The sequence below is a fragment of the Staurois parvus genome, unplaced genomic scaffold (assembly GCF_062004578.1).
Source record: "Staurois parvus isolate SC_StPar_1 unplaced genomic scaffold, SC_StPar_1.0 ptg000661l, whole genome shotgun sequence".
Lineage (NCBI taxonomy): Eukaryota > Metazoa > Chordata > Amphibia > Anura > Ranidae > Staurois > Staurois parvus.
In genome coordinates, this window is record NW_028318457.1 from 1151039 (window position 1) to 1223127 (window position 72089).

At 41.3% G+C, this 72089-nt stretch overlaps 1 protein-coding gene and 1 non-coding gene across 2 annotated transcripts; one reads left to right on the forward strand and one right to left on the reverse strand.

Annotated features, from left to right (window-relative positions):
* Positions 1-1657: 1657 nt before the first annotated feature.
* Positions 1658-29089, reverse strand: ASPHD2 (aspartate beta-hydroxylase domain containing 2). The gene is made up of 3 exons (XM_089651736.1): positions 27954-29089; positions 7805-7918; positions 1658-3061 (listed from the first exon to the last, which is right to left on the reverse strand). Exons 1-3 carry the CDS (start codon positions 28903-28905, stop codon positions 2952-2954), a joined length of 1176 nt encoding a protein of 391 aa, XP_089507862.1. The 5' UTR covers positions 28906-29089; the 3' UTR covers positions 1658-2951.
* Positions 29090-67373: 38284 nt separating this feature from the next.
* On the forward strand, positions 67374-67480 carry LOC149448735 (U6 spliceosomal RNA). Its single transcript, XR_016305802.1, has one exon. It is a non-coding gene; the product is annotated as a U6 spliceosomal RNA (small nuclear RNA).
* The last annotated feature ends 4609 nt before the right edge of the window (positions 67481-72089 follow it).

Consider the following 72089-nt stretch of genomic DNA (forward strand, 5'->3'; position numbering starts at 1 on the left):
CTCTACATAAAGATGGCCTAGGCTATAAGAAGATTGCAAAGACCCTGAGCTGCAGCACGGTGGCCAAGAGCATACAGCGGTTTAACAGGGCAGGTTCCACTCAGAACAGGCCTCGCCATGGTCGACCAAAGAAGTTGAGTGCACGTGCTCAGCATCATATCCAGAGGTTGTCTTTGGGAAATAGACCTATGAGTCCTTAGCAGAGCCATACAAAGCAGTGTGTTTACAGTGAAGCCCACACAGCCCCTATAGTGAAACAGCACACAGTTAACCCTTTGATCGCCCCAGATGTTAACCTTCATGTCCAGTGCCATTAGTACACTGTCAGTGCTTTTTATTGGCGCTGATCACTGTATTGGTGTCAGTGGGGATGTCAGTGACACCAAGTCAGTTCCACCCAGTGTCAGAATGTCTGCCGCAGTCCCGCTTTAAGTCACTGACTGCCGCCATTACTAGTAAAAAAAAAAAATAAATTCTAGTATATACACACCGCCATATGTAAATGCTATAACTTTCACACAAACCAATTAATTTACACCTATTGGGATTTTGTTTTTTTAGAAAAAACGTAGCAGAACACATTTTGCCCTAGGTTTATGATGAAATTTGATTTTTAAATTTTTTTTTTACTGGACATGGTTAAGAGCAAAAAAGTCCAAAATATTGTTTTTTCGTGTCAAAATTGTTGGTCTCTTTTATTTATAGCACAAAACAAAAAAAAAAACAAAAAAAAAACCAAAAAAACACACAGGCGATCAAATACCACTGTAAGAAAGCTCTATTTGTGGGGGAAAAAAAAAAAAAAAAAAAAAAAAAAAAGAAGGACACAAATGTCATTCATGTACAGCATTGCATGACCGTGCATGTGTAAAAGTAACAGCACTGTACCGGGGTAAAAATGGCCTGGTCAGGAAGGGGGGGGGGGCAAGTGGTTAATCTTTTTGTATCACATGAGGCCAGTGTAGATGTAAGGGTTTACGACCACTTTAAGTGAGCACAATAAATTTGTGTGGCACTAGCGTTGACTAATGGGGTCACAGATTAAACAGCAGTTGTGTCAGGGGATTTTACCCAACAGGTACCTTCATTTTACTACTACAACTTCTAGGCCTATACGTGCGCACAAGCACACTAATGTAGCAAATTTGGAGTTTGCCTTTTTACATTCCAGGCTGAACAAATCTTTCACAGTTTCACAGACCCTTACGATTTATTGTAGGGCATACATCCTTCATACAGGACACCCTTTGCATGCAATGCTTCCATAGACCGCAAAGAGGGTGGAGTTTACCAATTTCTGTCTAAATTAAATGCATAGAAAATGTAAAATGTATAAAACCATAGATTAAGTAGTAGGTGTTTTCAGAACCAGAGCTTACTTACTGACATAATATTCAATGCAGTAAGAAGGCTAGGTGTAAGGTATACTCATGCATTGTCAGGTTAAAAACACACACACACACACACACTTTTGGCAGGGTGCCCCTATAAATAAAAAATTATATATATATATATATATATATATATATATATATATATATATATAGTCTTCCAGGATTCATAAAAAATTACCTTAGTTGTTCCAAGGCAAATGTTCACATCCAAGGTGCATATTACAAGTTACCTACCTTATTTCACAATGACCAGTTTTAAGACATTGTTTTCAAATATAACAATTTTATATAATGATCTAGCATCCATTTTTTAAAGTAGCAAAGAATAGACTTATCTCTTAGACACATTTTGTTTTTTATTACGGAACAAAATGAAGTCTGTTGCACTGCGAAGTACAAGACAACAAAAAACAATACAATATGGCTGCTTTACAACCACCATAAACAGATCCTCAATTCTGGAGCTGGAACACTAGACAGACGTACTGGAAATGTTCCTTTTTATCAAACTGAAAACAAAAAACACTTTGGTCAGATAAAGATAGAAGATCTCTGAAATTCCTTAAAAATAACTTTGACCAAGCCCTTCCAATGCCCACAGCTACACAAGTGAGCTCTTGTACATTTTAAGAGAAATCTAAAGACATTTTAATTATTTCTATATGTCAATTTCAAAAAAGTCTCTAGAAATTTGGACCAGTGAAGAAAGTCCAGTTTTTATTTAAATTTGATGATTTCAGCGTTATAGCCTGCATTCAAAAGGATCTGTGTTGTATACAACTATCACAGAATGCAGTATTTTCTTTTTAAAAAATATTTTTTTTTTTCGTCTAGCCATGGCTGAGTGGAGGGAGACCTCCCCTACATGATTAATGAGGGTGTAATACCTCGGCATGTCTGAGTGAGCAAGAAGGTAATCCTACATGGCTGATCAATTTTGACATGAAGTAGACTCTGTGGTCTTGTCCATGTCAACAAATACATTGCTTTATGTCACTTCCTAAACTTGTATTTCAGAGTTGTATAAATATACAGTAGTAACATGAAACATACTATAGTAGTGCTGCATTCTAGTAGAGAATGGAAAATATGGTATTAGCTGCAATATGAAATAATACAATTCTTGCTAAAATCTCATAAGGGGAGAACAAAACTGAGCATTGTGAAGGATTCCCAGCTATTCCCTGAATGCTTTGATATTACTATATGCGTCTAAAAGGTGTCTCCCAGCTTTTTGCCTCGTTTACAATAAGCCTTGAAGCTAAATGTTGGTTTGTGCTGTTTAGTTAATATGGTGCTAGGACTCCTAGCCACCATATCAGTGCTCTCCTCTGCTGAGTAGAGTTCAGTGCTCTCTCATGAAAGAGTTGTACGTTGGTTGATGCAAATACTTCTTTGTCACATAATTTCTACAATGGAAACCTATGAAGAAGCCAATGGGTAAATAGAGAACATAAGACATAGTTCTTATACACAGAATGGATTTTGTTAGAGAAGCTTTTCTTTGAGGCAAAATCCCATGAGCATAGATGTTTGGTTGCGAGTGGTGGAACTGAATCAGCGTCCGGGAGCAAATATTGAATCAAGTGCTTGACGTTCAGCTGCTGCCACATTGGGGTGCCACAGATCAACCATAAAAATCACTCGAGGACCGTCTTCTGCTGAACCTAGAATCCGAAAAACAAAAGACATAAGGGAATAGAAAGAGGTTAGTGGTTGCATGCAAGGAAGATTTTATGCTATCACAAAGAGGCCTTGTCTCTACCATTCATTTCAAAAACAAATTACCAAAGAGATATGTGCATTTTTTATTATTATTATTATACAGGATTTATATAGCGCCAACAGTTTGCTCAGCGCTTTACAATATAAAGGGAGACAATACAGCAACAATACAGTTCAATACAAGAGGGTTAGGAGGGCCCTGCTCCTTGGAGCTTACAATCTAGGAGTATTTTAAGCATGCCATTTGCCTGTAAAAGCTTCCTTGTCAAAACATATAAATGTCTATAAATCAATATGTGAAAAGTCCAATATATATTACTCAAGTGACAAAATATTTAACACCGTGAGCGATCCACCACCAAATAAATCGAATGCACACACCAGAGCCAAGTGCTGATCAATTATAGATCAGCCTTTTTTCTTTCTTTTTTAAACAATTTTTTTGAGTAAAGTGATGTTTTAATGGGGAAGTATGGTCCTTTAAACGGACTTGATTGTCTGTGGGGTTAGATGGTTTCCCAGACTTTGTGTTTATTGATGTATACATTTATGTATGATTACCATGTTTAGTTTGGATGATATGCCCGCTACATACGGTGGTAACAAAGTATTATGTAGTATTGGAACAGTGTTTGTAATTTAATGCAGCTGAGACTGATTGAGATGTCACCGCAATGCAGAGTGCGTGCGGTATATATTTGAATGGTCTGACGTTTGCATCTGTACTGCCCCGTGAGGACTTTGTGGTGACGAAACGCGTAGGGCGTGGTTTAACGGATGCGGACGTCAGGACGCTCCTTGCTATTGACTGCTGAATGAGCGGAGCTGCAGTTTCTTTCCCTGCCTATGCGATTGATGCTGGTGTCAGCTAGACACCTTATTTGTGAGTGGCTTTTAAACCTTTTAATAAATAGATATTGTAAAAGACATGCTGCACCATTATATTCTTCTTTCTTTTTGAATGTGGTCCTGATGTACATGGAGCTGTGCTGATTTCCCACTCATGGAAGAGTGGCTGCAGAGTATTCCTCTTTATTACCAGCCTATACTACAGAGGGGTGTCTTTCAGCTGGAATTTAATACTGCAGAATATTGCATCCAAAGTCTGGAGGTTGCGGTTTTCTTCGCTCCCAGAGCAAAAGCGCTATGGCTGATCTATAATTTGATCAGCACTTAGCTCTGGTGAGTGCATTCGATTTATTTGGTGGTGGATCGCTCACGGTGTTATATATTTTGTCACTTGAGTAATATATATTGGACTTTTCACATATTGATTTATAGCCATATGTTTTTTAGCGCACTCTTATGTTTGATTTGATTTATCCTAAATATTTTTTGGAGTTAGAGTTGCTGCTGTATAATTTAAGGGTGTGGCGCTTTTCTAAAACCAAATTTGTTTAAAAGCTTCCTTGTGCAGACATTCAGAAGCCCTGATACTGCTGTTGGATGTGGTTATCGTGGATGTGATGTCAGCAGCCCAAGCAGACTCACAGCTGTCACTCAAGTGACACTAGTATTCGCCTTCACTCCTCCCCTGACAGCTACATAAAAGGGCATTGTAGGGAGGTAAGGGCAGGGATGGAGGAGCTGGACCAGCACAGGGATTAAATTAGATACTCTCAGAAGACAAGGCTATGACAAAGCAGAAAAGGGGATTAACTGTGTATATATATATATATATATATATATATATATATATATATATATATATATATATATATATATATATATATATACACATATATATACACATACATACACACACACACACACACACACACACATATATATATACTGTATATATACACACACATACACACACACACACACATACACACACACACATATACATATATATACACACACATACATACACACACACATACATACATACACACACACACACACATATATATATATATATATATATATATATATATATATATATATATATATATATATATATATATATATATATATATATATATATATATACACATACACACACACACACACATATATACATATACACATACACATACATACATACACACACACATACAGTGGGGCAAAAAAGTATTTAGTCAGCCACCAATTGTGCAAGTTCTCCCACTTAAAAAGATGAGAGAGGCCTGTAATTGGCATCATAGGTAGACCTCAACTATGAGAGACAAACTGAGAAAAAAAATCCAGACAATCACATTGGCTGATTTGGAAAGAATTTATTTGCAAATTATGGTGGAAAATAAGTATTTGGTCAATATCAAAAGTTCATCTCAATACTTTGTTATATATCCTTTGTTGGCAATGACAGAGGTCAAACGTTTCCTGTAAGTCTTCACAAGGTTGGCACACACTGTTGCTGGTATGTTGGCCCATTCCTCCATGCAGATCTCCTCTAGAGCAGTGATGTTTTGGTGCTGTCGCTGGGCAACACGGACTTTCAAATCCCTCCAAAGGTTTTCTATGGGGTTGAGATCTGGAGACTGGCTAGGCCACTCCAGGACCTTGAAATGCTTCTTACGAAGCCACTCCATTGCCCGGGCGGTATGTTTGGGATCATTGTCATGTTGGAAGACCCAGCCAACTTTTCATCTTCAATGTCCTTGCTGATGGAAGGAGGTTTGCACTCAAAATCTCACAATACATGGCCCCATTCATTCTGTCCTGTACATGGATCAGTCATCCTGGTCCCTTTGCGGAGAAACAGCCCCAAAGCATGATGTTGCCACCCCCATGCTTCACAGTAGGTATGGTGTTCTTTGGATGCAATTCAGCATTCTCTCTCCTCCAAACACGACGAGTTGTGTTTCTACCAAACAGTTCTATTTTGGTTTCATCTGACCATATGACATTCTCCCAATCCTCTTCTGGATCATCCAAATGCTCTCTGGCAAACTTCAGACGGGCCTGGACATGTACTGGCTTAAGCAGGGAGAAATGTCTGGCACTGCAGGATCTGAGTCCCTGGCGGCGTAGTGTGTTACTGATGGTAGCCTTTGTTACGTTGGTCCCAGCTCTCTGCAGGTCATTCACTAAGTCCCCCCATGTGGTCCTGGGATTTTTGCTCACCGTTCTTGTGATCATTTTGACCCCACCGGGTGAGATCTTGCGTGGAGCCCCAGATCGAGGGAGATTATCAGTGGTCTTGTATGTCTTCCATTTTCTAATTATTGCTCCCACAGTTGATTTGTTCACACCAAAGTGCTTGCCTATTGCAGATTCAGTCTTCCCAGCCTGGTGCAGGTCTACAATTTTGTTTCTGGTGTCCTTCAACAGCTCTTTAGTCTTCACCATAGTGGAGTTTGGAGTGTGACTGTTTGAGGTTCTGGACAGGTGTCTTTTATACTGATAACAAGTTCAAACAGGTGCCATTGATACAGGTAATGAGTGCAGGACAGAGGAGCCTCTTAAAGAAGAAGGTACAGGTCTGTGAGAGCCAGAAATCTTGCTTGTTTGTAGGTGACCAAATACTTATTTTCCACCATAATTTGCAAATAAATTCTTTCCAAATCAGCCAATGTGATTGTCTGGATTTTTTTTTTCATTTTGTCTCTCATAGTTGAGGTCTACCTATGATGCCAATTACAGGCCTCTCTCATCTTTTTAAGTGGGAGAACTTGCTCAATTGGTGGCTGACTAAATACTTTTTTGCCCCACGGTACACACACTTTATGATCATGATTTTTTTTTTTTTTAAGTGGTCAGATTTTGCTTTGCTCACACAAATCAGTCTCAAGATATTTAACTTAAGCTGGCCATAGATGGTTTGAATCTCAACCGGTTCAGCAGGGACCGACAGATTCAAAGCATGTATGAGCAGGCTGATTGTACCCAATATGATTGATCGTTCAACTAGCCTAATTTTTCATGCGATTGTCAGCGGCTATTATAGCCACTAGCAATAATCACTGAGTTCTCCCGGTTGGGACGGCTCCCCGTGCCTTCTGCTGGGAGAACACAATAGCTCCGTGGGAGGGATTCCTCCAACACAGACTGTTGATAGGTGAATCCTTTCCTACAATCTGTAGTTGCAGGAAATAAAAATCGCACCGTCTATGGCTGGCTTTAGGAACCACCATTGTTCCATTTTCACTAGATATGTAGACTAGCTACCAGCTGACCCAAATATAGCACAACTAGCTGTATTTTCCATAGACTGTAATGAACCATATTTGCAGCACTGGCTAAACTCTGTTCAGATTGGGGTGACCGGAAGATCGTGCCAATGGAGCACAGCTAGACAAAGTGAAATACTACAGCGATTGTAAGCTCTGATAACACTGCACTAAAATAAAAGGATTCAAAATTCTACGGTATCTGCTCCAGATGAGCAAATGGGGAAAAAAAAAAAAAGAGAAAGAGGAGGAAGAGAAAGAGGAGGAAGAGAAAGAGGAGGAAGAGAAAGAGGAGGAAGAGAAAGAGGAGGAAGAGAAAGAGGAGGAAGAGAAAGAGGAGGAAGAGAAAGAGGAGGAAGAGAAAGAGGAGGAAGAGAAAGAGGAGGAAGAGAAAGAGGAGGAAGAGAAAGAGGAGGAAGAGAAAGAGGAGGAAGAGAAAGAGGAGGAAGAGAAAGAGGAGGAAGAGAAAGAGGAAGAAGAGAAAGAGGAAGGAGGGAGGGGGGAGGAGGGAGGAGAAGAAGACCAAATTATTGCTTGCTGTAAGCCATTTCCAGTAATCCACATTACCTTCATGAAATGCTGTGTGCAGGAAGGAGTCATCAAACAGAAGGCAATGTCCCTCTGCCCAGCACTGTGGCTCTCCTCCAACCACCAATTCACAGTTGGCTGGGATTCGTAAACCTTAAAATAGAACACAGATTATCACAAGTTAAAAAAAAAAACAAAAAAAACACAAAAAAAACCTGTTATATATTGATATTTTACCACAATACCTCCATCTACTTCCTTGCAGATTATACTGCAGAAACACACAAAATGGCACTACACGGTGTGACATACACTGTATGTCTTGCATTATGGTCTTTGATTGTTGTGAATATTCCCAAAAAATGCACACTAGGGTTGACAACTGTTTAAACATTGATATGCAGCTCAGGCAGTCTATCAAGTCATTTTTTTCTCCTTTAGCCGAGTATCAGAAAATCGCAATGCTTTAATCTCATCTAAGCATAATACACAAAAATATTTGTTTTGTACTCCCAGTCAGTGAAGTGATACATCTAGGGGAAAGAGAACACTGTGGGAACAGGATCAATTACCTGGATGAATGAAATGCAGATGAGGGGAACAGACAAACTTGGGACCTAAAGTAAGAGCAGGAGCAAAATGCAACCAACAAACTATGTAACAGGCTTTACAAAGCAATGGGCAGTAGATGACTGAGCTTGATTTATGGTAAATCACAAACCTATTACTCTGATTTAGAAAGTGAGAGATCTTAAAAAAAAAAGAAAAAAAGAAAAAAAGAAAGTTATGTTTATGCCCAAGATGCTGATTCACTTTACTACATCCTAGCTTTTGAGATTCTTCCTTCAGTCAATGGAGGCCTGACACAAAGTCTGCAAGTCCAAATGGTGTGCAGTTTGTTCTCTTTGGAAAGTAGACACAGCCGAAATAGAAAAGCCTAGCCCATTGGCAGCAAGCTGTAGAATGGGACCTATTCTCCCTTTGGGGAAGCAGTAATCTGTCTGACATATTGCTCTGTCGACTCAAAGCCAAAGCTCCTCAATCAGCAGGGAGCATGAGCTTTACTGATTACAGGGTGTGTTAGACCTCTGCGGAGGAATCACTGCTTCCACACAGAGCAAGGGTCGCACTCTGCAACATCCACGATAAACATAGGCCTTTCTACTCAGGCTTTGGCTCGATTATACATTATATATTGTAATTTTAAAACTGCAATACAGTCAACCCCTTTATTTTTCTGTACGTATGAACAGAATTCATCTGATGGAAGCTCCTTTTATTAGTCAAATGATTTGTAATTCTGATCATCCATTCCAGAGATATAAGCTGAGCATACATTGTTAGTTTTTTTTTTGTTCATCTGAACGAGATGGTCTCCCTCCCCAGGACATTGTATTCTGGCAGCAGCACCACGGTCAGAAAACGATGATCAGCAGCATCAGCTAATTGGCTGCTGCAGAACAGATCTGAGGGACTTGTGGTTTGTATATTACTCCAAGAAAAGGATTTTACAGGTAAGTACAAATTCTCTACTGTTAACTGTACCGTACAAAGCAGGATCTTGGGGGCCATTCACATGAGGTGCGGTGAGACTGCATTGAGCGGCTATTCTAGTGTAGTCCAGTCGCAAGACAAGGCAAAATACCTTGTTGCCAGTGTGGCCAGTTCACATCACTGCTTTGCAGTGGTGTGTGCTGACAAAGTACTGCATGCAGCACTTTTTCCAGGGCAGTGAACTCTAAAAACTGTCAATGTGTAACATTTTCAACTCCGGTTTTTTTTTTTTTTTTTTAAACAAAACCACACAAGAAACTGCGAGATGCCCTTGTATTGCTAGAGCAACACTACGCTGGTCTGGCTGGAGAACTTGGCACACCAGCATCAACACAGTGGCTTGTGTGAATGGCCCCATAATAAATGTGATATCGCTCTCTTGGAGAAAGATGGCTTTATGGCACAGGACAGCCTTGTCATTTTGTAGAACTAGTGTATGAAGTGTGGCCTCTGATAGGTGAGCCAGGTTAAGGTCCCATGGAGTCACAGGGGAACGCAATATGTGCAGAACAGAACAGCCATAGACAAAATTTGCCCCTTGATGGTACTCAGGACCAGATGTTGGTCCATACCGAAATGGAGAAATGACTGAATGCATCCCAGGTAGGCCTTTCAAGTGCAATGATTGCAAGAAGGCAATTTCCTAGTCTTTCAGAGCGTAGTGATGATCATATCTAATCAGAACCTGAGCTTCAACAGCCATTAAAGCCAGCAACCGTGAAGCAGGATAATAGATTGAACCTTGGGACAAAAGGTCAAACAATACAGTAGCACCCATGGAGAGTCTGCTAAGAGCAGGTCAGAGTACCACGTTCTTCTGGGTCAGAAGAGTCACCCTACATCAATCCTACAGGGCAGATGAGGGAGGAGCTATAGAGGAGGATCAGGCTAGACTTATTTCATGGTGTCACCAAAGCATCCACTGCAAATGCCTGAGGGTCTCCGGACCTGGTGACAAAACCTACACAGTTTTCTGCTGAATTTGGATGCCAACCCATTCCCTCAAATCCAGATGCTGATGGCTGAGAAAATCCACCAGCTAATTTTTAACGCCTCACATGTGGATGCCATACAGAGCCAAAACATGCAGTTCAGCACAAGTGAGAATCAAGTCTGCTTTTAAATTACGCGGTGAGACTTCTTACTGATGTTATTTGCTGCCTGCATTAACTGACCGTATTCTGGTCTGCTGACTTCACAGCTGAAAGGTTCAGCATTGAAGGGATAGCCAAATTGCCCTGAGTTCCAGCATGTTCATGGGAAATCAAGCTTACCCCACAGTGAGAGGGCATTTATTACCCCTCCCAAGCCCAACAGGTTGGCATCCATTGTGACAACTTTCATCATCATTCGAGAAGAGGTTTACCGGATTCCAGTCCCTGGATGGAAAACCACCATGCCAGGGAGAGTCTGGCTTTGCGGGTCAGATGCATGAGGCAGTCCAAGGACTGTATCTGTTAGCAAATCAACATTCTGGCAACATGGGGAAATGGTCTGGAGTGAAGGGTCCAGGGGGATTGCAGGGTTTAGGCAGTGGAGGGACAGAAGTATGTCCTGAGGCAGTAAGATGCTGGACAGGGCCATATTTAATATCAAGCCCTGCTACTCTAATCAGTAAATGGGGTCCAGGGACGCTTTGCAAAGAGGTTGGGGATCCACCTAAATCTCTGCAGAATCTGCACTGTCCACTGGCTGACAGGCTTGGGAGGACTGGTCCTTTAGCAGGAGGATCATCTAGGTATCAGACAACAAGATTCTCCTGAGAACAAAGAGGAGCTTACTTGGTGTGCTGTAGACAGACTGGGGGGGGGGGACAGCTGGGGTATAAATTGGTAATGCTGCGGGTATGTGTCCACAGCAAAATTTAGATAGCGTTGAAGAGGAAATATGGGGGAGTAAATAAGCATCTCTATTGTCAACTGAGGTCAGAGGGTCCCCAAGTAGAAGGCACACAATCAACCTGGCTGACTTCATGAAGAACCTTTGGATTTGCAGGAACAAATTCAGAATTTTCAGATCCATAATGTGTACAGTGCTTTCATTAGCCTTGGGAACAGTGAATATGTTTGAGTGAAAACCCTGAAATCATTCCTCATTTGAAATTAGTGCAACAACCCTATAACAGAAGTTGCTGAGCAGTAGCAAGGACATCCACCTATTTTTGCAAAGATGGCAAATGTGAGAACAGAGGGGAACAGAGTTGTGCACATGCATGCCAGGGGTAGATTGAGGCCATGCAGGTGCAACAGTGGCTCATTCGACAGACCAGAGCCAGAATGGGGTTGAAAACAACACCAATTTTTAAAATGGCTTGCAATTCTGCTGTATGGTTGTGACACAGTGTTCAAAAGTATTGTAGGCTGTGCTCTGCAATAACCACCAGGGATTGGAGTTCCAGCAGACTGGCACCAGAAAAAAAAGACATGAAGACCATGATTTACAGTGGCAGACATCTTCAACACTAGATTAGGATGTTTGTGGTAGGCAAAGCCAGGATGGGCCTTGTCCCAATGTCTTCAGGGACAGAGCTCCACCACAGATGGACCAATGCCCTGAAGAACCCTGTGGCTAAGTCAAAGCAATGCACTATGTGCCAAGGTGAGCAACCATGCAGGATTCAGTGCCAGAAGCATCTTCCTAAGGCAGGGTCCCAGTACGGTCCCCCAATGCTCAGCCAAAAGGGTCAAAAGAGCCATGAAGCTGCATAGCTGCAAGACAGTGGCTACGGAGCAGCTAGGAAGCTTGAAAGAACAGCTTTGAATAAAAAGGCCACATTTTGGCATATCAGTCCCAGTACAGTATGGGGGACATATCTTGCCCAATCTACTCCCAAATGTTGTTTGTACAGTCCTAGCAGTGCCATTCACCAGAAGTGTGGCACTGGACATGGAGCCTGCAAGGCAAGTGCCACTAACCACCCACTGATGCCAAAGCAATCTCTTAACGCAGACTCCAAGGTTTTTTTTTTTTTTTATCCGACCAACTCTTGGGTATTTTTTAAAATTCCACAGACACTGGGCCATTTTATTTTTTTTTACTTGCACTGACCCTCAACTCCTGGGCATTCTTTTTTACTTCCACTGACCTCTTATACCACGGTATTTTTTTTTTACTGCTACTGACCTAACATGACATCTATTACGCCCTCTGATCACGGATACCAGGACATCTATTACTACCTCAACAACTGATGCTAAGGCATTTTTACTACAACTGACAATACTTTTTTTTTTACAACCGATGACACCTGAGCATTTGTCACACCTACTGACCTGACACAGGGGCATTTTCCTTTCTTCTTCTAGCCACAGTTAAGCCCCAACAACCATGGAAAGGCTCTTGGTTAAAAAAAGTTTGGGGATCCCTGCCTTAAACTTACGTACTATCTAAAGCTAGCCATACACTTTACAAATGGATTGAAAAAAATTTTGTACAATTTCTCTTAAGAGTTACAGAAATTAAGTAACCCGAGGACATACCTAAACATGTCATTCGTATAAAGCAATTGCAATAGTTAAAAAAATAATTTTATATATATTGTGGGAACTCGCTTCAAAGTGGTAGAGCTTTTCATTTAAAGCACACAGCGACTTGCTTCTTTAAGGGCCTTTTTGCCCAATTTTATTTAAACAAATGTCCCATAACATAAAGCTTCCCACGCAGGGGTATCCACCATCAAACAAAACAACGATTCAGCCTCCTGGCTTATACTCAGCTTGATGTCTGTCTCCTGCAGAATTCTTCAAGAATTATGGCTCTTGCACACAGCTGGCCTCTAGCACACAGCTAGTCTCTAGCAGCCCCTTGCTGCTTTTGGCTTCCACCTCTCCTAGGTGGAGCCCTCCTGACTCCTATCTGCCAGGGTGGAGCCCTCCTGACTCCTATCTGCCAGGGTGGAGCCCTCCTGACTCCTATCTGCCAGGGTGGAGCCCTCCTGACTCCTATCTGCCAGGGTGGAGCCCTCCTGACTCCTATCTGCCAGGGTGGAGCCCTCCTGACTCCTATCTGCCAGGGTGGAGCCCTCCTGACTCCTATGAAAAGGCCTGCACACACCTGTGCAATCAGTCTCCTGGCTATTCCCAAAACCTGGTCCCAGGATTGGAGATTTCATCCCTCCCAGATCTCTTTGAAATCTCCAGGCTCCAGATCCCAAAACAGACCTTACAAACAAAGGAGGAAAGTGAAAAGTCACTTTCCTCCGTATCAAACACTTACCCTGGAGCCCCTCAACCTGCCTTGTTGAGAATCCTGGGTGACAGATCGCCACACTGTCACTAACTAATATATATATATACATATACATACATACATACACACATACATACATACATACACACATATATATATATATATATATATATATATATATATATATATATATATATATATATATATATATATATGCACATACATATATACACATACACACACATATATACATACACATACACACACACACACACACACACACACACACACACACACACACACACACACACTGAAGGAAATAAGTATTTGATCCCCTGCTGATTTTAAATGTTTGCCCACTCACAAAGAAATGATCAGTCTAAAAATCGAATGGTAGGTGTATTATAACACTGAGAGACAGAATAGCAACAAAAGATTCAAAAGAAATGCATGTCTAACAAATTATGCACTGATTTGCATGTTCATGAGGGAAATAAGTATTTGATCCCCTATCATTCAGCAGGATTTCTGGCTACCAGGTGTCTTTAATGCAGGTAACAAGCTGAGATTAGAAGCAGTCTCTCAAAGTGAGTGCTGCTAATCTCATTTTGTTACCTATATAAAAAGACACCTGTCCACAGGAGCAATCAAACAATCAGATTCCAAACTCTCCACCATCGTAAAGACCAAAGAGCTGTCCAAGGATGTCAGGGACAAGATTGTAGACCTACACAAGTCTGGACTGGGCTACCAAACTATCGCCAAGCAGCTTGGTGAGAAGGTGACAACAGTTGGTGCAATCATTCGCAAATGGAAGAAACACAAAACAACTGTCAGTCTCCCCAGGTCTGGTGCACCATGCAAGATTTCACCTTGTGGAGTGTCAATGATCATGAGAACAGTGAGGAATCATCCCAGAACTACACGTGAGGATCTTGTCAATGATCTCCAGGCAACTGGGACCACAGTCACCAAGATAACAATTGGTAACACTACGCTGAGAAGAATTGAAATCCTGCAGTGCCCGCAAGGTACCTCTGCTCAAGAAAGCACATGTCCAGACCCATCTGAAGTTTGTCACTGAACATCTGAATAATGCAGAAGACTAGTTGAAAGTGTTGTGGTCAGATGAGACCAAAATCAAGCTCTTTGGCATCAACTCAACTCACCGTGTTTGGAGGAGGAATGCTGCCTATGACCCCAAGAACACCATCCCAACTGTCAAATATGGTGGTGGAAACATTCTGCTTTGGGGGTGTTTTTCTGCTAAGGGGACAGGACAACTGTACCGCATCAAAAGGGATGATGGACGGGGCAATGTACCATCAAATCTTGGGTGAGAACCTTCTTCCCTCAGCCAGGGCATTGAAAATGGGTCGTGGATGGGTGTTCCAGCATGACAATGACCCAAAAAACACACATCCAAAGCAACAAAGGAGTGGCTCAAGAAGAAGCACATTAAGGTCCTGGAGTGACCTAGCCAGTCTCCAGATCTTAATCTATTTGAAAATCTGTGGAGGGAGCTAAAAGTTCAAGTTGCCAAATGTCAGCCACCAAACCTTAATGGCTTGGAGAGGATCTGCCAAGAGGAGTGGGCCAAAATCCCTCCTGAGATGTGTGCAAATCTGGTGACCAGCTACAGGAAACATCTGACCTCTGTGATTGCCAACAAGGGATTTGGCACCAAGTACTAAGTCATGTTTTGTGAAGGGGATCAAATACTTATTTTCCTCATGAACAGGTGTCTTTTATACAGGTAACAAAATGAGATTAGCAGCACTCACTTTAAGAGACTGCTTCTAATCTCAGCTTGTTACCTGCATTAAAGACACCTGGTAGCCACAAATCCTGCTGAATGATAGGGGATCAAATACTTATTTCCCTCATGAACATGCAAATCAGTGCATCATTTGTTAGACATGCATTTCTTTTGAATCTTTTGTTGCTATTCTGTCTCTCAGTGTTACAATACACCTACCATTCGATTTTTAGACTGATCATTTCTTTGTGAGTGGGCAAACATTCAAAATCAGCAGGGGATCAAATACATATTTCCTTCACTGTGTGTGTGTGAGTATGCATACATACACACACAGATTTTATATATATATATATATATACAGATTTTATATATATATATATATATACAGATTTTATATATATATATATATATATATATATATATATATATATATATATATATATATATTTTTTTTTTTTTTTTTTTTAAGACAGGCCTCTTCACTACATAGTTTATAGTAGCTCTAAAGATTGTGCAGTGTATGGCCAGCTTTACAAAGACCTGCCTTTCTTCTGGTGCTTTGCTTTTGTGAAAGTTTTATGTGGATTTTGGAAAATGAATCTGTGCTTGGCCGGCTTTTTGAACATAATTGCTTAATAAAAGATCAAAAGTTCTAATTTAAAATCCTCCATTTAAAAATTAACCTTCTGAAAATGTTTAAAATCCATAAACAGATTGAACCAGCCACACTATATTAGGACAACCTAATAGCGCATGCCCTTTCATCGTCTAGGAAAGGTTAAAGGTTTTAATTGATTAGCTAGTACACATGAATGTGAGCGTTTCATAAGTGAACTGTACAACATCAATACGATCATATTGATTGCCGGACTAAATTTTCCCTGGTGTCAGCATTCGTGGCACTCTTCACAGCATGTTTTTCACAAATTGAAGTGTGCTGCTACAAGGAAACTGTTCAGGATCGTATGAGCAAAGCAGGGGTTATAGAGTTGCCTACTGAACATATGCTATATATGCCAGCACATAGCTGCTTAAGGATGTACTCACTCTACAGCAAAACAGATGATCTGATTAAAGTATAAAGGTGATTAATCTTCATTAAATCCATTCTAGAATTATACACAAACCTAATTTTGAATGCAGCTTGTCACAGACATCATTTAGAAGAGGAAACACAATTTGCATGATAAAGCAATATATAGCTGCCTCAGAAAATGGAAACCCTATTTGGGTTTTTCTAGATACGCATATGAATATATGCAATATCACTAGATGATATTGTTTTTATTTATTTTTCTGTACTTTTCTTTAAATAAGTACTATAATTTATAGCCATTCCTTGAGCAAGTTCTGCACCTTCAAGCGCTACAGTTTTAGACTGTACTTGTAGCACCGCCTGCTGCTGAAACCTAGTATTGCCATACATCCATAAAATAACAGTTCAGCTCGAGCAGTGTCTGTGAAATTATTAGAAATAGGCGCCTCTACTGCAATCTCTGACATCCATAGGAGGGAGCAAAGAAAATACTGAGAGTGTAGGCAATGCTGAAAAGGACAGTCAGACTGCTAAAATATTATTGGAAATGGTCAGAGACTGGGGACATGCTGTATATATATGTGGTTTAAGACTTGAGATATGCAGAAGATCATTGGAGACTGGGGACATGCTACATGGGACTGTTAGAGATTAAAGCTAGTGGTGCACCGTAATGAAAATTCTGGTGCCAAGAGCAAAAATTCAGGATGTACTTAACAGAAATCGAAAAAAAACCCCAAAAAGACAGTTTTTATAAAATAGGTTTTAAAAGTAAAGCGAAGCTCCACCCAAAAGGGGAAGTTCTGCTTTAAAGACTGGTCCCCCACATCCCATTAAGGCTTGGCACCTTTGGGGATTGGGCGGGGGGGGGGGGGGGGGTGAGTGGGTACCCGAAATTGACAGGTACCCGCTCCCACTTCCGCTGCGATCACCTAGGCGATCAGAAGCAGAAGTTGTCCTCCACCACCCTCCCTTCCTGTAGTCTTCTGACATGTGACAGGTCCCAGAAGACTACGGGACCATTCAGAAAGCATAGTGGTACCCAGCTGTGAAGCCGCAAGATGTCACAGCCGGGTGCCCACACATGAAGATGTCGATGCTAGCCGGTGAAACGGGCTGTGGGAGGACACAGCGGGATCGAGGGACAGGTAAGTGACTTTTTTTTTTTTTTTTTTTTTTAAAGTCAGCAGCTACAGTTTGTTAGAGTGTAACTGGAACTCCACTATAATGTGGCTGCAGTTTTTACAATGAAATCTATGGGATGCAATTTTGCACCGAAGTCGATGGGACGCATTTTTGCATTAAAGTCACTAGGGGGCATTTTTGCATTCAAGTTAATGGGACGCGATATTGCATTGAAGTCACTAGGGGGCGTTTTTTCCATTTAAGTCTATGGGACGCAATTTTGCATTGAATTCACTAGGGGGCATTTTAGCATTGAAGTTGATGGGACGCGATCTTGCATTAAAGTCAATAGGGGGCAATTTTGCACTAAAGTCAACGGGGCACGATTTTACATTGAAGTCTATGGGACGCAATTTTGCATTTTAGTCACTGGAGGGCGTTTTTGCATTGAAGTCAATGGGATGCAATTTTGCATTGAAGTCACTAGGGGGTGCTTTTGCATTAAAGTCAACGGGACACGACTTTGCATTGAAGTCACTAGGGGGCGATTCTGCTCTGAAGTCTACCAGACGGGATTTTGCACTGAAGTCTATGGGACGTGATTTTGCATTGAAGTTAATGGGATGCAATATTGCATTGAAGTCCCTAGGTGGTGTTTCTGCATTGAAGTCAATGGGATGCGATTTTGCATTAAAGTCACTTGGGGGAGATTTTGCATTGCATTGCTATTATCAGCATCTTTTTTTTTTTTTTCTATCGGCAAAATGCCACTAGCTCTTTTTTTGGAAACCGATATATTGGTTCATCACTAATTACAGTCCTTTTACGAATAAATATCATTGATGCTGAAGCTCAAGGGCTGGACAACAACATCCAAAAGGGCCACAGTTTGTGAACCTGGGTTCTTATATATTATGGCAATAAGTGAAACCTTGTGCTTTACATTATCTCAAGTACTCTGATCCTAGTCATCTCCCTTCTAATACACTTCAGTGGACCCAGGAATGTGTATCTTTAAATAATGCTCATGTAAAGTGCGAAACATGTCAGTTAGAGCTTGTTCTCACATGCAGTAACCCTTGACGCCTCTCTGAAAAGCAATCCACAATGGATCACTTAACAGATGGTGGTTGACAAGTGTCTGGGAGGCTAGATGTCACATTCTCACCACCTTCTTTAACCCTCAAAAGGCTGCACCACTACACTGCACCCACATGTTCACGTGACATTTTCACTGGTGGTACTCCCACTGAATGGGATTTTAATTTTTGCCATGAGCAAAGATTCACGACATGTATAAAGACCTGAGTGGCTGCATGTCGTTTAGGTGAACCTTCACTGCCTTCTGGCCGCATGGCAGAATGCGCCCTTACACCCCAATCACACCAATCCCGCTTTGAAATCGTGCGACTTACAGTGAAATCGCACAATTTCAAAGTCAGATGACATGCCAATCTGAGGTGCGAATTGCAAGACATCTAACACAGATGTCTATGCAAATTGCGCCAAAAGTAGCGCAAGCCCTAAGAAATCGGTGCGGCTCTGAGCAAGTCGGAACCGCACTGATATGACCTCTAAAACTGCGGACAATAGGGTGTGACTTGCCATGCGATTTGCAAGTCGTATGGCATGCCAAGTCGCACGCAGTGTGACCGGGGTCTTATTGTGAATAAGTGCTGTTGGCTTGAAGATACAAGTTGAGGCGGTTGCCTACATAAGGCCTCATTCACACTGGCACATTCTAATGTAATGATCTGTAAAAGGTGGCATTCACACTGGGCGATTACCCGCATTAAGATGCAGTCAGTTTAGCTGTGTTTATAGAGAACACAATTCTCCTGCAAGCGGGATCTCAATAGAAAACGCTAAACATGTCTAGCCTCAGCTAAAACTGCTTTGAAGCAGAACATCTAAACCCAGAAAGAAGTGATCTGGGAAGCCCTATTTATCCTTCCAATATATCTGCAGTAAATCTAGAGATCCAGGTTTGCATACTGTGCCCTCTGAAGTGTGCTGCTTTCTATCAACATACTGAAAGAAGAAAAAAAAAAAAAAGGCAATACTGGTATGTAGAAGCCGTTCTAAATACAATTACAGCTGATCTGCTTTGCTGTTCTGTACAAACAATAACCATCAGTTATGGCTGCTCTGTAACCAAAGGGTATTCATATAGAAAATGATCAAGAGCGAGAAATTAAAAAAAAAAAGAAAAAAAAACATGAAATATCCTAATGATCTTTGTGTCTGCCAGAGATCTAACAGACCTGACAGATGAAAACCGATACCCAATTAACATACAGTATTGATCCAGCCATTGGCAAGGCTTTGCTGACAGCGTCTGATGATAAGTCAATGGCAATACTGAAGCATGCAAACCTATCCAAGTGCTACTGGAGATGCAATTACATCATGTTAATCTGTATCTTTAACACTTAGATGACTTATTCCTTGCTACATCAGGGCTGTAAGTATGCAAGAAAACACAGGAGGGTGGACAAAACAACAGAAGATTCACATGCAAAGGGAACCTAGCCCTAAAAAAACTGCTGATCACCACAATTACAGAGGTAGACCATATAACATCAATTGCCAAAGTACAGCAGTATACATCAACTAAGAGGTTACGTCAGCAGTTCAACACATACGTTTTTCCACAGAGTTAACGTGTTACTAAACCCACAACAGTAAAATCAGTCTGTATATGCAGTAAAGCATGCTTGTTATACTCACTGTGGAACCTAAGGGGTTAATCCTCTGCATTGTGTAGAAAGGCGGTTTGATCCTGACTCCTCTGATCCTCCCCTTCTTCCAGTGTCCCCCTCTTATCTCCTGATAAGACAGATCGTGTGGAGTCACTCTGCACATGCTCAATTTGGTGTGTATTACTAGTGAGTTTTTTTTCCTTTATGGGAGAGTGCATGTGATCTGCACAGGACCAATCAGCACTATCCAGACAGAAGTCAGGGGTTCTGCATCCTCCTAGAGCAAAATGAAAACTCCTCCTACAAGCTTTAACATGTGATCTGCTGGACACTGATAGACTGTTCTAACTACTGATGAGAAAAGGTATTTAGTAGTTTATATTTACTAAAATGATTGCATTTCCATGTTCTGTGTACTGTGGGAGACCAGACATAGTGAACACCTTTATAAAAAAAAAACAAACTAAAAAGGATCACTGGTCAAAAAGCTTCTAAATGATTACATCACTTTAGGGTGAGAGTCATTTTAGTTTTTCTGTTACAGTGGTGTAACCATTAACAACGTGATCTACTTTGAAAGTGTCACTAAACCCACATCATAAAAAACCTATCAATAAATGGTGTATTACATGCTGTTTATACTCAGTCACTATGGGATTTGTGTTCTGTATTCTACAAAAAACCTGGTTGATCCTGCTGTTCTCTATCTCCCCATGCTGTCCATGTCCCCAATGCAGCTGGAGATTTTGCAGAGCAGTGTTGGCAGCTACTGCACATGCTCAGTTTTCAGTGAGTTTATTTGCTGAGCATTTCCTCCCTAGCACATCAGAGCAGCCCATGTGACTGTAGAGTCACACACGTGGTAAATGACAGCCCACTGCATGGAAGCCTCAGCCTGGGCTCCCGCCAGGACATGCAAGTATCCATGCTAGCTTTCCAGCAGAATTCTTTTAATAAAAGGATAAGTTCACCTTTAGGGATATGTCACGTTTCACCTGTTTTTAGGGTGGAACATGAAACCTGCTCCCACTGCTGCAGCCGCTGCTTGCTGTCCTCTGTCTCTGTGACAGCCATATGGGGAGCTCCCCCATACTAGCTGTCACTTTTTGAAAACAGCAGAGTTCTGTGAAAGAATGAATGAACTACAAGTCTAAAAAGCCTTTGCGACTGTCGGCTTGTAGTTTTCAATTAACTACTACGGCGCTGTTGTGAGCTGTAATAGTTCATTGTCTCTTCCTGTCACAGTGCATCTGCTTGCCCGTACGAGGTATGAGCACACAGATACACTGACAGATCTGCAGGAGACCTGCATGGCACCTGCAAAATAATAAGCATTACTTTTACTTTTTTTTTTTTTTTTTTTTTTTTTTTTTTTAAAGAGAACTTGTCCTTCACAGCCCATCTCCAGAGAAAATACATCAACCTAACCTAAGTAGCTTTTTTTTTTTTTTTTACCTTGAGAAGCTTTTAGAATTGCCTAGGTCCTTTTGTCTAGGTCTATTATTGGGGGCGGGTGGCAGGTAATCCAGTACTGCAGATGTGTCCATGCTGTCATTGACTGCAGACTCTCTGGCTTCTGGCACTGAAACTGCCAATAGTAGGTCTCATGACAAAGGCAATGGTGTGTACATAAGAAGGACCCCCACCTCCTGTGCACAGAAGAAGAGAGAACACTTGGGTCCAGAAGGTCATGTGACTGTCAATATAGGTGTCTAAAAGGAGCATTTGGATAGTTTTTGCAAGCCGGTAATTGTCAGCTTCCAGGTTTTATTGGCAAAGCTTAACTGAACAAGCAGAAGTTAGAATCTGGTGCAGCTGTACATGGTAACTAATCAGATTCTGAGTGCACCAGTTTTAAAAAATCTACCCCAATATACCACATATAAAGTGGTAGCAACCACCCCAAAAAAATTTTAAAGCATCTTCTCCCTGCAAGTTAAGAGCATCATGCGCTAGTGTGCATTATGAAAAGACTTTCCTGAAAACTAAGCCCTCCAGCAGAGCACTGTCACGGCTCACCGAGGCTTCCATCTTCACCCAACTTCCTTATGGGTTTGCAAGCTGTGGCAATCTGATTGGATGAGCCGTAGCGTCATCACTCCCATGCATGTCCCAAGGGAGTTTCGGCCGTTGCATGGCTCTCAATGGACGGCGCAGTGTGCATGCGCCGGTGACATCACCGGCACGTCTACAGTAAGTATCTCCTAAACGGTGCACGTTTTGGAGATATTTACAGTACCTACAGGTAAGTCTTATTAAAAGGTTTACCTGTAGAAAAGTTACCAAAGTGGGTTTACTTCTACTTTATTCATACCAGAGAGTCATGAAAATGCATCTTACTGCACAATCAAATGTACTGTGCTGTGACCCCTGTTCTATGTGCACTACAGTCTGCCTAATGATGCCTTATTACCATTTCACAGGAACTGGCAATGCTTGCTTTAATGCCGGTCCCTGCAGCAGATTCTACTTACCATCCCCTGCCACTGAGACTAAATGGGGACTTACACATGCCTGAGGATTCGCTCACCCTGCTTCCATGTGAAAGCACCGAGTGCCTGAGCGACCAATCACACTGTCACATGGGAGGTACAGGACTGAGTGAGAGGTTTCTGCATACTCACAAGTATCATATATTTCTCCTCATGCCTGGCTGTCCTTACAGTAAACCTTTTGCTTTGCCCTACATGAACAAAGCATGGCCCCTATAAGCGTACATCTTTTTCAGCACTGGCTGGGATCCTTTATCTTTACAAATTAACCAAAATGTATAGATATGTAAAATTACCTACAAGAGATTAATGGACTGTTTAGTTACTAAATGTGAATATGCAAATTATATTTACATTTAAAGGGAATACATACTATTTTTTTTTAGGTAAAGTCATAAATATGCATATGAAAAATAAATAGCATGTTTACTGTTCTTGGGCCTAAATATTCAATGAACAGAAGCCCTAGGCTCAGCCAAATGCTCCCATTTGTATGAAAACAGGTGAGCAGCACTTGCAGGTTCTATTGGCTATGGGATGTTAGCCATTGGGACAACTTTCTAAGAAACTGACATTTGTTTATGGGTAGCTTAACGGAGAAATACCTTGTCAATGTGTTGGGTTTTTTCTCCCCAATATACACATGTAAGAGATGAGCTTGATGTAAAATCTATGTATAGTTTGTAGTTATGCATGTACAGAGGGACTGCAATATTTACTAATCACACATGCAGAATTTAATTGCCACTATATAGTGCTACACCATGGTTGTTCTTTACCGCTCCTTTACAATTGCACAAGTAGACTTGAATTTTGCAAAGGACACGTCACAAGTATTGAAATTTGCTTGGTCCCTCTTCCTATGCTATCTAAACTCAACTATGACACCACTCAGCACCCGTTGGGTCCTTACCTTTGCCAACAGTTGGGGTTTCTTGCACTGTCTACAGCCTGGCAAAAATCTAGTTCTAGACTACCTGTGCCTGAACCCTAATGTCCTATAGATTTGAATAGGATGGTACCATTGTACCAGTATTTCCCAATGCATTTTATGGGGCAATCATGTGCAGGAGTGGGCAGTCCAGTAATAATCTTTTACTAGTTAGTCTGTAGACAGCATGGGAGACTGCAGCTGTCAAGGCAGGTAGATAAGGATCTTTGGGGGTGGGTTGCATGGTTTACTGTATTGAGGGTGTCTATGTGAATTTTTGTAAAATGTGTGAACTTGACTTTTAAGAGGCTAGGCAGTCATGGTAGCAGGTAAACTACTATTCCTCTAGCGCAGTGGTGGTTAACTTTCTTTGTATGGTGGGCCTCACAACCGGCTCTTGACATCTGCAAAAGGCCACACAGAACATTCAGACAACAGGATATAGTCAAAAGACTAATAGCGTGATACAAGAGATGGTCGGAGACCACAAACACGTTACAAGAGATGGTCGGAGACCACAAACACGTTACAAGAGATGGTCGGAGACCACAAACACGATACAAGAGATGGTCGGAGACCACAAACACGATACAAGAGATGGTCGGAGACCACAAACACGATACAAGAGATGGTCGGAGACCACAAACACGATACAAGAGATGGTCGGAGACCACAAACACGATACAAGAGATGCATTCAAAAGAAAGGTAGATTGCAGTGCTACAACTAATATCCAACATATGGAGGGATAAGGATCAAATGCTCATGCCTAGACATACTGTACATACTGTCCATAGTTCAAAGAAAAAGTAGAAGCCCCACACCAAAGCAGCTTGAGATATAATTATTAGGCTTTATTCTTAATCCATCAATACATAAAAAGAATCAATTCATACAGTAAGATTGACACGTTTCAGCCACCCATATGGCCCTTCGTAACAGACAAAACAAAAACATATTATACAATATTATTACTAAGGTCTATACAGGTGGCTGAAATGAGTCAATCTTACTATAGGAATTAGTTCTTTTTATGTCTTGATGGACTAAGAATAATGATTTCATCTAAAGATGCTTTGGTGCCAGACTTCTACCTTTCTTAGAAGGATGCAAGGCCAGAGACCACAGACACAATGCCAGAGATGGCCCGAGACCACAGACACAATGCCAGAGATGGCCCGAGACCACAGACACAATGCCAGAGATGGCCCGAGACCACAGACACAATGCCAGAGATGGCCCGAGACCACAGACACAATGCCAGAGATGGCCCGAGACCACAGACACAATGCCAGAGATGGCCCGACACCACAGACACAATGCCAGAGATGGCCCGACACCACAGACACAATGCCAGAGATGGCCCGACACCACAGACACAATGCCAGAGATGGCCCGACACCACAGACACAATGCCAGAGATGGCCCGACACCACAGACACAATGCCAGAGATGGCCCGAGACCACAGACACAATGCCAGAGATGGCCCGAGACCACAGACACAATGCCAGAGATGGCCCGAGACCACAGACACAATGCAAGAGATGGCCCGAGACCACAGACACAATGCAAGAGATGGCCCGAGACCACAGACACAATGCAAGAGATGGCCCGAGACCACAGACACAATGCAAGAGATGGCCCGAGACCACAGACACAATGCAAGAGATGGCCCGAGACCACAGACACAATGCAAGAGATGGCCCGAGACCACAGACACAATGCAAGAGATGGCCCGAGACCACAGACACAATGCAAGAGATGGTCCGATACCACAGACACAATGCAAGAGATGGTCCGATACCACAGACACAATGCAAGAGATGGTCAGAGTGTCTGCAGGGGCCCTAGGAGCTGCACAAAGTGCCAAAGGGTCAAATGCAGACCTTGGGCCACAGGTTGGGCACCAGGGCTCTAGTGGGCAAAATCTGCATTCCCTACATATAAACAAAAAATAATAAGAATTATGGAGAAGCAGGCAAAAGAAAAGTGTGATCACATCAAATATTACTTTTCTGCAAACATATCTCATCTTAAAATATGCGCTCTCTGAAAACACATTAAACTTTCCCTTTAAGACAAGGAAAGAACAAAAAAAAAAAAAAAAAAAAAAAAAAAAGGGGAAAGAAAATTAAGACCAGGACAGAATCAAAACAAAAGCATAAGGTAAAGGGTATAAAATATGTAAAAGTTAAAAATTAGCTTATTTTGAGATGAATAGTTCCTCTATTGACATGGTATTATCCTATCCAGGAGTTCCAATTGTTAAAAAGACAACATTAAATAAATACTTTTTTTCTTTTGTTAGGTGTCATTTTCCATTCTCCAAAGAGATTTTTCAGAGCCTGTAACATATGGCACATGCTATTCAACAGGCATGGCACCAAGGTCTTTTAATGCTGGTACAGGCTCACCATATACGTCAAGGTTTCTTCATCCCTACACACTGTGATACACTTTGACAGATACCATGACGCTGGTTTTAATGGTCTTTACTGTACATCTGTGAATTACTTTATGTGGCGTTTCTACAGTTAAGACATTTATACTAGATCTGTGGTCTGCTAAATAGTTTTTTAATCTTCAACTTTATTACAAGCCCTTCTTTCCAGTAACCACTGTACAATGACTTATTTTCAACCTATTATACGAACTACCATGCTGAAAACGTGCATATTGTACAATCCTAATCTCTACATAGAGTAAAGGAATTGCAATAAATAAATAAAAACTAGCAATTCGTAAATCTCCTGCAGGGATGCCCCTAAGTATCCTTATATTTATGCATTCTGGATCTGCTTTTCCATGTGTGGAGGACTGCAGTTAAGGCTGAATTAATATGGTCTGAGGGTCTGTTTGCACTGTGTTTTAAAATCAAATTATTCTAAATATCTGAAATCTCTGTATGGAGAAGCAATACAATAAAGTTTAGCATCTCTTAATTTCTGGCTTTGATCGGTTAGTGTTCTGGTAGATCTGTTCAATAGGTGCAAATAAAATAAAAACAAAAAAACACTTGGTAATCCTGCCAGAAATGCAGTGATGTCCTGTGTTAGGTGTACTCTGCAGTCTTATCTTTAAGGCCAGTTCACACCACATGCAGTCCAGTGCATTTTTTTCTGCATCAAAAAACACATTGGTAGCAGGTTACATGGTTTCCAATGGCATAGTTCACACCAATGCGGTCAGTTCCAGAGAAAAAAAAAAAAAAGTAAAATGTGCTGCATTTTTTTGCACTGAACTGTACTAGAACACAGTAAAAACGCACCAAAAATGCACTGGAACACCAAAACATATATATGTCCTTATGTAAGTTGAAGAAAAAGAAAATTAACCAGAAAGCATCAAAAACGCACACAGAAATGCATCTGGAGCGCATCCGGACTGCGTTTCTATGGTGTGAACTGGCCTTTGAATAGGGTGAAGCGTAATTAAGTAGTGACCAGACTTCTACTTTAAACTCCCATTCTAAGCCCTATGCTAACTAGCCTTTAAAATAAAGATGTGTATACTAACCTAACTGAAGGGCACTCCAGTCTGGTCAGGTGATCGGCTCCCAGCATCAGCTTAATGGGAGAGGGATGCCCCATAGGAAGTCTATTGGTGATATCACCACCCAGGCTTTTCAGCCGTGGTCACTGCTCTCAACATTCTCCTGAAGCGGAGCAATGGGGAGATCACATGACCAGACTGGCACGCTCTTAAATTAGGTAAATTAGGTAAGGGCACACATCTTTCCTTTACAGGGTAATTGGTTTAGGGCTTAAAAAAAGGGTAGGAGTAGGCTAAAGTTTAGTGAAGTTTTGACTGGACTTCTACTTTAGATATTGTTAGAACTACAGAACACCTCCTATGTTATGGGTATGAGAGGAGTGGGGAAGTTTTCTGTAGTCTTAACACACTTCATGTGACAATGCTGCTCCTCAAAAGACACAGTACAGTGAGTGTTGTCACTGCAGGACAGAAAGTGTGTTACTGGTAGGATCACCAAGTGAAAACAAAACAGGAAAACCGCTGAAAAAGAAAAAACAATTTAGTAACTACATCTAAAGGCTGGTACTCTACAATACATTACATTTTTGTTCTTTAGTTTAGAGGAGATTCACTTTAAAGGAGAGTCTTCATTTCCAATGTTTTGGACCTTAGTGATTTGGCACCTATAATTTACAGTCCAAGTTGTATCAAAATTGCCACAGAAATACATCTAGTATTGTAGTTATACTCCATTTTTGACATGGATGACCCAAGCTCTAAAACTGAAGTGATTTTTTAAAGATGCAAATAGTTCACCACCATAATAAATTAATAAAAAGAACCCTCACTACTAGCAGCAGCATAAAGATTTTTTTTGTTCTTCAACTAAAATGAAATCAAAGAATACGGGGGGAAATGCATACCTAGATGGCATCTTATTCTGATGTTGGTGGGTCCATAATGCTCTGTGATGACAGTTCCTGGGGTAAGCACAGATATACAAGCATTCCCAAACACATTGTTGCCAATGAAGGTACGAAGACTTCCAAGCAAGCGATACGTCCGTGGGCATTTCTTGCAATTGGCAGGGATACACACACCTTGGTTGACTAAATATAATGTGAACCATTCCCCAGTTGGAGTACTGTTTAATTTCCAACCTTGAGGCATGCTGCAGTTTGAAAAGGCCTTGTAGATGACTTCAAATTCACTGAGGATAGTGGCAAAGTTCTGTTCTAGCAGCTCCACATCATGCTTTTGAGCATCCCGCGAAAAATACGGCATGGTTGGTAAATCAGGAAGGAAAAAAAGCTCTGGCTTTTGTATGGATGGCCTGTCGTTTAAATAACGACCTTGTTCGCGGATGCCTTTGTGAATTCTGCCCATGCCAGACCAGGAGTACCTTTTGGCATATTCCTGCAGATTATGATAGAGTTTTTGGTTCAGTCCTTCATTATGGGTACAACGTACACACTCACGTGAGTGGCAATAAGCAAACCCGTTCTGCAAGCCTTTGGCGTCCGAACTCTGTATGAGTAAATTCACAGTGGCAAAGGGAGAACGGGGTTGGTCCTTACCAACTCGGTAACAATACCATGCAAACAACAATAAGAGGCAGACAACGGTAGTTAGGGCGAAGGTATTGCAGTCACGCACAGCTTGGATGCACCCAGCAATCAGGTCACGAAGTCCTCTCAGTAAACAGGTCCAGTCAGTCAACCACTCTGCAGACATTTTTGTCCAACCGCTGTCTGGTTTATAAGACGATGCAATGCAACAAGGACTGGAAGTTCTAGAAGGAGCCCACACCATGCGGGTTAATATGGATGAATTGGTGAACAAGACAACATGACTCTGCCTGTTCCCTTTAGACATCTAAGCAATGTATTAGTAGCTAGGGGTTGTTTGGTATTGAAATCTAGAAGCACATAGAAACACATGGGACCATACTGATTTCCGTGGTCTGGTTTTGTACAGTACGTAGCAATGTGTCATCACTGGTTTAACGGCTATCCACTGAGGAGAGGTCATTCTGAAGAAGACAGCAGGCAGTCTAGATCTGTTGAAAAAAAAATAAAACAAACACAAAATTAGACTTTTTACTTGTATATATTCTAAAAGATGGAAAAGGTATTTCAACATAATTAATTGCATGGGGTATGTGAAAAAAAATATATAGCAAAAATCGCTTTCATCTTACACATTTTATCCATTCTGCCAGCGAACATTGTTAGTGTTTGGGTCTACTGCCAGCTACATACTTTAAATGCTTTTTAACTTCCATAAGGACACTTTCACACTGATCCTTAGCAGAAACGCAGTGAAAAGGCATGTGTTTTTGCTGCGATTTTACTGCGATTGCGGTGAGTTTTTCGCAGGACATGCAACTCAAAAAACACCTAAAAAATGCAACCCATGTGCGTTTTTGCCAAGTTTACAATGCACTTCAATGCGGTGGTGCGTCACACACACACACACACACACACACACTTTGCCTTTAATTTCTATTTTAAACTGAATGGGTTGTTTTACAAGGTAATGTTTCACATTAAAGTGGGACTTTAGGCTAGGTAGCAAAAAATGGGCAGGCGGGCAGGCAGGTTTTTTAATGCAGAAGAGGCATGTTTTGTCTCTTCTGCATTACAGCTACTTACCTGCATGTCCGTCCCTGTACAAGGAGCCACGTGTGTGCAGCTCACTGTAAAAGTTTGGCATTGCTTAATCTGTCTGAACACCTGTGCATGCGTGGAAGTGACGTCATCCCCACCAGGCCAGTGACAGAGGCCAGCAATCGATACCCTGAAGATGTCAGCGGCCGGGTGGGGAGCTCTGGGACACCGCATCACTGGAGTTTTTAGGAGAATATAATGCCACTTCAAGTACACTTACAGGTCTTGTTCCCCCCCGCCTGTGAGTTGGTAGTGCTAGGAGAAATAGCAAACAGATGAGCTCATCTATGTCACTGCTCTCTCCTCCTATCAGCATTCCATCCTATCAATTGCAGCACAACTGGATTGGCTCCTTGTGCTGCATCTCCTCTCCCCAGCTGAGCTCGGCTGTATAGGGACAGCAGGAGAGTTACTTCAGGTCAGGTATTTATACTGCTTGCATTAAAAATGATCATAATGATAAACACATAAAATATGTACTGTGTGTCTTTCAGAACTGCCTGGAACTCCACTTTAATTCTTCAGTGCACCCAAAAATCATATTTCAGTTCTTGGGCAGATAATGGTTGTGTTTTTCTAACATCTCATATACTGTACATCTCAAAGACTCCCGCAACAAGATCTTTGCACATAAATTGTTTGGTTCACCCACCTGCCACAAACATTATGAAGATTTTCAATTATTTTATATTGATACTCCACAGCGGGGGAAGACAAACTAAACCGGGAACACTTGCCAATGAAAGCTTTAAGAAAATAATAAATTTAACGGTTATGGCAGCATCTTCATTATAAAAATGATAAACACACCAGATTCTATACCACAAATAAATGAGAATAATAACTGATAATAAAATCATATTAGTTGTCATTATTCTACAATCAAATAGAAAATGAAGTTATTTTACAGTCTAGATTTTATACATAGGCCCTTCCTACATTCACTTTTTTTTTTATTTTGGAAGTACAAAAAAGCACTCACACACATCAGTAAACGAAAAAAAAAAAAAAAAAGCATTTATAGAAGCAACCAAAGTACACTATGTTGGCACATTTTGTTTGAAAGCTGATCTCTACTTTGTAGCTGAACCGATGAGCATTTGCTAATCAACAGAAATGTTGGACGTAAAGCAATATTTCAGCATCTCCAATACACAACAGGAAAAAAAAATCACCACATTACTATGCAAGACAAGCCTCCCAGGCATTTGTATGCATGATAATTACTGCACATTGCATTATTAACAACCAATTCCTTAGTAGAATTACAGACATCTATATCTCACACAGCACACTTTTTAACTGCCTCTAAAATGTACCAGCAATTAAATGAATATTATAAAATGCCCAAAAAACAAGGCTGAACAGAATGCAATGGAAACATAGAACTGACAAAATAATAAAAGTTTGGTTGACAGTCATTTCTGTGTTTATTTAACCACTTGAGCTCCAGAGGATTTACCCCCCTTAATGACTAGGCCTCTTTTTGCTACTCGGCACTGCACTAATTCAACTGATAATTGCGCGGTCATGCAATGCTGCACCCAAACGAAATTTACGTCCTTTTTTTCACACAAATTGAGCTTTCTTTCGGTGGTATTTGATCACCTGTGCGCTTTTTATTTTACACGCTATAAACAAAAAAAGGCCAAAAATTTTGAAGAAAAACTATATTTTTTACTTTCAGCTATAAAAAATATATAGTAAACTCAAAGTTAGTTATAAATTTAGGCCAAAATGTATTCTGCTACATGTTTTTGGTAAAAAAAAATCCCAAGAAGTGTATATTGATTGCTTTGTGCGAAAGTTATAGCGTCTACAAACTATGGTATAGATACTGCAATTTACGCCATTTTTTTGCTATACAGCGCTGCGCTAGTTTAATGGAGAAGTGCGCGGTCATGCAAAAAACGGTACATAAATGAAATTTACGTCCTTTTTTCCCCACAAATTGAGCTTTCTTTCGGTGGTATTTGATCGCCTGTGCGGTTTTTATTTTTTGCGCTATAAAAAAAAAAAAAAAAAACTGACAATTTTGAGGAAAAAAAAAAAAATATTTTGGACTTTTTGCTATAAAACATGTCCAGTAAAAAAAAAAAAAAAAATTTAAAAATCAAATTTAGTCATAAATTTCTGCCAAAATGCATTCTGCGACATGTCTTTGCTACAAAAAAAACTCCAATTAAATTAACCCGTAAATTAATTGGTTTACGTGAAAGTTATAGTGTTTACAAATGGCGGGAAAGATACTGGGATTTTTAGTTTTTTTTTTATACTAATAATGGTGGCGATCAGCGCCTCTCGCGTGCCCCCTACCCGTTTTAAAACATGGTTTTGCCCAGCCGTGCCGCCCTGCCACCGTATTTCTACAGTGGCTGGGCGGCATGTGGTTACAGTAGAAGTTCACTCAAAACCAAACTAAAAACTTAAGGTGGGAATACACGATTAGAAATATCGACCGATCGGTCATCTGACGACTGAGAGGCGTTCGTTCGTTGGTCAAAATCGTGGCCCACATTAACCAATCTGAAAAAATCGTTAGTCAGGCAATACGTAATGTTGATGTCTTCCATACAAGTGGAAGTGATGCAGTGTGCGTGTGACCTTGTAGCCACGCCCTTTCCGCCAGAACGAGCGATATACACAACAATTAACAGCAACATAGTTTATATATTATATAATATATATATATATTTATTACACACACACACACACACATATATAATGTAATAATATAGTTTATTACATTATCTATATACATAAATAGTAATACATAAAAATATAAAATGCAGAATTCTGGTTTCATTATCTCATTAGGCCAATCTACTTTCAACATTTGGATTTTTCATTCGTGTTTACGAAGATTCCTTGGACATAAACATCCGAGTCATCTTCTGTTTACGCTCATGCGTGATAGCGCTTAATAGATTTATGTATAGCATTTGTTCTTTACAGGGCTAGATAGATTAGGTTTAGAATGTGGTTGCGAGTAGGTTTAGATTTTGTTAGGTTTTAGGTGAACTTCTACTTTAAGAGGTTTTATTATTATACAGGATTTATAGAAGGCCAACAGTTTGCACAGCGCTTTACTAAATGAGCGACTGGATTTTATTTATTTACAGCAAGGGTAACAATGTATAGTTTGTAATTGCATAATTTCAGGAATAAAAAAAAAATATGAACTCTTAGCACTTCTAAATAAAAATGCCCAAAATGCAATTGGATTTTATTTATTTACAGCAAGGGTGATAATGGCACCACTATGGCACACAAAAGAACCACAATCGGAAGAACAAGAACACCTACAGTGAAATGAAAATGAATCTGTTCATAGACTGATGCAAAGCTTTTGTGACCTTCATTTAGGTGATGGATTAGGTATAATCCTCTCAAACAAATCACACAGCGTCTACACTAAACTACACTTGAATTCATTGAAGATGGACATACAAACATCACAAAATGTGTAAAATCATCTCACAGGGTCATCTCATTCAGTTTGGTGTAGCGAGGCAACTTGGGGACCCCCCCAACCCCGTGTCAGGAAAAACAGGTCAGAAGTGACTTATACCGAAAGCAGATGAAATCAAGCAGCAGACAGAATTAAGCATCTTGTCTGGCAGCTGGTTTGCTTTCTTAAAGCGGAGTTCCACCCAAAAGAGGCAGTTCCGCTTTAAAGGACTGCTCCCCTGCTCCCTATTAAGGATTGGCACCTTTGGGGGGGGAGTGGGTACCCGAATTTGACAGGTACCCACTCCCACTTCCGATCCAATCGCCTAGGTGATTGGAAGCAGAAGGTGTCCTCTCTCCCTGTAGTCTTTTGGGACATGTGACAGGTCCCAGAAGACTACAGGACCATTCATGAAGCGCAGTGCTTCTCGCGCATGTGCAGTGGGTACCCGGCTGTGAAGCCGCAAGCTGTCACAACCAGGTGCCCACACTGAAGATGCCGGCCTCCTGGAATACAGGACGGCCGGTGAAACAGGTTGTGGGGGACACACTGAGGGACAGAGTGGCTGTTTTTTAAAAGCAGCTACAGTTTTTGTAGCTGCGGACTTATTTTTTGCCAGGGTGAGTGGAACTCCGCTTTAAGCTTCATGCACACTAAAGTTTTTTTTTAAGCTCAAAAACGCTGGATAAAAAACGCTGGATACAAAACGCTGGTAATATCGCTTTTTTAGTAGCGTTCAGAAAAAAAAAAAAAACACAACACTATACAAGAAGAAATGTTTTTTCTGCTCCAAGACACTGAAGCTCAAAAAATGCTAATAGCCTAAAGTAGTGAGCATAGACATACAGTGGGGCAAAAAAGTATTTAGTCAGCCACCAATTGTGCAAGTTCTCCCACTTAAAAAGATGAGAGAGGCCTGTAATTGGCATCATAGGTAGACCTCAACTATGAGAGACAAAATGAGAAAAAAAATCCAGACAATCACATTGGCTGATTTGGAAAGACTTTATTTGCAAATTATGGTGGAAAATAAGTATTTGGTCAATATCAGAAGTTAATATCAATACTTTGTTATATATCCTTTGTTAGCAATGACAGAGGTCAAACATTTCCTTAAGTCTTCACAAGGTTGGCACACACTGTTGCTGGTATGTTGGCCCATCCTCCATGCAGATCTCCTCTAGAACAGTGATGTTTTGGGGCTGTCGTTGGGCAACACGGACTTTCAACTCCCTTCAAAGGTTTTCTATGGGGTTGAGATCTGGAGACTGGCTAGGCCACTCCAGGACCTTGAAATGTTTCTTACGAAGCCACTCCTTCATTGCCCGGGCGGTATGTTTGGGATCATTGTCATGTTGGAAGACCCAGCCAAATTTAAGTTTCAATGCCCTTGCTGATGGAAGGAGGTTTGCACTCAAAATCTCACAATACATGGCCCCATTCATTCTGTCCTGTACATGGATCAGTCGTCCTGGTCCCTTTGCGGAGAAACAGCCCCAAAGCATGATGTTGCCACCCCCATGCTTCACAGTAGGTATGATGTTCTTTGGATGCAATTCAGCATTCTCTCTCCTCCAAACACAGCGAGTTGTGCTTCTACCAAACAGTTCTATTTTGGTTTCATCTGACCATATGACATTCTCCCAATCCTCTTCTGGATCATCCAAATGCTCTCTAGCAAACTTCAGACGGGCCCGGACATGTAGTGGCTTAAGCAGGGGGACACGTCTGGCACTGCAGGATCTGAGTCCCTGGCGGCGTAGTGTGTTACTGATGGTAGCCTTTGTTACGTTGGTCCCAGCTCTCTGCAGGTCATTCACTAGGTCCCCCCGTGTGGTCCTGGGATTTTTGCTCACCGTTCTTGTGATCATTTTGACCCCACGGGGTGAGATCTTGCGTGGAGCCCCAGATCGAGGGAGATTATCAGTGGTCTTGTATGTCTTCCATTTTCTAATTATTGCTCCCACAGTTGATTTGTTCACACCAAGCTGCTTGCCTATTGCAGATTCAGTCTTCCCAGCCTGGTGCAGGTCTACAATTTTGTTTCTGGTGTCCTTCGACAGCTCTTGGATCTTCACCATAGTGGAGTTTGGAGTGTGACTGTTTGAGGTTGTGGACAGGTGTCTTTTATACTGATAACAAGTTCAAACAGGTGCCATTGATACAGGTAATGAGTGCAGGACAGAGGAACCTCTTAAAGAAGAAGGTACAGGCCTGTGAGAGCCAGAAATCTTGCTTGTTTGTAGGTGACCAAATACTTATTTTCCACCATAATTTGCAAATAAATTCTTTCCAAATCAGCCAATGTGATTGTCTGGATTTTTTTTCTCATTTTGTCTCTCATAGTTGAGGTCTACCTTTGATGCCAATTACAGGCCTCTCCCATCTTTTTAAGTGGGAGAACTTGCACAATTGGTGGCTGACTAAATACTTTTTTGCCCCACTGTATAGGATAACACTATTTAGCTTCTAGGAGCAGAAAAACAATATGCTGATAATAGCTTCTAGGAGCAGAAAAACAATATGCTGATAATAGCTTCTAGGAGCAGAAAAACAATATGCTGATAATAGCTTCTAGGAGCTTAAAAAAACACTAGTGTGCATGGAGCCTTAAAGAGTTCCCAGCGCCAATACTGTGATCCCTTTGGTGCTTCGAATAGCATGTCTTCCTGCTGGCTCCTGTGGTTCCTTCTGCCGACCCGTCAGTAGTGACATTTGGGTCATTAGAAGGAACCATAACATCCAGCAGGGAACATACTATGTCACTTGGAAGTGTGGTATAGTACTTGCACACAGAGCTCTGCAAGAGCACAACGTTTCTGCAAACCAGCCACTGGACATTTTAAAAGTGGATCTAAAGGTTCAAGGTTTTTTTTTTACCTTCATGCATTCTAGCCACGGCATAGATAGCAGAGTCAAGCCATGGCTCTATGTGTCTTATGGATGCATAGAGCAGCGGCTCAGGAGCGAGCACGTAGCGGTACCCCCAGGGCAAGCAGCTTTCCCTGGGGGCACTGCTCGAGGGGAGGAGCCAGAGTGCCAGCGGGGGACCCGAAAAGAGGAGGCTCGAGGCAGCTGTGTACAAAACTACTGCACAGAGCTGGTAAGTAAGACGTGTTTATTAACCACTTCCCGACCATCCTATAGCAGATATACTGCTACAGGGCGGCACGGGTGCGCAAAATCACGTATAAATACACATGATTTTGCATTTCCAGGTCATTGCTGTCAATCACCGGGTCCCTGCCTTTGATTACTCTCCGGCGCCCGGTGATTGCTGAGCATCGCTGACGGGGAGTAGAACTGTATGTAAAACAATACAGTTCTCCACCCTGTCAGCTTGTGCACACTGCTTTGTATGGCTCTGCACAGCTCAAAGCAGCGTGCTTACAGTGAAGCACACACAATTAACCCTTTGATCGTCCCTCATGTTAATCCCTTCCTGCCCAGTGCCATTAGTAGTGTCAGTGCTTTTTCGTTTTTTTTAGCACTGATCAGTGTATTGGCATCACTGGGGATGTCAGCGACAGCAAGCAAACATATTATATGAGAGCATCAGCTGGAGGAGTGTATACTGTGGCAGTGCCGGGAGAGGAGCTGGAGGAAGACCACAGAGTATACACAAGTCTGTCCATATATTAAGCGCATAATGACCTATTGTTGAGGTCATAAAGTAAGGCGAGCAGGCTTTTCGCCTAATGGTGGTGGCACGGTTGGCACTGAAGAGAGAAGATTTATCTTATACACATTGGACAGTGGTGTTATAAGAAACTTTTTCATGGGACTTTAAATTGTTTAAAATTTCTTTTTATATGAGATATTTGTCTGTTACGCTACACTTTGTGATTCATTTTAGGACAACCTATGGTTACATTTCATCTAAATTCAAAAGGTTTTTATTCTGTTCCTCTGTACCTAGGCTTCAGGCTACTTTCCATCGGTTCACGAATTGTTTCACAAAATGTATTGGATTTTTTTACCTTTTTGAACACTTTCCTACACCTTTGTAATTAATAATTTTAAATACTTTTTTGATATTTGTTGATGTTAATCACTTAAAGATATATTGAATATTAATATGCCATGTTTTTGAATAGTTTTCCCACACTTTTTATTTCAAGTTTTTTTATAGTTGTTTTTCAGCACTTTTGTATTATAAGAGATATATTTTGGGAAGAACACTGTCTTGAAATTTATTGCTTTGGCGGATTGCCCTTTTTGGGTTGATAGTGGCTCTCCTTAAACATATTCCTTATTTATATTTTTTCGAGTTCCACAGGCGCTGTCCTTATCGATTAGTCAATTCAGACTACTTTGCCCATTCCCACTCAATATGCTTTGCCCCAACATTGTATTCAGAATCAAGTCAATCATTGGTTCACTCACCTAACACAGATTACGTGCACAAAATAAAATCCACACAAGTATTTACCGTTCATACAAATCCACTCATCCATACATTCAAAGTCTCCGATCAATTTGTTCCTAAGGCAGCAAATAATTTCCTTGTAAATTATTCAGTAGGCTGTTAGAACAACAAAAACCTCATGACTAGCCTAGGTCCCGGCTATTACTCTTGCGGAAAATAAGAATCTAGCCAAGTCCCTACTAGGCTTCACTTTGATTGATCAGCACTGAAGGCAAGGCTGCAAAGGTGTTGTGATATGATATTTTATGCACTGTTGCCCATGGTTTCTACAAAGAAATTCAGGTTGTAATGGCTAGACCATGGGAATTCTAACATTTGCAGCTCTCCAATTTCACAGAAGTACTGTCATCACCGACATCACCCAGGAGGGTTTATCCTGCAAGAACGTACATAGCACATTACATGCAGTACAAAGGCTGGATTGGTTATATACAAAGCTCCTGGAATGTCCCGCTCATGTTAAGCACAGCAAGTGCAAACTGCTTTAAATTTCGATCTGAGATGAACAAGATTACAGATCTGAATAAATTCACATATGTAATGTGACATTTTCTGATAACCAAAAGAACAAAAAACAAATGGATATTGAGACACCAGAAGACAGTCGTTACTAGTTGATGTGAAGCAAAGAGGCGATTTACCCAACTTGTATTAAAAAACAAAAAAAATAGTTGTTCGTAAAGACAAAATTACTCTGCAAACTTTTTGTCTTTATTTTTAAGTGCTTCAAGTGACATTTTTTGAGAGTGAATTGTATGAAATAATCTAATAGGTCAATCCTCCAACAGCTTGGTTGGAAAGTTTCAACCAAGCTATGTGTATGTTGCAACACTGTATTTTAGTGCCTGAAATGTATGGAGCAAACCTAGGTTCAGTGGGGTGAGAAGAATGATTTTCTTTATGGTCATATCAGTGGCCTAGCTATGCTCCTTGCAGGGCAATAACTGCCTTTGCCCCACCTCACTATCCTACCGTGAATCCAGAGTAGAGTGCAATGAACAAGCGTACTGAATGGCAGAAATACACAGGAAAGCAACAGGTTGTGGAAAAGGATGTCACATTTCGAAAATTCAGGGGATGCTGGGAGAATTGCCCTTGTGACTGATCTGTTGCTTTTCTATGCACTTTTGCCATCCACTCAGCACCTTTCTTTATGGGGACTTCAGAGAAGTGGCTTAAAAACTGCTTCACAGCCCCTGCACTAGCAAGGGCCCAGTTGTAGCCCCCAACAGCTGTGACCCCAGTTCCTATCTCACTGACTTGCAATTCATCTAATCTATTGTGAGAGGACAGCACTATACAGTACACACTACTAGAATGAACAAGAGAGAAGGACAGCGCCTCTGGATTTCAAAAAAATATAAATAAAAAATATGTTTAAGGAGAGCCGCTATCAAGCCAAACAGGACAACCAACCAAAGCAATAAATATCAAGACAGCCCTCTTCCCAAAAAATCTCTCTTATAATACACAAGTGCTGAAAAACTATAAAAAATTAGAAATAAAAAAGTGGGGGAAAGTGTCCAAAACTAAAGTGTTGAAAACTATTAAAAAACTTAGCATATTAATAATCAATATATCTTAAAGTGATTAACAAAAATATTAAAAAAGTATTTAAAATTATTAATTCCAAAAGGTGTAGGCAAGTGTTCAAAAGAAAAAAGTAATTGATGTTTTACTTTTTTCTTTTGAACACTTGCCTACGCCTTTGTAATTAATATTTTTAAATACTTGATATTTTTTGTTAATCACTTTACGATATATGGATTATTAATATGAATAGTTTTCCACACATTGTAGTTGGACACTTTCCCACACTTTATTTCTAGGTTTTTTTAATAGTTGTTTTTCAGCACTGGTGTATTATAAAGAGATATTTTTTGGGAAGAGAGCTGTCTTGATATTTAGTACACACTACTGTTCTTTAAACCACCTAAATAACCTTCAGTGTATAAAGCAGACCATAGACAGTTTAAATTTCAGCCAGTTCCTGCTGAACCAGCCGAGATTTGAACCATGTATGGGCAGACTGAATGTACCCAAGTGATTGGTCAATCAACTTAGGTACGACCAGCCTGCTGGATTTTGCAGGCGATTATTGCTAGCGGCTATTATAGCTGCTAGCATCAATCACTGACAATAGCTTGGTGGGTAGGTTTCTCAGGTCAACACTCATGGTTGCCTGCCTTAGTAATTTCATTAGAACAGCAATTCTCAATTCTGTTTACCCCAGTGGAACCCTTGAAATAATTTCACATTTACAGGGAACTCTTGTCCCGAGGGGGTCATTAGGAAAATGCCCCTTACATTGTTGGCCAGTAAAAAGTATGCCCTCTTACATGGTTATTTAAAATGTCACTCTTACAGTCAATTACAAAGATCATTGGTATCATGCTACTGGCTTTTCCAAGTGGATATGGAAATGAAGGCACCATCATATGGGAAGTCAACTATCACAGCTTAAGGAACCCCTAAGCAAACTCTGGAGAAACTTTAGGGTTCTACTGAAACCTGGTTGAGAATGGTGGCATTAGAATCAAGTATGAGAATAAATAAAGATATCAGAACTAAAGCAGGATATTTAATAAATATAAAAACCATTCAGTTGCTTATAAGAGACACATTTGTATTAGCTTCCAGATATAATTTGCACAACAGCACTAGGGGCCACTCAGTCTGCGGCATTAGGTAGGTGAGCACTGCTACAAATTTGCCTCTTTCAGCAATTTACTGTATATCCAAGCCATAGAAATGAATGTAACGCGATTGTTGCTGGTGAGTAATGAATTAAAAAAATTTTCTTAGCAAGATACGGTATATGCCACAAAAAAAAAAAAAAAAAATTGGATTGCTGCAAATAAATTGTGTGTCTGACATGGCCTTCAAATTATTTGGAGGAGAAAATAGTCTACATATACTGTAGGTACAATACTTCAACCTTGCAGTCTGCACAAGCAGTTTTCCTTGGGTCTCTTGCAGCCCTCAGCTGGTGCATGATTCCCTATGTTGGCAGCTCTAGTAATAATCGTTGCCCACACCAAGAGACTAAAGTGGTTGTAAAGAATTTTTTTTTGTTTTACCTCAACGCATTCTCTGCAATTAGGTAAAAATGTATTAAAGTAGAAAACCTGTGTGCAGTTACCCCCCCCCCCCCAGTCCCCCTCATACTTACCTGAACTCTGATTTCAATCTAGTGCGGTGCCTGAGGCTAAATCAACTCTCTCCTCACTGGAGATGGAGGCAGCAGTGGGAGCCATTGCCTCCTGCTGCTGTCGATCACAACCAGTGAGGAGAGAGTGGGTGGTGGGTCCAAGCCACACTTCTGCGTACCTATGAACGCGCTCTGCACCTAGCCTGCATCAGTGCCCTCATAGTAAGCAGCTTGTCGTGGGGGCACTGGGCGGGGGGGAGGAGCCAGGAGAATCGGCAGGGAACCCCAGAAGAAAAAGAAGATCGGGGCTGCTCTGTGGAGCATTTTTCCCCAAAAGTTCACACAGCCAGTAGGTGTGTTGCCTATGTGTGTTAGGGTGCCATTCAAAAATGAATGACACTGCAATGTGCTGACATACTCTATGTAATATGCATTAATGTGTGCTGCAATTACGCATACGTTACTCCAAACCACCATAATGGAGAAGTGTAAATGGGTTCTAAATGGAACTGCAGAGGGACTAAACAGAGGTTAAACGCCACAAACTTCCAAATCTTTTACTGCCCCTGTGAGGTGGTCTGTGTGTGCTGTAGATTACAGAGAAATCACATTTAGGAAAATGTGATAACATTTCAGACTAGGACACTGCTGCAGTGAGCTGGAATGCATTGAGTGCTTTAACCAATCACTTTACGGGCTCACAGTTACAGTATTTCTCACTGCACTGCCCCTGGAGAGTGCTCTCAAGTGTGTGGAGGTGTCCACTATTGAAACAATCACTCTCTGTGGTAAATGTGGTCTGCAATAGTCACTGATAATGGTGCACACCTCTGACTCTTGGTGAAAGTGAAAAAAAAAAAAAAATTAATGGGAATGTTCGAAAGTTTGTGTTTGATCAGAGCATGCAGCCAATTGTCTTCTGCTGCCAGAATACACTGATCTGTGCTGGAAAGACCCACTGTCAGAATACAAAAGAGCAAACAAAGAATTTCCACATCTACCTCAAATGAAAAAAAGAAAAGAAAAACAGAAGCAAAAAAAAAAAAAAAAAAAAACACCACACACTCTGATCATCCATGGCCAGACTAAGCAATGGTTTCTGTTTTTCTGTTGTAGAAAGCTGTACACAACTGACCTTCTAAACGGGGGGAAAAAAAAAAAAAGAAGGAGAAGGTGCCAGAAAACAAAGAAGTTTGTGCTCATACCAACCATATTATAATTCCTACTTCTACTGCAGCCTAAAAATAATGGATCTTATTAAAAGAACAGTCTACATGATTACATTTTTAGATTGTAAGCTCTAGCGAGCAGGGCCCTCTAAATCATCCTGTATGAAATTAAATTGTAAAGGTTTTAACGTGCTGCACAAACTGTTGGCGCCTTATAAATCCTGCATAATAATAATTACAGACTTTTGTAACCCAAGTATAAAGCATAAGGGCTCATACATATGGGCAAGTTTATGCATCTTGACACGTTCTGTGTTAGCAATACACACAATATTGTCACCGCCATGGTGAATACAGATTGTGATCCCTACACTGAGTGGGTCAAAGCTGCAACTCATCACAGCAGTCATAATTTGAAGGGAAGGTTTTGTGCTGTTATATATATTTTCTTTTATTACTTGTTACTCTTAATTATAGAAAGGACTAAAAGAATACAAGTGTTAACATTTTTTTTCCTGCAGTTAAATTAGGATTTTTGCATGTAAATATTTTCTCATTATCATAAGGAGCCAGCAGAGCTGGAACGAGCCATCTTACAGAACTCAATAACTCAAGCTGAAGTTTACAAAACACAACACCTTTCTTAACCGCAAAAGTCTCTTTTATGACCCTCCTTGACTTAAGTGTAAAGCAGTATTAAAGTGTTTCTAAAGGCAGATTTTTGTTTTTTGTTTATTAAAAACAACAAACATGTTATACTCGCCTGCTCTGTGCAGTGGTATTGCAGAGTGGCCCTGATCTTCCTTTTCTTGGGTCCCCCGCCGGCAATCCTGGCTTCTCCTCTTCTGCACACTGCATGCTCGCTCCTGAGCAGCACTCCATAGACACGGACATCAGGACTTAGCCCCGCCCCTCACTTCCTCTTCGCCACATTTGATTGACAGCATTAAGAACCAATTGCTCCTGTTGCTGTTCAAATCCCAGTGGGAAGAGAAAGCAAGAAGAGAAGAGATGTAGCTGTGCACAGCACTGATCTCTTCTGCCATCTCTTCCCTGTCACACAAGGAAAGGGGAGCAGAAGGAAACCAAAAACCTTTTTTTTTTTATCCTAATGCAAGCAAGTCTATCTGTGAAATTTCCTGGCTACTAAATATTCCACGGTCAACTGTTAGTGGTATTATAACAAACTAGAAGCAACTGGGAGCAACAGCAACTCAGCCACGAAGTAGTAGGCCATGTAAAACGACAGAGCGGGGTCAGCACATGCTGAAGCGCACAGTGCGGAGAAGTTGCCAACTGTCTGCAAAGTCAATAGCTAAAGACCTCCAAACTTCGTGTGGCTTTCAGATTAGCACAACAGTGCGTAGAGAGCTTCACGGAATGGGTTTGCATGGGTGAGCAGCTGCATTCAAGCCTTACATCACCAAGTGCAATGCAAAGAGTTGAATGCAGTGGTGTAAAGCACACCGCCACTGGACTCTAGAGCAATGGAGACATTCTCTGAAGTAACCAATCACGCGTCACTAGCAATTCGATGGAAGTGTCTAGGTTTGGCAGTTGCCAGGAGAACAGTACTTGCCTGACTGCATTGTGCCACGTATAAAGTTTGGTGGAGGGGGGTATCATGTTGTGGGGTTGTTTTTCAGGGGTTGAGCTTGGCCCCTTAGTTCCAGTGAATGCAACTCTTAAGGTGAAAGCATACCAAGACATTTTGGACAATTTCATGCTCCCAACTTTGTATGAACAGTTTGGGGATGGCCCCTTCCTGTTCCAACAGGACTGTACACCAATGCACAAAGCAAGGTCCATATAGACATGTATGAATGAGTCTGGGGTGAAAGAACTTGACTGACCTGCACAGAGTCCTGACCTCAACCCGATAGAACACTTTTGGGGTGAATTAGAGTGGAGACTTGGAGCCAGGCCTTCTCGTCCAACATCAGTGCCTGACCTCACAAATACGCTTCTGGAAGAATGGTCAAACATTCCCATAGACACCCTCCTAAATCTTGTAGACAGCCTTCCAAGGAGAGCTGAAGCGGTTATAGTGGACCAACTCAATATTGAACCCTATGGACTAAGACTTGGATGCCGTTAAAGTTCATGTGTATGTAAAGGCAGGTGTCCCAATACGTTTTGCTATATAGTGTATATGATCTTAACCTTAGATAAGCTTTTTAAAGCTTTTAAGCTCATCAGACGCCTGGGTACCACCTGCCCTTGCACTACATAATCATACTGAAAAATATCGGTTTGCAGAAGTGCGTACCTAGCCTTCTAATGCAGTGATGGGTGCTTGGGTGGTGGAAGTGGCTGCATTGCAAGTTCTGACCCAGAGACAACTGCATTGCAATTTTGGGGGTGAGCAAATTTTGCAAAAAAGTACAATCCCACAGGGGATTTCTACCAAACCTGTTTGCCAAAGGAAGTACAGATTCATGTTAAGGTGTTAAGAAAGCCAAAGTACAGATTCATGTCAAGGTGTTCTGAAGGGACCTCTCAAGAAATAGCCTCTTAAGCAATAGTGTCACATGTGATGCTATTTAACATGCACCAACATAACACTAAGACACCGGTCACACTGCTGCGTTTTAAAATTACACGATTTGTGTGCAATTTCGAAAGATTATTGCTACTTGTGAAGATTGACAATTTTTTACAATTTGCAGTGCGATTTCCATTATATTCTATGTATGTAAAATCACAACAAAATGGCAGAAAAAGTAATGCAAGAACTATTCTAGAAATCGCGAATCGCACGGGTGTGACCGGGCACTAAAACACATCAGTACGCAGCTCTGCACGTTGATATAAAATCATCTTATATTCATTAGTCAAACATTTTTTTGATTTTATTTACAGTTATTGTTTTTCCACTTCCTGGTTGAGTGAGGCACTGGTGATATAACACTGGCCTCCCAGCTCCATCCTGGGAAGGCTAAATCACCAGTACAATCCCTCTTAGCTGATGTGCTCGGTCACATGTTCCAGGAGGCAGACTAAAAGTTCCAGGAAGTAAAGAGAGATGGGCTCATCTGTCTTTAGTGAAAATGGCTATTGGTAGGGAAAAAAAATAAAAAAAATTATGCAAAAAAAGTAAGCCTGCCATTGTCTATAAATATTGGTTTGCGGATTGCCATTATTAAACATTTCTAAAGGTGCTTTTCTTGTCATTTTTCAAAGAAGGGTGAAGTTCCTGTAAGTGTGGACTTCTCAAGAGACCGTGCTAAACTACATTAGGGCACATCTGTAAAAGTGGCAGAATGATGTGTTTGCGATCAGATGGCAACTATTCTTTTGTAGTCTACATCAGCCTCTCAAATCGGGGTGCTGCCACATCTTGGTTGCAATACATGCAGTTGAGGGGCGATTGCCATGCAGCCCTACTCACCTGGGGGTATACATCCAGCTGTGGTAGCAGCATGTGTATGTCCCTGGCTGCTGCTACTGCAGTTGGGGGTGGTAAACATATGGTTCAAAAGGAGCAATTTTTCTGTCCCCCAACCTCACTTGTGAGCGAGCTCTTCGTTCACATCTATGTGGCTGCATGCAGGGCAACTCTTTTTTAAAATCGTGCTTGTCAATGCGTGAGGGTACCATTAACCGCTTCCCAACCGCCCTATAGCAGATATACCTCATGGGTACGCAAAATCAGGTATATATACACACATAACTCTGCATTTCCGGGTGGGGGCGTGCGCACTACCCGCGACACCATTCATGCTCGCGGCTGTCAATCACCGGGTCCCGGTTGGTGATTACTCCTCCGATGGGGAGAACTGTTTGTAAACAAAACAGTTCTCCTCCCTGTCAGCTCGTGCACACTGCTTTGCATGGCTGTGCACAGCACAGCCATGCAAAGCAGTGTGATTACAGTGAAGCACAAATACATGGAGCCATAGTAAAAACACACCCAGCACACAGTTAATCCTGTGATCACCCCTCATATTAACCCCTTCCTGCCCAATGCCAATAGTACAGTGTCAGTGCTTTTTTTTTTTAGAACGGATCACTGTATTGGTGTCACTGGGGATCTCAGTGACACCAGGTCAGTTCCCTGCAGTGTCAGAATGCCTACCGCAGTCCAGCTATACTAGTAAAAAAACAAAAAAATTCCAGTATTTATACCGCCATTTGTAAATGCTATATCTCATGTAAACCAATTAATTTACACGTATTGGGATTTTTTTTTTTTTAGCAAAGACATGTAGTAGAATACATTTTCTCTCCCCTCTCTTCTCACAGGGACTAGGGCAGCAGTTGGAAGCACTGATTCCTGCTGCTGTCAGTCAAATCCTGTGAGTAGAGAGAGAGAGGGTGGGGCTGAGGTGTACTCTGTGTGTGTCTATAGACACACACAGTGTGGCTCAGGATTGAGCCCACTGGTGTGCCACAATATGAAGCCAGAGCACCAAGGTGATCCCAAGAGGTGGAGGAGGATTGGGGCTGCTCTGTGCAAAACCACTGCACAGAGCAGATAAGTAAAACGTGTTCAATATTTTCAGAGAAAACATTTGTGCATTTATAATCACTTAAGATTTAATGGCACCCCTGCATGTCTGGTAAGGAGCAGCACACTTGTCTGTGTATCAGAACACACGTGATTTTGCGTACATCACAACAAAAAATAGTGTGAACCAAGCCTTAGACTGGGGTGCCTCGAGACTGAAAAATACTTTTCAAGGGGTGTCCAGACTGGAAAATGGTTGAGGAACACTGGTCTACACAATAAAAATGTTCGCTATTGACAACACAGGCTTGTCAGAAGTTTTTCTGCTTTCTTTTTAGAGTTTTTGCATTAGCTTTTAGCATTTTTTTTTTTACCAAAAAGGCTTTTTTTTGGGTCAAAAAAAGGCCAGAAACACCGGTTTGCTGCATTTTGCCTAGTTAGAGCAATTTTACAGCAAAAAAAAACTCCTCTAGAAACCCACTAGTCCTGGGTTTTTTTTCCAGCCAAAAAATATCCCTGCCAAAAAACGTCCAGTGTGCATGAGGACTTACCCCTAGTTCACATATCCGCATTCCTGCAGTCCGCGTTTTGCATGGGCACGAGAGCCCATTCATTTTAATGGACTCCCGTGCCCCAGGACATGCTGGGAAGAAGTCCCTGCACTTCTTTTGAAAACGCAGCCCGCACAGTTCCCAGTACAGTTGAGATTTCCAGTGCGGGCGGATTGCCATTAAAACAAATGACACCCGCCCGTGGGTCCGCATTATTCTTTGCGGGTGGTGCGGCTGCACGGATTTTGGTGCGGATCCGCAGCGGCACCACCCGCACATATGTGAACCTAGCCTTAAAAACAAGGCTGCAGCAAAAGAATGATTTGTATGCCTAGTTCAGGCCATCCCCATCATCCGACAACTCCCTGCATACATTATAGTGTAAATGGATCACATATTCATGTCTCCCTCTGCAATACACAAAGGATTTTTTTTTATACAGGCATTGATCCAGCAATAACTCCAGCAGAAGTGAGAGAGCAGAATCCCGGTCAGCGGATAAACCATGCTGTATGCAGTGTAAGTTACCAATGCTGCAGAGAGATGAAATGACTTCACTCTGGGCAAATTCCATAGGGAAGATCAAATTCATCCAGAGGAGAGAAGATGTAATGTTTAAATAACTTTGCTGCTGGAGACGAGTATGGTAATGCTGTGTGCAAGCCTTTGGCAGCATAGGGGGATAGCAGTTAAAGGTAGCTTAGAAAATCAGAAGCCACAAATCAAATTTAAATGTGGTATCAGAAGCACAGCCAATGCCACAGAAGGTCCCAATTCATTCTACAGAAACCTAAAGTGAATCAGTACATTGCATCTCAGGATATGGCAGAGTAAGGTCCAACTATCACATTGGATTTAGTGGGAGGCTTCTCATCCCTGCATAAGTTCTGTCCCAGGGGACTTGCTACAATTTGCATATCAATTTGGGGAGAGAAAAGTAAATTAGGTAAGTGCACTGGAGGGTGCCTGCTATTTTGCACACCTGCTACTTTGCTCTAAATAGACAAAAAGGAAGGTTCAGATTAGTTATGCAGGGTTCACTTAAAGAGGAACTTCCACTTTACATCCTTCTCATCCCCTCTTTTTTTTTTTGGAACTTTTTTTTCTTTGGGAGGGGTACCAAGTTTTCTCAGGTACCTGCTCCAACTTCAACCACCAGACACCCAGAAGGCTGTGGGACCATTCACGCAGCATGGCTCACACCTGCACAGTGGGAAGCTAGCTGTGAAACTACAAGGAGTCACAGCCGGCTTCCCACACTGGATGAGGATGGTGCTTGATCCCTGTACAGGTGAGTGTCCTTTTATTAAAAGTCAGTAGCTGCAGTATTTGTAGTTGACTTTAAAAAAAAAAATAAAAAATTTAAACCTGACTGAAGGACCCCTTGTGGTTTTTTTTTTTTTTTTTTACCTTAATGCATTCCCTACACCAAGGTAAAAAAAGTTTAAATAGCTCTTCTATTTAAATGCCTCCTCTCAAGCTCCATGGCTGTTCCAGTCTACAGTACCACTCCTTACAAGAGTCACAGGCAGTGGTGGGAGCCATAGGCTCCTGCTGCTGTCAGTCAAATCAATCCTGACAGCAGAGAGTGGGGGACGTATCTGAGCTGCGCACACAGACTGACTCTGAAGAGCACCTGCAGAGGTGCCCCAAAATGCACAGCTTGCCATGGGGTACATGCTGGAGGAAGGAGCAGAGAGCGCAAATGGGGGACCGCCAAAGAAGATGTAAGGGACCGCTCTGTGCAACATTGTTGTACAAAGCTGGTAAGAATAAGCCTTTTTTTTTTATCAATTAAAGCAAAAATAGAAAAAAACTTCAACTGCTTCCCTCCACAACTGCACAGTCTTCAATTTGCTCTCCCATTTCTCCTTTAGGCCACTGGAAGCGAGAATAAGAAGCTATGTAGAAGTTGTAAATCACAAATTGTAAGTCAGTGCCATGATTTACCTTCTCTACTCCTGTTCATCACCTGATCTGTCTGGGAATGTGGAAAGATCCTATGTGAATGCTCACCATACAACATGGTAGGCACTTTGTACAGCACAACCACGTTGCAGAAAGACAGAGTGAATGCTGTACACCCACAATTAGCAAGATTTTGACTTGAGTTAAAGCATCGAGTGGAAAGATTAGAATGGGTCCCTTGGGAAAGTGGCATCTTTGGTCCACAATTGTTTTAATGGATATGGTTTTGGACTGCAGAAGGCACAAGTTGCTTGTACTGGCATGGACCTTCCACATAAGACACCAACTGCCTACTGGCATGGTCCCTTCCAATCAGACACCAACTGCTTACACATACATCCTCCTTTGTAAAGTGACACGACACAACTGACAAATTGCATTATTGTGCTGGTTTGTTGGTTATCCTGTATGGCTTCTGCACAGCACAGGGCGGTCTACTTGGGTGGTTGTACAAAACAGAGTTTTTGTGTTTTTTTCTTTTATAATCCATTCTGGAAATCTACTGATGGACACAGCTTGATGATAACTAAACAACCCAGGGAAGTCGAAAAGCAGCCCAAAGTGAGAGGCAGGTACATCAAAACACAGTCATACTAACCCAACAAGAAAAAAAGGAGAAGCAAGGATATCAAATAACTGCTATGAAAACATCTAACCAAAAACTAGAAATTGTGGAAGAAGACCAGGTCGCAACCTTGCAAAATCTGAGACACCAAGGTCTGGTGACAAAACAATCCAAAAAATAAAATAACACACGCAACAACCATAGTAAAGACGGCTCTAATGGGAAAAGGAGGCACTTTATCTAAACTTGTAGACCTAAACAATAAGCAGCCAAATCTACTTGAAAATAGTGGATCTGGAAGCCGGTGAACCTCTTTTAGGACTTTCAGGGATGACCAGCAAGGACCCCATCTGACTAAAAGAGCAAAAGGCAGAAAGGTAAACCTGGATGGCCCTCAGTGCAACTAAGCAATGAAGGGAAATCTCCTCGGGGTGAACTGGTTATGGACACAGGAAAAGCATTTGTCATGTCAATGTTCCAATGTAATAGAAGGAAAAGATTGCTCTCTGAAAATGCCAGGGCAAGAAGTCACCATGACAGAGACATCTTGCTTTGAGGATTCAATCAGACCACATTATTCAAATAAGAAAAAATGGATTTGTCTTATGCTTTGAGAGTGTTCTATTCAAGTTCTGGAGTAAGTTGAGCAAATCAGACTGTTTGAAAAGCAGTGAAGACCCTAGCTTGAAAAAGATCCCAAGTACAGAATCAGAAATTACTCCTCAAAGAAACACCTTAGTAAAAAGGCACCATGGGGCTATTTACTAAAACTACATGGTGCAAAACCTGGTGCAACTCTCCACAGAATTAGCTTAATTGACCAATTAGCTTCCAGGTTTTGACAAATCTGAATTGAACAAGCTGAAGTTAAAAGCCAATTGGCTACTATGCACAGCTGCACCAGATTCTGAGCAAACCAGTTTAAGTAATTCCCCTGAATGTGAAGAAAAGGAAGGACATAGCTCCATATATGAAAGTGGAACATTTGACTAGAAACAATACATATGCCTTCTGGTGTGCAAATACAACAACAGAGTTAAAAGAAAAAAAAAAAAGAAGTACTCAACACCCTTAAATTCCTCTGTGGAATCTGACAGTTGTCTAAAATTCTGGATTCTATCAGAGATCCTTCAGAGGAAGGTGGTGGTACACGCTTCTTTAAGCCTCTCCAATCAGAAGGGAGCAAGGAGTTAGAAAACCAGCCTAATAGAAGGAAATGCCTCCACTAGGAAAGAGAGGAATAAGCAATACCATTGTGTGTACACAGTACAGGTAGGGATCTGCTGTTATGAAAAGCTCAGAGCACAGCGTGCTGCGATTGTGCAATGTATACAGCCTGTAAAAAAGGCACGTGTTCAGGTATGAGCAAGCACACTGCACAGCTTTAACACATTCTACGTCCTGCAGTACATGCTGCAACCATGAAATACCTGGGGACAGGCTGAGGTTTGTGACCCAGTGGATCGAATCTGCCACTAGGATAAAAATGTGGTGCAAGGCTTAAAGAAAAACCATAGAATACCAATATTAGGTAAGGAGCTTCATCATGCCCTTCTGCTGGCACCGCACAATTCCCCCCCATCTGAATTTGGAGCTGGACTCCCCAGTAGGTAAGGAGGGAGGATGAGTTAAGTACCACCATGCTGGGCTGTAAATAGGCGTGCCTACAGGAAATACTGTTTTGGCATTCACCTACATGTACTGGTACATGCGCAAATGCACATTTAAGCATGTGTATACTCCTGTTATTAAAACCAATTAGAGGAAAATTTAAAATACGTGGTTGAACCTAAAACCATATTTGGCAGCCTCCGCAGCATACGGTGCATGTATACTAAGCAATGTAGCTACATCAGTGAAAAAAAAAAAAAAAAAAGGGAAAGTGAAAATGGTTAGAAAAAACATCTGCACGACCGCCACTGCGCTAACATCGCCATCTTTATTGAAACAGTCACAAAAAAATGACATCAAAAATACAATAGGTTGACGTGTTTCGGCTAAAAAGCCTTAATCATAACCCATGATGTAGCAGGTGGTTGAGCCTATATCATGTTCAGCAGTGACAGACCCAAGTCCTAATAAAAAGGAGAGATTCAATACACTGTATCAGCACAAATTTGTAAAAGATAATGTGAGCATGTAATCATATCGGAATAAATAAAAAACCCCTGCAAAGAAAATAGTGTAACGTGATTGCAATACTTTTTTTAGTCTCATACTTACCTGCTCTGTGCAATGGTTTTGCACACAGCAGCCTCAGTCTTCCTCTTCTTGGGTCCCCCGCCGATGCTCCTGGCTCTTCCTCCCCCTGCCAAATGCCTCCATAGCAAGCCGCTTCCTATGGGGGCACTCATGCCGGCTCGATCCCAGCCACACAGTGTCCATCGACACACATATACAGTACCACTTGGTCCTGCTCTCTCCTCACTGGCTGTCATTAACAGCAGCAGGAGCCAATAGTGCCCCCTGCTGTCTCCATGTCCAGTGAGGAGAGAGAACCGGGAGAGCAGTTGCTCTTAGGCACATCTCTAGATTAAGATCGGGCTCAGGTACCTTTATAGAGGGGCTGTAGATGGGAGGGGGGAAATTCTATGCATAGAAGTTTTTTTACCTTAAACGCAGAGAATGCATTAAAAGTAAAGAAAAAAAAAAAAAAAAAAAAAAAAAAAAAAAACACTGTCTTTAACATCCCATGTGATGCAGCCTGCCAGTTATGGCAGCTTCTGTAGAATGTCACACATGCAGTATGTGGTCGCTCACAACAGTGAGTGTTCCGATATAGATGGATGAACTGTCACATCTCTACTCCCAGGTCTACTAACCTGCCCTGAATAGCGGAGTCCTATGCAAATAGGATCACAGACAGGATGTTACTGCTGACTGTAGGACATGTTACCAATATACTAAATTAACTGGGAAATTCTACACTTATTGGCTTATTGGAGAGCCAGTGTTCATAGAAAAATCTTCCAATTAAACAAGAAAAAGCTGAAAGGAGGAGAAAATCATTCCTCAGAGGACATGAAGGGTAACTGGCCAGGTATGATGTGGGAGGGGTTACAGCCTCTAGGAGGCTGGCCCTCAGTTTCTGTGTTCTTTGCATTCATTTCTCCTGTCAAAATAAAAAAACCTTACAAGTGGGAAGGCCACTTATCACAGAAGGGACTTGCTAGGTCTCTTTTGCAATAAAATAAGCCTACCTGCCGGATTGCAGTTCTCTCTACAAGGTAAAGGAGCAGTTTACATTTCTGGAACAGTGCTAGGATTACAACCTTTTGGGCACATACAGGGCTTATGTCATCCTGTGCCATCCAATCAAGACATCCAAAAACAAGGACTTGAGAGATGCTGGCACAAGTGAGAGATCTTGCAGACATCTGACTGTTGGGAAAGTGGCAAGTATTTGACTTCTTAAAGTGGACCTTCACGCACTCTGGAGAGTACCTCCCAGGCCCCTCCCCCTTTTTTGTTGCGGCTTACATTTTTAGTCCCTTTCATCCAGCCCCACCCCCATTCTTGCCTAGGCAAGAATCATGTTTCTGCTCGCACAACCTTCTGGGATAACATATCCAAGGAAGCTGCAACAGTAGGACAAACAGTGTCCAGTGGTCATCGCTAGTGCATGTCATCATAGGCCAGTTGCCTGAACATGGAAGAGGTAGAGGTCTCAGAACAATAGAGGTGGGCCATGACGGCAGTGCAGGACCCGGGCCGGCACACCTGAGCAGCAGGAACCCACGCCGGCACACCTGAGCAGAAGGAACCCACGCCGTCACACCTGAGCAGAAGGAACCCACGCCGTCACACCTGAGCAGAAGGAACCCACGCCGTCACACCTGAGCAGAAGGAACCCACGCCGTCACACCTGAGCAGAAGGAACCCACGCCGTCACACCTGAGCAGAAGGAACCCACACCGTCACACCTGAGCAGAAGGAACCCACGCCGTCACACCTGAACAGCGGACTGCAGCAGAAAAGCGCAAGCGAGTACATGTACCAAGGACAATGCAGTATTCACGCACATCAAGCTGTGTCCTTCAGTGGAGCAGAGAAACCTTAATTTGTTTTTTTTACATAATCCTACTCCAGGGCTGTGTAAGGAGTTTGCACTGGGTGTGTATAGGAATTCTTCATTACAATCAGGAGGTCCTGAGATCTTTAGATTACCATCAACAGAGTGAGGTGGTCTGGTGCAATACCTGGATGAAAAGCCCCGAGTATGCTGCTTGTATGCATCTCAGGGTTGTTCCATACCTTCTTATTACACTAATAAACAGGGAACAGGACAATGAATTGTCTTTGGAGTTTGTTAAACCCGGTGTTAATTGAATCATTATTCTAAGAAGAGGTTATTCAGACAGCTAGGATGGGGTTTTTGTTGTCAAGGTTTGCTTCCTCTTTATAGTCATGTATTGACAAAATACGCTAGTGAGAGGAAAGGCTGTTTGTGTGATACACCCACTCAGAGCAGCTGCTGGGACTACAAATATTTAATGCTTCAGCATGCAGCAGACCTCCTGTTCCTGGCACCACATTTCCTAGCTCATCTCTTCCATGGGAATCACGGGAAGGACACATAGAAATCCACACAGCTAGAAACTGTGCTAAAGGCTTAGATGTGTGAAAATAGTCCAGATCTTTATTAAGGTATATATATATATATATTTCATATTGGCATCATGCAGGGCTATGGAGAGATTTGGGGAGAAGGAACACTGAAGTGATGTACTCAGCAATCTTGCATTCATCCCATTAGTTTTCTGTACAGGACAAAGTACTTTCTGCAATGTGTAATATGGTGCAGTGGGATCCCTCTCCTGCTCAGAAAAAAGCAATAACATTCTGACCCACATTGTAGAATGGAAGCAGACATCAATGAAGTTTTCTGCGGAGGCCATTGCCAGTGGAACTGAATGCATTCTGCTTCACAGCTTTCAGACACTCCCCAAGTCAGCATGCATTGTACTAGACTGAACGAGGGGGCATGCACAGAGACTGTGCATCATTACTAGGAGCTCCATGATGTAGATGAATAATGCCGGCTTCACACACGCCATCCTAACCTCAAGGCTGGGTTCACACCTAACCACTGAGGTGCAGTGTGTTAACAGCACAAACCTTTCTTCAGATTTCTATGTGCGCTGCTGTAGGCAGTCTATTCAAGATTATTGGGCTGGCTTGCATCTTAACTACCCACAAATATGACCGGTACCTTTTTTTGACCGCACACCCCACTGCAGCAAATGTTAGGTGAGGTGCCATTTAGGATAAAAAGCACAACACCATAGCAAGTAGCATGTGATAATTCGTGTCATAGTAATATTCATGGGAACATGTGGATTTCCACAAAGATATAGTGTGAACAGGGTGTTAATCAGCGTACTTTAGTTTCCCAACTGGTCAATCACTTACAGTGCTGTGAAAAAGTATTTGCCCTCTTCTTGGGTTTGTCACACTTAAAGTGTTACTAAACCCTGTATTTACTATATCTGGTCTCCCACAGTACATGGAAATGTATTTGTTTTAGTAAATATAAACTGCTAAATATATCTTTCCTCATCAGCAGTTAGAGCAGTCTTGTGGCTTCCATCAGTGTCCAGCCCAGCATTAGCTAAAGCTTGTAGGAGGAATTTTCTTTCTGCTCTAGGAGGATGTGAAATCCCTGACCTCTGTCTGGACAGTGCTGATTAGCCCTGTGCTGATCACATGCACTCTCCCAAGAAAAAGAAAAAACCTCTCTAGCAATACACACCAAACTGAGCATGTGAAGGGGTTAAAATTTTGAGTCCAGACCTACTAGCCGGTCACAAAACTTACTCTCCACCAGTTGCCCCACCCAACCTTGCCCTGGTCCACCCCCAACCCCACCCTGCCCCCAACCACGCCCCCTTAAAGCTTATGAAATTACGTTTTTCTTTAGAATAAATAGTCCAAAATATAAAAAAAAAAAAAAAAAAACAAAAAAAAAAAAAAAACACTGTACACAGTAATGTATTTCCCAGCTCCCCTGTACTCCATTATAGTAATAGGACATGTTGTATACAGTACTTACTGTCCCCCTGAGTCCCCCATGGCGGTGGAGAGGGTGTCTCCTCTCAGTGGAGGAGAGCGGACCTCTCCTGCACTTGTCCCCTCGGCGGCGGTGCCGCAGAAGCCGGAAACCGGAAGTTGTAAACCGGAAATCGGCTTCACAATGAGGCTTGGAGCGCAGGTGCAGTCGCTCCATGCTTCATCTGTGCTTGCCACAGAGGAATTTCTCCTCACATTTGGCGAGCGGCTTTTTCAATCCCTGTGCATGCGACTACGGATTCAGTCTATCAGGTGGTCATTTCAACAAGAGGAGGGGCAGAGAACAAAAGCCTTTTTACACAATGCGGAGGATTAACCCTTTATATTCCACAGCGAGTATAACGAGCATGCTTTACTGCATATACAGACTGATTTTATGTTGTGGGTTTAATAACACTTTAAATGGATTCAGACCAAACAGGTTTAAAAACTACACAAAGATAACCCAAGTACATTTTAAATATTACAAACATATTTCTGCACTACTATACAGTATTTATATAGCGCCAACAGTTTGCGCAGCGCTGTACAAAATTAATATTAAAATCAGGAAAGGGACAAATACTTTTTCACAGCACTGTACATGGGTTTTTTATATCTGCCAGAAGAGGTGCAGAGGATGCCATTTGAGGTCAACAAGGTTATGGTTTTTCAAATTATAGAAAGAATTGCATGATTACACTTTTTAAAATAGTGAAAAAATGGTAACTTCAGATTTAAAAAAAGTCAAGACTATTCTGCATTGTGTACCAGTTCTATATTGGTAACCTTAGACCCGTAACTAGAATGACTTAAAATACGCAAGGCCCAGCAACGGATTCCATTTACAGATGGCCCTATCAGCAGTTTCTATTTACATTCCATAAATTCAGAATCACACTATTCCTGGAATTAATGTACTTGATTACCATAACATGTTATTGTGTGGTAAGGCAAGCCATTTGTTTTGAATGGGATTGTATAACACTTAAAAAAAAAAAAAAAAAAAGTCTCAGCTCTGTTTAGCGTGTTAAAGCAGCATGTGGTGTGCCTTCTGGTCTGCTGAATTGCAGTGGCCTCGCCTACTACAATAGCACACTGGGGTGTCATTTAAAAAGAACAAACGCCACAACATATTGTGTTCATGAGTACCCGTGTGCTGTGGCAACTGCAAGTTAATGCCACCTGAAGATGGGAATGGGCCCTGAGAGTACAGCTGTTATGGGAGAAATCCAAGAGCTGCCACTGCTGTCATCCTAAAACTGCTAGAGAACAGCAAATGAAAGGCAGAATTCCTCATCTCTGTACCCTTTCCAGGTCAGTAACTCAAACTATCGAAATCACGTCATCAACATGAGAGCCAGGTAATTGGCATTTTCAGAGAACAAGTCAGGGATACAAGGAGCTAGGAGTAAGGCTTGTTAGGCCGAAACATTAGCTTTCTGCGGTATACTGGACCATCTGACTATGCATAAATGAACATTGCGGATTATGCATGGGCTTCATGACTGACTTTTACGAGTACTAAGTGGATGGGGCTGACAGGAGCCCAGCTGGGAGATCGACACCTGCTGCATGATAACAGCCAAGGGGTAGAGCGAAGATCATTTATTCAGTGCTGCAATAGCAGCCTACATTGTGCTTGAAGCAACCCTATTCCCCTCGAAAAAACAGCTGCACTGCTTGCATAGAACACACATCATATATTCATATGTTGGGTACTGAAATATGAAGACATGTTCTGGGAGTGTGCCAGAAAGTCTAAATCCGGATTCTACATACACTGCATGTGTTAGCCCATATGGAAGAAAAATGCCATATTGCATATATTTGAAATACTACAATTTTGGTTATATTAAAAAAAAAAAAAAAAAAAAAAAAAAAAAAAAAAATCACACACACAACACACACAGATCAGCTTTTATACATGTAACACCTTTATCCCAAAAGGAAAAACAACTGTTTCTGTAACTGCTTAACGTGTTAGCTGGAGTCCAGCTTCAGTTTGTTAATGCATTTAAATCTGCTAGTACATCTAACACTCCCCTCCCACCTAGATCAACAATGCTGCTGTCCAAATGGTGGTTTTGTTGCCCCTTAATCTAGAGTTTAGGCACCCTAATACAGTAACTGTTATTAGCCAGATCACCAGGTGAAATAAGGGGGGGGGGCAAAAGAAAAACGAATGCAGTCACCACAACTAAGGATTATTAGGCTGCAACCTGTTACATTTTTGGTTTTGGATTTAATACCGCTTTAAGAGCTGTACTGCAATTAAGGTTCCTGTGAGTTTATACTTCCTTTCACGTTGCGAGATCAGATAGGCTTTGTAAATATCCCTCTGGGCTAGTGTACACAGAAATTTTGTTTTGCTTCTGACATCAGCCTGGAAACTGGTTTGACAGATGTAGAATAAATACAGTGTTTCAATTTTGATCAAATCATTAAGAATGCAACTCATATCACTTCCCCCTGCATCCAAAACCTGTGTACATTAGCCTTCTAGATATTCACTTGCAAAACAGGTCTTTCCACCCATACTGCCAACACATTTCCTGTATTGCATGCTTCCAGACACATTCCTAACAGCATGTACTGCATGGAAATGATGACCAGGCTTGCTGGCACTTAAAGTGATAGTAAACTTATAAAAAAAAAAAAAATTCTGCCTGAAAGGTAATATCATAAGGTGCTAGATTGCTCTGCCTCCAAATGAAGCCCTCCAGTGGGGCGCGGTCACCGCTGACAGGGCTTCAGTCTTCCTTCTGGGTTCGCAGGCTATGGCCGTGCCATGCTGATGTCACTTCTGCGGCACAGAGCTCTGAAGGGATGGCATGAGTATGCCTTCTTTTCAGAACACATGCGCTGGTGACATCACTGGCTGCAGAAACATTGAATATCTCCTACATAGTGGGCAGCATAGTGGCTTATTGGTTAGCACTTCCGCCTGGCAGTACTAGAGTTGTTGGTTCAAATCCCAACCATGGCACCACCTGCCTGGAGTTTGCATGTTCTCCCTGTGCGGTTTCCTGCGGATAGTCCGGTTTCCTCCCACACTACAAAGACATGCTGGTAGGTTAATTGGCTCCTGTCTAAATTGGCCCTAATATGTGTATGTATGAATGTAAGTTAGGGACCTTAGATTGTACACCCCTTGAGGGTTAGGGACTGATGTGAATTTGCAATATATATGTAAAGCGCTGCGTAAATTGATGGCGCTATACAAGTACCTGAAATAAATAAATAGTGCTTGTATAAGAGATATTTCTTGTACCTACAGGTAAGTTTTATTATAGGCTTACTGTATTGTCCAAACAGTGTTCACGACCACTTCAACAAGGTTAAAAGCGCATTTTACAGCAAAGTGCACCTACTTTTTAGTATCAGATTTAATATATGTTCTACTTACTGTAATGCTTCCATCCAGAAAACACTTTGAATATACAAACCAGGCACATGCTAAGTAACCTTGCTTTATCAAAAGCCTAAACTTTACAGTGCTTTTACACTGATGCAGTGCAGTTTTCCCACACTGTGGGTACAGCGCTGTGTACCCACGGGTTTTGTGTGGGTTACTTGCACTTTGCCATAGACTACTACATTGGGTGGTTTTGGTGAGTTTTCTGAAGGCGCACCAGAAGTCCAATATGCAGAACACGATGGCAAGATTGAATGCTCTGATGAACGATTTCTCAGAATTACCATACAAAACTGTCAAACAAAATTCTGTTGGTTTATAGTTTAGAGGGCAAGGTGACAGACATGTTTACTATAGCTAAATACGCAGGTCAGACATTTTTGCCTTTTTCTCTGAGTTCTGTCCCTTTGCAGAAGGTTTGGGAGAACTTCCCATTCACTTTAAAGCAGATCTACACTGCATCTGAGCACTACAAACCCCCCCCCCCAAAAAAAAAAAAAAAAAAAAAAAAAAAAAAAAAAAAAAAGGGACATTTAATTAAATTTTTAAATGTTCAAAGCAAACTCATCCATCCATCCATGTCTCCATGTTTTTTTTACTGAGAAATTACTTAGAAAAACACCCCTAGTGCATTTTTGGCCATGGCCATCTTGAATAAGGGTAGATAATTAAATGTAGCAGTCACTTCCTAGAATCCATCTGCCCTTAGCTCAGGCATGCAGGTAGGAGGGTGTGCTTAGCTGACAGAACCCCTCCTCCCCTCCTAAAGACATATGACATCATTTGCCTAGGCCTGAAAACTAGGAAGTGACTGAAGAAATGCACAAAAAAAGTAAATATGATATACAGCGGGTAAAACAAGTATTGAACATGTCACCATTCTCTAGGTAATTATATTTCTAAAGGTGCTATTTACATGAAATTTTCACCACATGTGGTAACAACCCAAGCAATCCATACATGCAAAGAAACCAAAACATGTTCAGAATTGAACCGCTTCCCCACCACTCTAAAAAAAAAAAAAAAAAAAAAAAATATAATATAATATAATATATATATATATATATATATATTGTTTACTAATAGTCTTCCTCTCTGTCGGCTCGGGCACACTGCACAGCCATCCAGAGCAGTGTGTTTACAGTGAAGCACACCCCCGCCTCCTACACATATTTAAACCCTTTGATCGCCCCTCATATTAACCCCTTCCTCCCCAGTGCCATTAGTACAGTGTCAGTGCTTTTTTTTTAGCACTGATCACTGTATTGGTGTCACTGGGGATGTCAGTGACACCAAGTCCGTTCTTCCCAGTGTCAGAATGTCCACTGCAGTCCCGCTAAAAGTCGCTGATCGCCGCCATTACTAGAAGAAAAAAAAAAAAAAAAAAAGAAAATTTTAGTATCTATACCGCGATTTGTAAAAGCTATAACTTTCTCGTAAACCAATTTACACATATTGGGATTTTTTTTTTTTTTTTTTAGCAAAGACGTTGCAGAATACATTTTGGTGTATATTTATGATGAAATTTGATTTTTTAAATTTTTTTTTTTACATGTTTAAATAGCAAAAAGCACAAAATGTTTTTTTTTTTAGAAAAACCGCACATGCGAACAAATACCACCGAAAGAAAGCTCAATTTGGGGGGGGAAAAAAAAGGACGTAAATTTCATTTGGGTGCAGCGTTGCATGACCGCGAAGTTGTCAGTTAAGGTAACGCAGCACACAAAAATGGCCTGGTCAGGAAGGGGGGGGGGGGGGAATCCTCAGGAGGGTAAGTGGTTAAGTTATGTGTAATAAAATGAAATGACACAGGGAAAAAAAAAAAAGTATTGAACATGCTAAATGAAACTTAATGCTTTTTACAAAATCCTTTGCTGGTAATGGCAGCTTCAAGACGCCTCCTGTATGGAGAAACTAGTCACCTGCATTACTCAGGTGTGATTTTGGCCCACACAGTCTTCAAATCTTGAAGGTTCTGTAGGCCTCTTTAATGAACTCTGATCTTCAGTTCTTTCCATGGATTTTCTATTGGATTCAAATCAGGTGATTGGCTAGACCATTCTAGCAGCTTTATTTCTCTCTTTGAAGCCAGTTGTGAGTTTCCTTGGCTTTGTGTTTGGGATCATTGTCTTGCTGAAATGTCCACCCTCATTTAATCTTCATCATCCTAGTAGATGGCAGATTTTTATCAAGAATGTTTGTCACATTTTTCCATTCATCCTTCCTTCAATGACATGAAGTTTGCAAGTAGCATATGCTGAAAAACAGCCTCACACCATGATGTTCCCACCTCCATGCTTCACTGTTGGTATGGTGTTTTTGGGGTGATGTGCAGTGCCATTTGACCTCCAAACATGGTGTGTATTATGGCATCCAAAGAGTTCAGTTTTGGTTTCATCTGACCAGACTATATTCTCCCAGTATTTCACAGGCTTGTCTAAATGTTCTGCAGCAAACTTTAAACGAGCTTCAGCATGCTTTTTCTTCCGTAATGAAGACTTGCATGGTGAGCATGCATACAGGTCATGGTGGTTGAGTGCATTACTTATTGTTTTGTTTGAAAACAGTTGTTCCTGCTAATTCCAGGTCTTTCTGAAGCTCTCCACAAGTGGCCCTTGGCTCTTGGGCAACTCTTCTGATAATTCTTTTCACGCCTCAGAAATATTGTAGAGTAGCACCTGGTCCTGGTCGGTTTATGGTGAAATTATGTTTTTTCAACTTCCGGGTTATGGCTCCAACAGTGCTCACCGGAACATTCAAAAGTTTAGAAATGCTTCTGTATCCAATGCCATCAGTATGTTTTGTAACAATAAGGCTGCGAAGGTCTTGAGAGGGCTTTTTGTGTGACACTTTGGTAATGAGACACCTTTTTATAGGCCATCAGTTGAGAATGAACCAGTTGATATTGATCTGTACTGACAAGGGGCAGGATTGCTTTCTAATTACTGATAGATTTCAGCTGGTGTCTTGGCTTTCCATGCCTTTTGTGCCTCCCTTTCTTCATGTGTTCAATACTTTTTCCAGTGTCATGCCATTCAATTGCACATAACTTAAATTTCAGAACTTACTTGTATGTATGGATTGGTTGTTAGCAATATGGTGAAAATGTCATGTCAATAGTACATTTAGAAATATATTTACCTAGAAAAATGGTGATGTGTTCAATACTTATTTTACCTGCTGTACTTACCCATTTACTAACTCTAGGATTAAAATAGTCAATGATGAGAAACGGAGTAAAGTTCTGCTTTATTAACATTCGCTGCACTGAGTGGTTAGATGGTAGATGACAGAATCATGGAAATGTCAGAGGTGGATGTTGGGAACAGATAATTGTAACCTAGAACAGGGGTGGGCAACTGTGGCCCTCCAGCTGTTGTAGAACTACAAGTCCCTTGAGGCATTGCAAAAACCGACAGTTACAAGAATGACTCCGAAAGGCAGAGGCATGATGGGACTTGTAGTTCACCAACAGCTGGAGGGCCACAGTTACTCACGCCTGACCTGGAAGAATGAATGTGTGTTGGAATACATATCAAACACCACAAGACTCTGAACAGTTTCTGATAGCAGGAGAAATCAGAATTGCTACATTGGGTTTTAGCAAGTGTTTCTCCAGGTTAGATGGTCTTTTATAGTCTTGAAGTCATCAGTGGTAAAGGCACAAATACAAAGGGAATACTTCAAGACCAGCTTGCATTGCCTCTAAGGGTGGACTACATTAGTTCACACACACCAACATGATCGTGGGACTGTCTAGAAAAAGAAGAATATAGACATTGTCCCCAGTAATCCAAGTACATTTAACTGCTTTACTTCATATCAGTTAGTCTCCAGCTTTACAGAGGTCACCATCTGAAAGAATCAGCAATGCAGTGAAGCATCTTTCAGTGTTGAGCGATGAAATATTTCATTATAATCACTTTAGCACAACACTGTAACCTTGAAGCGGAACGATTACGCAAGTGTTTCTATAGGTTATTAGTGATAAAGAAAATAATTGCCATCTCTTCCATGATATGCTTATTCATCAGGTATTCTTACTAATGATGATGGGGGAAGGGCAAGTGCCTTATTTAGGGTTAGGATTTCCTTTTCTATATGTCAAGGAATCAAACTGATGTCAGAAAATGAGGATATCATACCATCAAAATGCTTCAATGAACTAGGGCAGCCACATTTTTTTGTCTGCATGAACTACAGAAATGTTATAGAGTTAAAGCAAATCTACAGGGAAAACTTTTGAATCCATTTTTATAGTGTAGGGAGTGGTAAAAGCCCTCTCAGGCTTGCCATTGGGGAGATTTACCGTCACATCCTACACTGTAAACACAACGGGAAGTGAAAGAAAATCATTCCAAAGTAAAGGGGAAATCCCCTCTTAGACTCTTGTCCTCATTGGAAGAGTTTACCCCTATTCCTGTTTTGGTGACAGCTTAACATTTTGGATTTCTCCTCAATTTCAGTCCCAATGCCACAAGGAAAAAGAGGTGGTGAAACTCCATATTGGGACCACATACAGCAATGTCACTATGCTATCCACAAGCAAAAATCCAATAAAATGGAGGATCAAAGAAATCATGACAAGGAAAATGGAGAGTACAGTCATGTGGTCTTGAGCTCCTGGTTAATATTCTTTGGGACATTGATCAGGAGCAGATTCATGGCGCCTGGAGGGTGAGGTGTTGCTTTAAGGACATTTTGTGGTACACCAGAAAACATCTCATCCACCAGCGGGAGAGGATGTCCATTGAGGACTGTCACAGACTGGTCCACAGTCTGCTCAGAGACTATAACCTGATGGCCTTCAAGGACGTCTGATGATTTCCCCTTCCCTCACTCTCCCTGGAGTGTCTGTCCTTTCAATAAAGATTTGGGCCTGTGAACTCTTTATCCCTCCTTCGTCTTTCATACCCCCCCCCCCCCCAATCACACCCGTTGCTTTTTTGAACTGCTTTGGAAATGTTTCGAGTGTTGCATGCTTTGTTTTAGTTGAGATGCCACGCAGGAAATGCAGGACAGGGGTCAAACTGCATGTTTGGCATTACGCCAACAGGCATTTCAGTGGTACTTTAGGGGCCACACAACAGTTTCAGAGTAAGCGGCATCATGCATGACGTGATGGTTCAAGAAACTTTGCTCCGCACAACTCGTGAGGCATCATACCGCATGGTGAATGTATTTACTGTGTGATTGAAACTGTACTGTAGTGTGTACTTATACACGGTGTCGCAGTACAGGGTGGAATGAACCCTGATAAAGTATCTTGTTTTTTATAAACCTTATAAATATAAAAGTATGTTTTTTAAAAAATAAAATAAAAAATAGGTTCCCACTTTTAGTGTGATCTATGTGAAGACCTGTGGTCAGCCTCTGTTTCTTCAGTGCCGTGTTAGCTCTATCTACTAAATCTATGTAAATCTAGGGTGAAGGTCTTCATACTATATAAACACAGAAGTGGCCATATGTCCTGGATAATGATCACATAAGGACTTGTGGTCAGCGAATCAGAAACTCAGGACAACACAGGTGAGTAGTACTTTTAGTCTACTCACCTACCCCTGACCCACTTGTCCACTTGTTTGAGAAGCAGAAATCCAGTTTTTAATAAAGTTTAGTTTCCTACTCATTAAAAACTCAACATGCGTGTTTATTTAGAGGCATTGCAGTTGTCTTCTAAAAAGGTCACGCACTATATGACCATTTACAGCTATGAGCCTTACAAAGTGTTCACGCAGCAGTTTAGAAAATGAAGTGCAATAACACACTGCTGCATACTAATTGTTTGGAGGAGTTGCCCCATTAGGTAGAATGAAAGGCAACCTTGTATGATGCCTTCCTCCAAACTGCATTAAAAAATCTTGGGTTAGTTTCTTCCAAACCGACAATAGTGAGTATTTGAAGGTCTGTCATTTAACATGATCACTTTACAGCAAATATAACCAAACACTTCTAGACTTTGTGCCTATTCATTCTTATGCTACTATCTGATTTGCCTGCACTTAAACCAGAACTACAGTGAATTTGACCACTGTAAGGGCTCGTTCACACTTGACTGTTTTACCAACTCTTGCCAAACGCCCCTATAGCGTTTGGCAAGCGTTGGTGTTTTTTAACGCTCGGCAAACGCCGCATGTGTGGTTCAGCGGCGGTTGCTAGGCGTTTGCCGAGCATTAAAAAACACCCTACAAACGCCTATAATGAAGTTTGAATGGTGTTACCGCTCTGCAAACGCCCCGCAACCGCACCGCAAACGCCGGCCGGGCGTTTGCGGAGCGGCACCATAGACTAGAATAGAAGGCTTCAACGCCTCCTGACTCGACCAGAGGCATCAGTTTTGCCGCGACGCTAATGCTCCTGTTAGAACAGCACCATGTGCTGCAATGTGCAGAATTGTCCGAGGCGTTTGGGAAGCCTTTCTGCCGCCTGCACACAACGCTAGTGTGAACGTAGCCCAAGACAAAAACGCTATTTAATTTTTAATATTCAAAGCAAACTCATCCATCCATGTCTCCATACTTTATTTTGCAGAAAAATCACAAGACCTCCAAAATCACCTCCTTCCCAGCATTTCTGGCAGAGGAGTCATGTAGCATTTACTTCCTGGAATCCATCTGCCCTTAATTCAGGCATGCATTCAGGAGGCTGTGCTTAACTGAAAAAGCTCCTCCTCCTCCTGAAGACTCCTAGGATGTAGAAAATCATTTGCCTAGGCCTGTACACTAGGAAGTAACTGAACAAATGTTAAAGTATAAAACAAGTAAATATTATATACTTTACTATGTATTTACTAATGATAGCAGCAGAAAGATTACAAATAGTCCATGTTGATTGAGAGAGTGAAGTTCAATTTAAGGGAATGTCTTGGTACCCCCAGGTCATCAGAACTAGTGTCTGCATTGAAAGATTTCCAGTCTATTAATTTTCTGGGGACATTCTAAAATTTATTTTTTTTTACATTCACTTTCAATGATAATGGTAAACAGGACAAATAGGGATGGGGAATCTCCTTTACGGGGACACCGACAACAATAAAAACTGGCAGGAGTTCTAATCCATCTCCACTCTAACCAAAACTAAAAAAGTTTTGCCTTTATTGTTTAACCCTTTATTTATTGTAAATTTAAAAATGTTCATTCTTCATCGACCTTCATATTTTTCCTGCAGGTGCAGAAGCCCTATGTAGTAAAAAAAAAAAAAAAAAAAAAAAAGATAAAAAGAAAAACTCCAAAAAGTACAGGCGTACCTCGGTTTACAAATTTAATTTGTTCTGCTGGACTTTTCGTATCACAAAAAATTCACAAACCGAATAACGGTTTCCAACAGGAATGCACTGAAAACCAATTAATCCGTTCAAGGTCAGAAAAAAGTAAAAGGTCTTATCTGTTCAAAACTCTATATAAAGTTCACTTTTAAAGGCATAACTACTGTACAGGGACATGATTAAAAGTTAATTCGTAAATGCATTGAAAAACAATTAATCCGTTCCAGAGGTCAGAAAAAAAGTCAAAAAGTTTTGCACAGATAAAACTTTTTAAAACGTGCACTTTAGAAGCATAAAAACAGACATGATTAAAAAAATAAAAAAATTTGTAAATGCATTGAAAACCAAATTAATCCGTGCTGGAGGTCAGAAAAAAGTTAAACAAAAAAACAAAAGTCTTATCTGTTCAAAACTCTTTATAAAATGCTCTTTAAAAAGGCATAGTACTGTACAGGGACATTTTAAAAAATTCCTAAATGCATTGAAAACCAATTAATCCGTTTTCAAATCAGTAAACCGAGGCATTATATTCAATGTATTTTTATTCGTAAACCGAAAACTATGTTAACCGAGGCACGCCTGTACCCACTTTCTTAGCAACTAGCATTGAAAAGGATCTTTGTTTCTTCAAGATTCTCATCCAAGATTCCTTAAGGTTTGGAAACCTTGGATACGTTATTCCTTGCCATCCCTGCCTCCTACTAGTTATGGAGTGTTATAGTCATTGAGTCGTTGCCTCTGCTAGCCCTGGATCAGTGATTCTTCTAGTTTTCCTTTCCTCCATGTTTTCCGATTCTTTTTTTTTTTTCTTCTTTTTTTTTTCCCTCTCTACGTTTTTATACTTTATTTTTCCTTCTTTGTAACCCCCCTTTTTTTCTCTTCTTTTTCCGGTAATATGATGGATTGCTGCTGCTATTTGGTTCGGCTTTTTGCTGTCCCTTCTTGATGTCATTGGACATTCCCTTATTTGGAGAATACAAGTCAGCAGTATGCATCTGTTTATGTGTTATTGTTCTGCTCTGTCCCTGCGTTGGCGTATCTTGAGCTTGTTGTATTCTTAAAACTTTAATAAAAATTTTGAAACAGAAAAGGATCTTTGCAGGCGTTTTGCAGCCATTGCTTTACAGACATAGCTCACCTTTACCATAAAGCTGCCTATGCAGATAAGGGGCGCCTGTAGATAAAAAAAAACAAAAAAAAAAAACTGCCGGTGCTTGCTTCAGCAGCACATATACTAAAATTGGAACGATACAGAGAAGATTAGCATGGTGCCTGCGCAAGGATGACATGCAAATTTGTGAAGCATTCCATATTGAAAAACAAAAAAACCAAAAACAAAAAAAACAAACTATACAGCTCTGACCAAAGTTGAATATTGCCCTTGCTATTGGTATACGCCATTTGCGTACCTCCTAAAGCCTGACTGAAAACTCCCAGAGATTGGTTCATCCTGAAATGCTTGTTGCTATGACATTGCTAAGAGACTCCTAGCTCCTACCATTCGCCTTCATCACAGGAGTGAGCTCTCAAAACACTGAGCTCAGAGCTACTGCGTCACAAGAGAGAACGAACATGTGAGGGGGTATCAATCAGAGAAAAAGCTTGCTCATGTGATGGAGGAGATGAACAGTAACACCTAGGAGCCAAGAAGGCAGAATGGGATGATGCAATCTCAGAGAATTTTTCAGCCAGGATTCAGGGGGGTATGTATATAGTCTATACCTAGAGCAAGAGTATTAGTCGGTTTGGTTGTATCTACAGGCACCCTTTACTTGCATAGGCAGCTTTTTGGTAAAGGGGAACTAACTACTGGCATTTCTAGATTTGTCAGAATTGCAGAAAAGGCCCTAAACAGAGATGCTTAAACAGAGCCGATCAAGGGAATGTGCATGGAAAAGAAAGAAACTAAGGTCTCAAAGCAGAATAACTGAAGGCAGACAGTGGGAAATGTTAAACTCCCCCTGTTTTAGTCTTCTACTTATAAGATGTTCACCTCTACAATCAATCATGAATGCTGCTGTGAGATTTAATTATACTTCCCATCATTTCTCATGTGCTCTGTTAATCTTTTTACAGACTTCTTATCAACCAGGGAATAAAACCAAAAGTATTATTTTGCTCTTTCGAAACACTTCACCAGCTTACAAATACCTCAAGCAGCCATCAGCACCCCTCCTCTGAACCTCTAAAGTGATCCTCATTCATAACCTTATCCCAAGGACAGATAGAAGACTTCTTGTGTGAAGCATCAATTCTCTCCTATTAGGCTTCTTCTAACCTTTAAAGCACAATTTTCCATAATAAAATATTGCAAGTGGCGCCAGGTTTAAAAAGCAAGTCCCATCAGTTAACTTTCACATGGACGTTCCACTTTTTCATCAATTAAATCACTTTTTTTCAAAGAAAAAAAATGGATCAGTTTTTTGGTTTTATTAATTTACAGTTTTAAAATCCACTACCAATGTCAAAACGGACGGTTTGTCTGCGTGCATCCATTTTTCGCCCGTTCCATTTTTTTCTTAAACGGAACAAGAAAAAAAGACTTTTTTCCGTTTCAAAAAAATGGATGTTACATAGTTAGTCTAAACAATAAAATGGTAAAATAAGTGAGCGCTACAACAATCACAAGCAGCCAAAGCACCAAAAGGAAGACCAAAAACCTCCAGAATAATCAAGGAAAAAAAAAAAAAAAAAAAAGTGCGGCGCTGGAATCCCTAAAATCCAATTAAAATGCATACATATGAATTGCACTCAACCCAGATGTGGACAAAAGTGACAAACGTGCACAATGCAAGGTAAAGTGATATTGGTGAGCACAATCAATGTGCTTGGTGTTCATGATCATACACAGTCCTATAAAACAGTTCATAAAGTGCTTTAGAAGTGATGATCCATCTGAGAGGGTCTCAGACAAGTGCTCCTTACAACATTCTGATGATGTGAAATGGTTAGGAATACGCACTCACCAGATGCGCAACCTTTATGCACATATATGTATAGCTCAAGGATGTCTGCTGGAATCTTCTATCGGAACCGGGTCAGCCTTCCAGCAGACATCCTTGAGCTATACCTATATGCGCATAAAGGTTGTGCATCTGGTGAGTGCGTATTCCTAACAATTTCATGGCACGTCACCAGAATGTTGTAAGGAGCACTTGTCCGAGACCCTCTCAGATGGATCATCACTTCTACCACCTAGCACATTGATAGTGATCACTAATATCACTTTACCTTGCTTTGTGCACGTTTGTCACTTTTATCCACATAGTTAGTCTGGCTGAAAATTACAAAAAAGTCCATCCAGTTCGACCATAAAAAAAAAAAAAAAAAAAAAAAAAGTTATAATCCTATACCCACAGTTGATCCAGAGGAAGGCAAAAAAAAAAAACAGCAAAGCATGATCCAATTTTCTCCTGCAGGGATCCCCCGAGAGGCAATCATATATTCCCTAGATCAACTTTACTTATAAATGTTAATATCCAGTTATATTCTGTGTATCTAAGAAATAATCCAGGCCTTTTTTAAAGCAATCCACTGAGCTGGCCAGAACCAACTCTTGAGGGAGTCTATTCCACATTTTTACAGCTCTCACTGTGAAGAAACCTTTCCATGTTTGGAGATTACATTTCTTTTCCTCCAGACGTAAAGAGTGCCCCCTTGTCCTCTGTGATCTCAGGGTGAATAGCTCTACACCGAGTTCACTATATGGACCACCTATGTATTTATACATGTTGATCATATCCCCCCATAATCTCCTTTTCTCAAGAGAGAATAAATTCAGTTCCTCTAATCTTTCCTCATAGCTGAGCTCCTCCATTCCTCTTTTGGTTGCCCTTCTCTGTACTTTCTCCAGAAACTGAAGCGGGTGTAAGACAGATGTCAAAATGACCCCACTTAGATTGTAAACGTGTTAAGGCAGAGCTCTCCTGCTTGCATGTTTAGGAGTCACATGTTGGATTAAAAAATAAATCACAAAGTGAAAGCTGGATTTACACCAAAAATACACAAAACAGGGCGCTCTATGATGCATCACAGGATTTTGTTCAACTGGTTTCAAGCAAAAAATCTAGATCAACACAGCAAAACCTGTCTGACAACATTCTGGGTGTGAACAAAACCTGCTGGAAACAATGTATTTTTTTTGTGTCTATGCATATTACAGTATTTTAAAATATAAAATGCAGCAGATGCATGCCAACCTGTCCCATGTGAACAAGCTCTTAGGGTATTGGGGGTAAATGAAGTCAGAGTTGAGCAATTTTAATGCCATTCTAGGACTTTTTTTTTTTACTAAATTGCTTGTGTTTTAAAAAAGGTACGGTACATTATATTCAAAACTGAAAATAAAATGAATCGGCACCTACAGGGTCCTATAAGGTCTTTTTTATCTGTGTTCCATCTTTAATGGTGTCACTATTCTGCATCAGGTCCCACACACCTAAAAAGGCATCTTATACTCTGGTGTTCAACTTGTGTTCCATTTAAACCTGCAGTGGGTATTCCTAAACTCCTCCTCAACTAGTTTAAATTTTCCTAGAATGGCAAAGCCAGAATTTGCACTCCTAGGCAAATGAATCATAGTTTTTCCCTTCCTTTAGATCAGTGGTCTCCACAGTGTGGTCAGCGGGCCAGATGTGTCCCTTTGCTTGTCTTTATCTGGCCTTTGGGGCATTAGTCCTCTCACTGATAGGAGGCCACTATTCCTGATAGGAGGCACTATTTCCTGATAGGAGGCACTATTCCTCGTACCCCACTAACAACAGTGCTAAGGCATCATTCCTGCCACTGACACCAACAACGGGGCACTATTCCTGCCACTGACCTAAACAATGGGGCACTATTCCTCTGACTGATACCAACAACAAAGGGGCACTATTCTTCCAACTAACACCAGTGATGGATCACCATTCCTCTAGTGATAACTGTTGAAACACTATTCCTCTCACTGACACCAACAATTCCTCCTCCTGACCACAGTCATTGTTTACTCCCACTGACACAGGGACATTTGCTACTCCCACTGGCCACAGTCTGGCCCACCTAAGAACAGCAAACTGGCCCTTTTTTTTTTTTAAAGTTTGGAGACAGCTGCTTCAGATTGCCTACCTAACAACTGACGTTTTCCTTCTCCATCCACTCTCCACCCCCCCCTCCCTTCCCAGTTATTACCATTTGAAGCAGTTGGCTCTCCCTTTAGATTGTAAGCCCTCACAAGCAGGGCCCTTCTAAACCTCTTGCCTTGCATTGTAACTGTACTGTTTTCCCTTTAATATGCAAAAGCTGTGCAAACTGTTGGTGCTAATAAATCCTGCATAATAATATTTCACAATAATAATGGCACCAGTTCTTGCACTCTCAGCTCTTGCTTCAAGTTCAGCTGTTCAAACAGGTTACTTCACCATTTCAAATAAAATTAAAAATGACTGACAATGATATAATGCCAATTATGTCATGCTTGCACATTATGTATTTCTTTGTACAAAAAAAATTCTTCAACAACGGTTAAAAAGAAAAAAATATATCATTACTAAAGTTTTAAAACAGGAAGGGAAAAAGGGCAAGGGAAAAAAGGAAGACGAAAAAGGGGGGAAAGGAAGACAAAAAGGGGGGAGGGAAGACAAAAAAAAAGGGGGGGGGAAAAAGGGAAGACGTAAAAAGGGGGGGGGAAAGGGAAGACGTAAAAAAGGGGGGGGGGGAAAGGGAAGACGTAAAAAGGGGGGGGGGGGAAAGGGAAGACGTAAAAAGGGGGGGGGGAAAGGGAAGACGTAAAAAGGGGGGGGGGGGGGAAAGGGAAGACGTAAAAAGGGGGGGGGGGGAAAGGGAAGACGTAAAAAGGGGGGGGGGGGAAAGGGAAGACGTAAAAAGGGGGGGGGGGGGAAAGGGAAGACGTAAAAAGGGGGGGGGAAAGGGAAGACGTAAAAAGGGG

Bases quoted from the DNA above. Each gene is read 5' to 3' on its own strand.
- ASPHD2 (XM_089651736.1), bottom strand. From the start codon at position 28,905: ATGTCTAAAGGGAACAGGCAGAGTCATGTTGTCTTGTTCACCAATTCA. The intron at 7,919-27,953 runs GTATGCATTTCC...TTCTATTTTAAG, and splicing joins CAGAATAAGATGCCATCTAG to GTTTACGAATCCCAGCCAAC. The intron at 3,062-7,804 runs GTAATGTGGATT...TTCGGATTCTAG, and splicing joins GCACACAGCATTTCATGAAG to GTTCAGCAGAAGACGGTCCT.